The sequence below is a fragment of the Mya arenaria genome, chromosome 7, assembly GCF_026914265.1.
Source record: "Mya arenaria isolate MELC-2E11 chromosome 7, ASM2691426v1".
Lineage (NCBI taxonomy): Eukaryota > Metazoa > Mollusca > Bivalvia > Myida > Myidae > Mya > Mya arenaria.
In genome coordinates, this window is record NC_069128.1 from 226624 (window position 1) to 282986 (window position 56363).

The window sequence follows — 56363 nt, forward strand, 5'->3', positions numbered from 1 at the left end:
ATCTCTATACTGGTGATCATAGCTGGGGAACACGTTCTAAAGCACTGTAGTTTATCAAATGACCATATATCTTTATACTGGTAGTAATAGCTTTGGGACACGTTCTAAAGCACTGTAGTTTATCAAATGACCATATATCTTTATACTGGTAGTCATAGCTGGGGGACACATTCTAAAGCACTGTAGTTTATCAAATGACCATATATCTCTATGCTGGTGGTCATAGCTGGGGGACACGTTCTAAAGCACTGTAGTTTATCAAATGACCATATATCTGTATGCTGGTGGTCATAGCTGGGGGACACGTTCTAAAGCACTGTAGTTTATCAAATGACCATATATCTTTATGCTGGTGATCATAGCTGGGTTACACGTTCTAAAGCACTGTAGTTTATCAAATGACCATATATCTTTATGCTGGTGATCATAGCTGGGGGACACGTTCTAAAGCACTGTAGTTTATCAAATGACCATATATCTTTATACAGGTAGACATAGCTCGGGGACACGTTCTAAAGCACTGTAGTTTATCAAATGACCATATATCTTTATACAGGTGGTCATAGCTGGGGGACACGTTCTAAAGCACTGTAGTTTATCAAATGACCATATATCTTTATACAGGTAGTCATAGCTCGGGGACACATTCTAAAGCACTGTAGTTTATCAAATGACCATATATCTTTATACTGGTGATCATAGCTGGGGGACACATTCTAAAGCACTGTAGTTTATCAAATGACCATATATCTTTATACTGGTAGTAATAGCTCGGGGACACATTCTAAAGCACTGTAGTTTATCAAATGACCATATATCTCTATACTGGTGATCATAGCTGGGGAACACGTTCTAAAGCACTGTAGTTTATCAAATGACCATATATCTTTATACTGGTAGTAATAGCTTTGGGACACGTTCTAAAGCACTGTAGTTTATCAAATGACCATATATCTTTATACTGGTAGTCATAGCTGGGGGACACATTCTAAAGCACTGTAGTTTATCAAATGACCATATATCTCTATGCTGGTGGTCATAGCTGGGGGACACGTTCTAAAGCACTGTAGTTTATCAAATGACCATATATCTCTATACTGGTGGTCATAGCTCGGGGACACGTTCTAAAGCACTGTAGTTTATCAAATGACCATATATCTCTATGCTGGTGGTCATAGCTGGGGGACACGTTCTAAAGCACTGTAGTTTATCAAATGACCATATATCTTTATACTGGTAGTCATAGCTGGGGGACACGTTCTAAAGCACTGTAGTTTATCAAATGACCATATATCTCTATGCTGGTGGTCATAGCTGGGGGACACGTTCTAAAGCACTGTAGTTTATCAAATGACCATATATCTTTATGCTGGTGATCATAGCTGGGTTACACGTTCTAAAGCACTGTAGTTTATCAAATGACCATATATCTTTATGCTGGTGATCATAGCTGGGGGACACGTTCTAAAGCACTGTAGTTTATCAAATGACCATATATCTTTATACAGGTAGTCATAGCTCGGGGACACGTTCTAAAGCACTGTAGTTTATCAAATGACCATATATCTTTATACAGGTGGTCATAGCTGGGGGGACACGTTCTAAAGCACTGTAGTTTATCAAATGACCATATATCTTTATACAGGTAGTCATAGCTCGGGGACACATTCTAAAGCACTGTAGTTTATCAAATGACCATATATCTTTATACTGGTGATCATAGCTGGGGGACACATTCTAAAGCACTGTAGTTTATCAAATGACCATATATCTTTATACTGGTAGTAATAGCTCGGGGACACATTCTAAAGCACTGTAGTTTATCAAATGACCATATATCTCTATACTGGTGATCATAGCTGGGGAACACGTTCTAAAGCACTGTAGTTTATCAAATGACCATATATCTTTATACTGGTAGTAATAGCTTTGGGACACGTTCTAAAGCACTGTAGTTTATCAAATGACCATATATCTTTATACTGGTAGTCATAGCTGGGGGACACATTCTAAAGCACTGTAGTTTATCAAATGACCATATATCTCTATGCTGGTGGTCATAGCTGGGGGACACGTTCTAAAGCACTGTAGTTTATCAAATGACCATTATATATCTTTATGCTGGTGATCATAGCTGGGTTACACGTTCTAAAGCACTGTAGTTTATCAAATGACCATATATCTTTATGCTGGTGATCATAGCTTGGGGACACGTTCTAAAGCACTGTAGTTTATCAAATGACCATATATCTTTATACAGGTAGTCATAGCTCGGGGACACGTTCTAAAGCACTGTAGTTTATCAAATGACCATATATCTTTATACAGGTGGTCATAGCTGGGGGACACGTTCTAAAGCACTGTAGTTTATCAAATGACCATATATCTCTATACTGGTAGTAATAGCTTGGGGACAAGTAATTTGTTAAGTGTTAAATCATAAGGAAAGGAGTGTTAAAACAAAAATAGCAAAAGCTGGAACCCTTTAGCAAAATAATGTTGAAGACCACAATTTCAAACGTGTATTCAAAATTAATTACGGCTGATGTGTTGTTTGATTGGTTGATTGACAATGTATCATGTGATATAATGAATGTTTCCATAAGGGGCCAACATATCCACCATTTTTGTTAAAGTCCCGGTGGCTGTGTTGACTAGCCGGCTGTTTTTTTTACTGTTTACTTGGTTTTTCCTGGTGTGGGTTTGAACCCCACAAAAACCAAAATAATTTTTTATGCACTGGATTTTTTTCTGCATTATTCATAACATAAAAAAATGATAAAAATAGTTTTTTTCAGATGCATTACCGGGAAAACTAATATTTGGTCCAAAAACAAAAGCGAGTCACTTTTAAGTACTGCATTCAGTTTACTTGGTATATGCCTTCCAGATGCGTAGTCAGGCTTTACTGAATGTTACGCACGAAAGGGGGATGGTGTTGAAGGAGGAATATCCCTGTAGCTGTAGGGGGGCTCCCCAAGGAAAAAAAATGAAATATAGAACTAACATGTTGGGCACTGATGTGTATTTGGAGGGATTTATAGGTTCGGGGCCGCCGACCTTGTAGTAACCAAGTGATTGATTTAGGCTCAGTAAGCTATCCAACACAGAGAAAAAATGCTTACTATAGCTGATCTTCCCTTTATTCTGATATCAATATTTAGCTTAGCCCTTGAATTTGATGCCATTTTTTGCCATATTTATTTTTTCATTTTTCAAATTGATGTTACACACATGCGTAAGTGCATAATGCTGGCTACGCCCCAGCCTTCAATGCTTCATATGAGTAGTTATGGCGGTGACAGCTGATGTGAAGTTCTAAATCTTAAGCAATGCAGTTTATCAACTGATCACCTGGAATCATGACTTGAAATTGGATGTTCACCTGGATACACTTGAGGAGCAAAGAGGTCATGTTATGTTTGGAAAACTATGAAAAAAAGTTGTTTGATTTGAAGTCTACAGATAAAACTCAGGATATATACAAGTGTAAGAAATGTGGTTAGAATCAGTAAAGACTTAAAAGAAAGTCTTTACTGGATGTGTTAAGAAATAGGTAACTTTTGGTTTAATGAAGACATGGAATTAGAGAAAAAAGGTCACATTGGATTAAGAAAGTGATCTACAAGAATAGGTTTATGTGAAGAAAACTACTAGCTCAACAATTGGATTCACCTGAGGAGTTACAAGAACATTGGATTAAGAAGATATACAAAAATAGGTTGGATTATGTGAAGCAACTACTAGTTAAACGGATTTGGATTCACCTGAGGAATTACAAGAAACTATATGATAAAGGTCTTTTTTACTGTGCTTTGAAAAAAGTTCATCTGAAATGGGCCAAAGTTGAAGAGAAGATTGAAAAAATATGAAAGAATTGTGTGGATTTTAGATGACATGATTGAGTCTGTGACAAAAAAACACTTCCATTGTTGGTAGTTTTCTATGCTTGGTGAAATTGAGAAATAATTTTTCATACAAGTATGGTTACTTATCTGCATGGAAAAATCAACATAAGCGGAACTTATGTGAACTGTGCCACAAATTAATTCTCCTGAAAGTACACAGTAACTATTATACACTTTCGTTTGCAAATCACCCTGGAATACATAGATCAAGGGTCTGAAGCATTGATTGATCTTGGCTTTTGTTCACGCTTAAACCACCAAGTGAATTTCCTTTCAAGTCTGACAGCTATGGCCTGTCATTTAACTTCATGCATCATTTTGCTAACATCATCTGCAATTTGACCTGTTGTTTAACTAATCACATAGAACTTTCTACCAAAAAAGTGGGCTCATTTCCACACAAACCATCCATGTTCAGTTTGCATTGATCTCTCCTTCACCAGGGCTTTAAAGTATGCTTGCAACAACTGCATGGTTACAAAGGGAAATCTTTAAAGAGTTGATCATGACTACCTGGGTTCTCTTTTAAGAGTTGATCATTACTACCTGGGATATCTTTGAAGAGGGGATCATGAATATCTGGGATATTTTTTAAGAGTTGATCATGACTACCTGGGATATCTGTGAAGAGGGGATCATGACTACCTGGGATATCTTTTAGAGGTGATCATGAATATCTGGGATATCTTTTAATAGTTGATCATGACTACCTGGGATATCTTTGAAGAGGTGATCATGACTACCTGGGATATCTTTGAAGAGGTGATCATGAATATCTGGGATATTTTTAAAGAGTTGATCATGACTACCTAGGATATCTTTGAAGAGGTGATCATGAATACCTGAGATATTTTTGAAGAGGTGATGATCATGAATATCTGGGATATTTTTAAAGAGTTGATCATGACTACCTAGGATATCTTTAAAGAGGTGATCATGAATACCTGAGATATCTTTGAAGAGTTGATCATGACTGCCTGGGATATCTTTGTGAAGAGGTGATCATGACTATCTGGGATAGATATCTTTGAAGAGGTGATCATGACTACCTCGGATAGATATCTTTGAAGAGGTGATCATGAATAACTGGGATATCTTTGAAGAGGTGATCATGAATAACTGGGATATCTTTGAAGAGGTGATCATGAATACCTGGGATATCTTTTAAGAGGTGACCATGCATACCTGGGATAACTTGAAAGAGTTTATCGTGACTACCTTTACCTGGGATATCTTTGAAGAGTTCATCATGACTACCTGAAGGTGGTATAAATTAACCATCTGCTTTTTGCAAAATGGAAAAATGATTTTAATCATGCCTTAATACATGTAACAGATACTTTTTCAAGCTTCCTGTTGACCTTATAAGGATTGTAGTAATCACTTCATACAAGAAATCAACATTTTTAAATACTTTATTTGAAATCATAATATGAAAATAAAATAAATCCATTCAAACAAGTGCTGACACAGCAATTTGACAAATGTTCTGGACAGGGTTTACTTTACACAGAAAGCCAATTGTTCAATGTTCTGTTTGCATACATAAAAGCCCATATTAGGGAGAAACATTTACAGATGTGCATCATGATGAACCCACTGGTTCAATGAAATTTTAAAAGTTTGAAGGCAAAAGCTGTTCCATTTGAGATGAACAGTTACCTTAAATGGAGCTTTAAGCAAAAATCTTAGCAATACACAATCTAATATAAAAGTAAGGTAAAAAAAGTTCTTAGTTTCAGCTAACTTCTAAAATAAATAGGGTTGGTCAGTATGCTTTTTTTCTAAAAAAAACAAGAGGCCCATGAGTGCCTATGCTCTAGTGGCATGGCTCATGTGGTTATTTTTGATCCAGAGCATGTATGTATGAGTAATAGCCAACAAACATATTGTTCACGTTTTGTGTTTGAGTTAGCTTAAAACGTTGCACATTTAACATCTGAGAACAGAAAGTGTTGTAAGCAGATTAGTTGCATGAACTACTAGTATTCTAATATGTGCCAAGTAAAGGTCATCTGAGGAGAATAAAATTTGCTACAAAACTGTACTATTGGTCAAATTTTCATTTTTGTAGCTTTAAAAGGACAAAATGGATGGTGGCCCCGGCCCAGGGCACATAATTTCAACTGTTTTGCTAGACGGTCTACATATAATGTTCCACAACAAATATCAAAGATATGAGCCTTGTGGTTTGAAACAAGAAGATTTTGAAAATATTTTCTTAAAAAACTTGTGACCCCTGGGGGCAGTGCCAGTTTTGACCCTAGGGGCATAATTTGAACAACCATGGTAGCAGACCAATAAAATAGTCCTTATTCAAAATAACAAGGGTCTGCATAGTTGTTTCAGACATAAAAATTTTCAAACATTTCCCAATTTAGTATACCAAACCGGTGAACCCAGTGGCGTGGCCAATAATGACCCCAGGGGCCTAATTTGAACAATTTTTCACATGAATTTGTGACTTTACATGTAAACTTGTCTAAAAATAGACTTCGCTCATGTAGACTTGGCTAAAAATAGCATTTTTTTTTACTTTTGAGGCCCATAATCTAGGTATGCATGGGCAGATCTGACTGGTTTTCGAAAGGAACCGAGCTCTATTGGATATCTAAATACTGTTTTATTGAGATACAATCATAACTAAAGACTGTATGGTGTTCACAAGAAATTGTTTACAGGCGCTAGGAAGCACATACTACTACACATTACCATCACGTCAGATATTCTGATCTTTGGCCAGTAAAGCTAAAATTAAAACCGTGATAATGTACCAAAACTACCTATATCAGGGTATATCACTATTGTATTCTTTTTAGGATATACAAGAGCTGTCATGGGGCAGTGCCCTCAACTATATGCTGCTTTGTCTTAGAAATGAATACAATAATGATAAAGGTAATATGCAATAAAGAGACAAAATAAAAATTAAGCATGAAATGCTGCAATGCAAAAAAAACAACAAGTTTTCAATGATTGACAGACAAACCTAATTAATTAAGCCTTTGTTGTGCGATTAAGTTTCAATATTTTTTTGTTTTAGTGACCTTGATCCTATGGGCCCCGAAAGCAATTCTATAATACTTTGTATACTAAGTTTGTAGATGTATTTGATGCTGCCCTCCTCCTGGCCTGCCAACACAATGACACAGTCATGTCATTTTTATAACCAGGTTTCACTTTACAGGTTAACAAGAGCTGTCGTAAAACAGTGCGCTCTACTACGCCTCTTGGAATTGGACGTAAATACAATAATAGTGTGATATGTGCCTGTAAAAAGCAATAAAACAATCAAATAAAAAAGTGAATAAGAATCACAATGTGACAAAACAAGGTTTGATTTGGTTAAGATTATAAAAATGTGCCTGTCAAAATAAAAAAATAACAAGACGCCAACGCGGCAACGCCGCATAAAGCTTGATTTTTTATTTGACAATGCAATTTTGCAAACCTAGGATTTGAGCTAATGACCTAGTATTTTTAACCAAAAAGACCCATATTTATATTTATCGGAGATATCATTCATACAAATAACCTGATCAACAGAAACTATTCCATTTGTGTGAGGAAAAACGAACATTTTATAAATACATCAGCTTTTCCAAAAAGATCTGTCCCAGAGACCTAGTTTTTGACCCTAGATGACACACTTTATCATCTAAGATTTCATGTACACAAATATTTTTAAAGTTAATTAAAATTTAAATTTTTGAAAAATATGGTTAGATCTGAAATTCATGATTGGGATGTGTGTTTATAAAATAACAATTGAATTTAGTTATTAACTGATATGGATAGCTTTGGTAAGCATAGATTTTTTTTATGACATCAGGAAAGTATTTCCTAAGATTTGACCTAGTGACCTAGTTTTTGATCTGAGGTGACCTATATTCACAAATGATTAAGACAACATGTAGACAAATATTCTGACCAAGTTTAAAAAAGATTTGACTAAAATTAATGAATTTTTATGACTGTGGGATTCTTTCTTCTAAAATTTGACCTTGTGACCTAGGTTTTGACCGGGGATGACCCATATTATAAAACTTTTAAGATATTATGCAGACAAATATTCTGACCAAGTTTCATAAAGATTTGACAAAAATTGTTCAATTTATGATGTGGAATGATTTTCCTAAGATTTGACCTAGTGACCTAAGATAGTATGCAGACAAATATTCTGACCAAGTTTCATAAAGATATGAAAAAAATGTTGAATTTATGACATGGAAATATTTTCTCTAAGATGTGACCTAGTGACCTAGAATTTGACCAGGGATGACCCATATTCATACATCTTCAAGATAACATGCCGACAAATAGTCTGACCAAGTTTGATTACCATTGGATAAAAACTCTTGATTTTATTACATAAAATGAAAACTTTAACGCAGAATTGTTAATGATAGTATAGCCCACCTATTCTTCGAATAGTCGAGCTAAAAATGAACAAATAATAATTTGCAATGCTAATAAGCTCTTGCTCAATTTCATCATGTCCCTTTCACATATGAGTTGGACTGATATATCAATCACTAAATATTAATGGTCCTAGGTCAAAGAATTCAAGGTTCATTGTGCAGAATAACCACTGTTAGCCATTACCTTCACCTTCGACCAAAAAACTCCGAAAACAATACTTGTCATGTTCTGGTCAAATATAACCTACCATTAATGTTTCATGGTGTGAAGTCAACCTACAAAATGTATTTTCAAATTATTCAAAAATATAAATGTGTCTGTTTGAAATATAAATGTGTCTGTTTGAAAACATATGCTAAAACATATGCCCATTTGTTTTTACAATAGTGGCATAATACATATAAAATACAATAAATCAATGACACAATGCAGCACAAAAGAGGTCTTTTATATCACAGATTCTCTGCAAGCCAAGGTAGGGTAATTCCATCCAAAGAGCATGCAAACTGACAACAGCCTGTTGAAGAGATTTTCCTGAGGAACAATCCTGGGTATTCATTCCCTTCCTTCTGTCAGAGTAGAGACGTTTCAAACTGACAGCCTGCAATTTTAATGTACATATTTGAAAACTGTTTATATTCACAGTGACTTTTTATAAAAATTTTTACATAAAGTGATGTTACATAAAATGTTGCCCATATACAATAAAATGATTAAACAGACTATCATAAACAATAAGTCTACAAGTACGGTATAAGGCCTTAAAGGGACTGTACACCAGATTGGAACTAAAAAAGTTTTTTTTCTGTAACATATCTCAGGACAATTATTTAATAGAATGTGTTACGCTTTTATGTCATAATTGTAAAAAAAGTACAAACATGTAAAAAAAAATGTGTCACCGAAATTGAAGTCCAGTGTTGTATCAACTGTGCTACGAAGGCTTACTTTTTACATAAAGTGATGTTACATAAAATGTTGCCCATATACAATAAAATGATTAAACAGACTATCATAAACAATAAGTCTACAAGTACGGTATAAGGCCTTAAAGGGACTGTACACCAGATTGGAACTAAAAAAGTTTTTTTTCTGTAACATATCTCAGGACAATTATTTAATAGAATGTGTTACGCTTTTATGTCATAATTGTAAAAAAAGTACAAACATGTAAAAAAATGTGTCACCGAAATTGAAGTCCAGTGTTGTATCAACTGTGCTACGAAGGCTTACTTCAATCAAGTGGTATATTAAAGCTATACACCTAACTTGGTTATATCATGTGATAACATCGACTAGCCAATCACGCATAAGAAATTAATTCTACTAGGTAGACATACCCAGTAATCTTTTTGAATGGAAAAATATGAAATAACTGCTAAACTTAATAAACTTGCAATTTGATCATCTGGTGCACACTGTTGCTTTAACAGCAATTAAAAAAACAACACATTCATGAAACAAATTATATAATTTACTTTGCCTGTATATAATTATTTAAAACTATATTTATTTATTTTTAAATTATTTTTCGTTTTAAATACAGAAATGCTTATGCTGAGGACTTGGAAAGTTCTATTCTTACACATGGAAGTGGTGCAGAATGTAACCATTAATAGCCACGGCCGCAGATGTAATTCTGTAGATGTTTTCATGGACTCAACGGCATGGTCAACTGTTGGTCCAGGCAGCGATATATCTGCCATCTCTGTGGAAGGCTCTGGGTGAAGGGCGGCAAAGGTCCATGACCAACTCCTAATAGCAAAATGAATTATTATTCAGAGTATGAGATGCACTATTTATTGAACATGTAAATGTACATGGGTATATCATTTTTGTTCTCACTCATCAACTCAATACTCTTTAAATCGTTGTTTATATTTCAATCCTGTACTTGTGTATAGACCTGTACTTGTTCATAAACATTTCCTTTAGGCCTGGAGGAAACAATAAATGTCTTATCATACAAAATTACAAACACAAAGCACAGTCTTACCAGTTGGCGTTTCAACACAGTTTGTTCTTCAACATTCCAGAAGCAAGCACGTGTAGACAGACACCAAGCACACACTTTAGGGTGATAGTGGTGGTGGTCATTTTGTGCTATTGTGCATCTAATAGCTTGTTAACTGCTACAGGTCTTTTTAGGCCAAATCTAAAAAAAATGAACATCTGTCAATTGACCTACAGTGCATGAGAAAGTCACCTTTATAGAGTTATATGGTAAGAGAATTTAATAAAAAAAACAGAGCTTTTAAGGTAAAGTCCAGTCAAAATCTCTAATATAAATGTGTATGGTCAGTGGAATAAGAACACAGCTGAAGACAATATACTTCCTGCCATATAAACCAGTGTTAGGTATAGATATGTACCGGAGTATATACAGCCATCTGTTAACTACAGTGCTTTAGAACGTGTCCCCCAGCTATGACTACCAGTATAAAGATATATGGTCATTTGATAAACTACAGTGCTTTAGAACGTGTCCCAAAGCTATGATACCTAGTATAGAGATATATGGTCATTTGATAAACTATAGTGCTTTAGAACATGTCCCCCAGCTATGACTACCTGTATAAAGATATATGGTCATTTGATAAACTACAGTGCTTTAGAACGTGTCCCCCAGCTATGACTACCAGTATAAAGATATATGGTGATTTGATAAACTACAGTGCTTTAGAACGTGTCCTCCAGCTATGACTACCTGTATAAAGATATATGGTCATTTGACAAACTACAGTGCTTTAGAATGTGTCCCAAAGCTATTACTATCAGTATAACGATATATGGTCATTTGATAAACTACAGTGCTTTAGAACGTGTCCTCGAGCTATGACTACCTGTATAAAGATTTATGGTCATTTGACAAACTACAGTGCTTTAGAACATGTCCCAAAGCTATTACTACCAGTATCAAGATATATGGTCATTTGATAAACTACAGTGCTTTAGAACGTGTACCCCAGCTATGACTACCAGTATAAAGATATATGGTCATTTGATAAACTACAGTGCTTTAGAACGTGTCCCCCAGCTATGACTACCGGTATAAAGATATATGGTGATTTGATAAACTACAGTGCTTTAGAACGTGTCCCCCAGCTACGACTACCTGTATAAAGATATATGGTCATTTGATAAACTACAGTGCTTTAGAACGTGTACCCAAGCTATGACTACCAGTATAAAGATATATGGTGATTTGATAAACTACAGTGCTTTAGAACGTGTCCCCCAGCTATGACTACCTGTATAAAGATATATGGTGATTTGATAAACTACAGTGCTTTAGAATTAGTCCCCCACCTATGATCACCAGTATAAAGATATATGGTCATTTGACAAACTACAGTGCTTTAGAATGTGTCCCCCAGCTATGACTACCAGTATAAAGATATATGGTCATTTGATAAACTACAGTGCTTTAGAACGTGTCCCCCAGCTATTACTACCAGTATAAAGATATATGGTCATTTGATAAACTACAGTGCTTTAGAACGTGTCCCCCAGCTATGACTACCAGTATAACGATATATGGTGATTTGATAAACTACAGTGCTTTAGAACGTGTCCCAAAGCTATGACTACCAGTATAACGATATATGGTGATCTGATAAACTACAGTGCTTTAGAACGTGTCCCCCAGCTATGACTACCAGTATAAAGATATATGGTCATTTGATAAACTACAGTGCTTTAGAACGTGTCCCCCAGCTATGACTACCAGTATAAAGATATATGGTCATTTGATAAACTACAGTGCTTTAGAACGTGTCCCAAAGCTATGACTACCAGTAAAAAGTTATATGGTCATTTGATAAACTACAGTGCTTTAGAACGTGTCCCCCAGCTATGACTACCCATATAAAGATATATGGTCATTTGATAAACTACAGTGCTTTAGAACGTGTCCTCCAGCTATGTCTACCCGTATAAAGATATATGGTGATTTGATAAACTACAGTGCTTTAGAACGTGTCCCAAAGCTTTTACTACCAGTATAAAGATATATGGTCATTTGATAAACTACAGTGCTTTAGAACGTGTTCCCGAGCTATGACTACCAGTATAAAGATATATGGTCATTTGATAAACAAGTGCTTTAGAACGTGTCCCCCAGCTATGACTACCTGTATAAAGATATATGGTCATTTGATAAACTACAGTGCTTTAGAACGTGTCCCCAAGCTATGACTACCAGTATAAAGATATATGGTCATTTGATAAACTACAGTGCTTTAGAACGTGTCCCAAAGCTATTACTACCAGTATAAAGATATATGGTCATTTGATAATCTACAGTGCTTTAGAATTAGTCCCCCACCTATGATCACCAGTATAAAGATATATGGTCATTTGATAAACTACAGTGCTTTAGAACGTGTCCAAATGCTATTACTACCAGTATAAAGATATATGGTCATTTGATAAACTACAGTGCTTTAGAACGTGTCCCCGAGCTATGACTACCTGTATAAAGATATATGGTCATTTTATAAACTACAGTGCTTTAGAACGTGTCCCCCAGCTATGACTACCTGTTGAAAGATATATGGTCATTTGATAAACTACAGTGCTTTAGAACGTGTCCCAAAGCTATTACTACCAGTATAAAGATATATGGTCATTTGATAATCTACAGTGCTTTAGAATTAGTCCCCCACCTATGATCACCAGTATAAAGATATATGGTCATTTGATAAACTACAGTGCTTTAGAACGTGTCCAAATGCTATTACTACCAGTATAAAGATATATGGTCATTTGATAAACTACAGTGCTTTAGAACGTGTCCCCCAGCTATGACTACTAGTATAAAGATATATGGTCATTTGATAAACTACAGTGCTTTAGAACGTGTCCCACAGCTATGAATACCTGTATAAAGATATATGGTCATTTGATAAACTACAGTGCTTTAGAACGTATCCCAAAGCTATTACTACCAGTATAAAGATATATGGTCATTTGATAATCTACAGTGCTTTAGAATGTGTCCCCCACCTATGATCACCAGTATAAAGATATATTGTCATTTGATAAACTACAGTGCTTTAGAAAGTGTCCTCGAGCTATGACTACCTATATAAAGATATATGGTCATTTGATAAACTACAGTGCTTTAGAATGTGTCCCAATACTATTACTACCAGTATAAAGATATATGGTCATTTGATAAACTACAGTGCTTTAGAACGTGTCCTCGAGCTATGACTACCTGTATAAAGATTTATGGTCATTTGACAAACTACAGTGCTTTAGAACATGTCCCAAAGCTATTACTACCAGTATCAAGATATATGGTCATTTGATAAACTACAGTGCTTTAGAACGTGTACCCCAGCTATGACTACCAGTATAAAGATATATGGTCATTTGATAAACTACAGTGCTTTAGAACGTGTCCCCCAGCTATGACTACCGGTATAAAGATATATGGTGATTTGATAAACTACAGTGCTTTAGAACGTGTCCCCCAGCTACGACTACCTGTATAAAGATATATGGTCATTTGATAAACTACAGTGCTTTAGAACGTGTACCCAAGCTATGACTACCAGTATAAAGATATATGGTGATTTGATAAACTACAGTGCTTTAGAACGTGTCCCCCAGCTATGACTACCTGTATAAAGATATATGGTGATTTGATAAACTACAGTGCTTTAGAATTAGTCCCCCACCTATGATCACCAGTATAAAGATATATGGTCATTTGACATGACTACCAGTATAAAGATATATGGTCATTTGATAAACTACAGTGCTTTAGAACGTGTCCCCCAGCTATTACTACCAGTATAAAGATATATGGTCATTTGATAAACTACAGTGCTTTAGAACGTGTCCCCCAGCTATGACTACCAGTATAACGATATATGGTGATTTGATAAACTACAGTGCTTTAGAACGTGTCCCAAAGCTATGACTACCAGTATAACGATATATGGTGATCTGATAAACTACAGTGCTTTAGAACGTGTCCCCCAGCTATGACTACCAGTATAAAGATATATGGTCATTTGATAAACTACAGTGCTTTAGAACGTGTCCCCCAGCTATGACTACCAGTATAAAGATATATGGTCATTTGATAAACTACAGTGCTTTAGAACGTGTCCCAAAGCTATGACTACCAGTAAAAAGTTATATGGTCATTTGATAAACTACAGTGCTTTAGAACGTGTCCCCCAGCTATGACTACCCATATAAAGATATATGGTCATTTGATAAACTACAGTGCTTTAGAACGTGTCCTCCAGCTATGTCTACCCGTATAAAGATATATGGTGATTTGATAAACTACAGTGCTTTAGAACGTGTCCCAAAGCTTTTACTACCAGTATAAAGATATATGGTCATTTGATAAACTACAGTGCTTTAGAACGTGTTCCCGAGCTATGACTACCAGTATAAAGATATATGGTCATTTGATAAACAAGTGCTTTAGAACGTGTCCCCCAGCTATGACTACCTGTATAAAGATATATGGTCATTTGATAAACTACAGTGCTTTAGAACGTGTCCCCAAGCTATGACTACCAGTATAAAGATATATGGTCATTTGATAAACTACAGTGCTTTAGAACGTGTCCCAAAGCTATTACTACCAGTATAAAGATATATGGTCATTTGATAAACTACAGTGCTTTAGAATTAGTCCCCCACCTATGATCACCAGTATAAAGATATATGGTCATTTGATAAACTACAGTGCTTTAGAACGTGTCCAAATGCTATTACTACCAGTATAAAGATATATGGTCATTTGATAAACTACAGTGCTTTAGAACGTGTCCCCGAGCTATGACTACCTGTATAAAGATATATGGTCATTTTATAAACTACAGTGCTTTAGAACGTGTCCCCCAGCTATGACTACCTGTTGAAAGATATATGGTCATTTGATAAACTACAGTGCTTTAGAACGTGTCCCAAAGCTATTACTACCAGTATAAAGATATATGGTCATTTGATAATCTACAGTGCTTTAGAATTAGTCCCCCACCTATGATCACCAGTATAAAGATATATGGTCATTTGATAAACTACAGTGCTTTAGAACGTGTCCAAATGCTATTACTACCAGTATAAAGATATATGGTCATTTGATAAACTACAGTGCTTTAGAACGTGTCCCCTAGCTATGACTACTAGTATAAAGATATATGGTCATTTGATAAACTACAGTGCTTTAGAACGTGTCCCACAGCTATGAATACCTGTATAAAGATATATGGTCATTTGATAAACTACAGTGCTTTAGAACGTGTCCCCCAGCTATGACTACCAGTATAAAGATATATGGTCATTTGATAAACTACAGTGCTTTAGAACGTATCCCAAAGCTATTACTACCAGTATAAAGATATATGGTCATTTGATAATCTACAGTGCTTTAGAATGTGTCCCCCACCTATGATCACCAGTATAAAGATATATTGTCATTTGATAAACTACAGTGCTTTAGAAAGTGTCCTCGAGCTATGACTACCTATATAAAGATATATGGTCATTTGATAAACTACAGTGCTTTAGAATGTGTCCCAATACTATTACTACCAGTATAAAGATATATGGTCATTTGATAAACTACAGTGCTTTAGAACGTGTCCCCGAGCTATGACTACCTGTATAAAGATATATGGTCATTTGATAAACTACAGTGCTTTAGAACGTGTCCCCGAGCTATGACTACCTGTTAAAAGATATATGGTCATTTGATAAACTACAGTGCTTTAGAACGTGTCCCAAAGCTATTACCACCTGTATAAAGATATATGGTGATTTGATAAACTACAGTGCTTTAGAACGTGTTCCCCAGCTATTACTACCAGTATAAAGAAGATATATGGTCATTTGATAAACTACAGTGCTGTAGAACATGAGGCCCAACTAGGACTACCATTATAAAGCCAATTGTCATTTGTTTAACTTGTTTAGGTTAGTTTAGGTTAAATGTCAATAAATTTTGTAAAGGTCAAAATTCAGCTCATTCCCACCAAATCACTGTGTGCTTTGCTGAAAAAATGATTTGCAAGCATCAATAGTTAAATAATGCATAAAATTATGGAAATATTTAATACCGTCTTCCCAAAATTCTTCGTACTAGAGTCAGGCACAAATTATCTTGCATTTCCAGCTCCTGGATTTTCCTTAAAGCCTCTTCCAAGGTTTTACAAACCAGCAATTTTGTTCGCTGTGGTGTACTCATGTGTTTTACACAGATATCAATGACGTAATTGTGTAAACACGCACCTGCCTAAATCCACACTGTCGTTTATCAAAATCCATACTGTATTTAATTTTTACGACTTTCATTCAGCTACCAACATGATCAAAAGAAATGTTTCTACCAGTTACTCTTGAGGTTAGAGCGTTATTTTATTTTACTTCTAACCGACTTTTTAATGAGGTAATGAACGAACTTGCATTTTATTGTTTATATTTTCTAAATTCTACCATAAATCAAAAGGACGAAATCAAAAGGCATGTCTACAGTAACTGAAGTGGGTGGGGTAAAATTAAGTTAATATTCAATCGCGCCTAATTTATCATAGATATCGTACAGTATTATGTTTGGAGCAACGCATACTTGTAAGTAAACGTGCATTTGATTTCTGGACCATTAATTCATGATTGATTGACTTATTTCTATTGTAAAAAAGATGAAACTAAAAGTAAATCACGTAGTGATCTGCATGGGTGTCTAGCTACAATAATGAGCGATCAGGGATACTTTTTTATTATTTTGACATTTCATGTGTATCCCTGTAACCAGTCTGCCATAGTCTAAAAATTGTCAAAAGACTGGTTGACGGCCATTTAGGTGGACTACATGGGTGTCAGGTAGATAATTTACTGTACAGTATAGATAAAATTCTTATTTATGTATTTTCAGTCACCTCCAAGCATTCCCTTATTATTTTTGTATTTTCAGTCACCTCCAAGCATTCCCTTATCCCAAATTGATATTAAAAGAGAATGTTGATGAGCCTGATCCGTCGATTCAAATACCATAACACAGCCTACCCCAAAAAAACAACAGCGTAAGTTTATAACACGTACATCATCTTAGAAATCCATTTTAAATGTGTATTTGAATGTACTTGAATGATGCAGAGAATTAAGAATCCAAAACTAGATCACTCTATAATTTGACACTTCACATAAGTGAAACCACAAGTTGATCAAGTAATAATTAATATGTTGGGGGGGGGGGGGCACAATTATGTTTGGTGGGTACTCCTTTCCATATTGTTTTTTATATTGTATATTTTAAAGCTGAATTCTCACTAATTGACCGTTTTGACTTCTTATATATCATTTGTCTTTAATTGCCATTATACTTCCCAAATGTTCTTCAAGTTTCCAAAACATGTCAGTATTTGCAATTGAAATGTGAATATGTAAGAATTATGCAACAGTCAATTGTAACTACGGCCTACGCTCCCCAATCCCCCCAGGTCCGGCGAAATGGGCCGTGTTTTACCTCCAATGTGAACCTGGGTGAATGCGGTGGTTTTGTCTAGTGCTTAAATAGCGGGGAATGAGCCTTACCTTTGATCCCCGTGGGTGCAGTTGCATTTGGTGGGGATTTTACCAGCAGTTCAGGGATATTTTCTGGACCTAAAGTCAAAGTCCCTGCTTCCCGCACCGGTGGGGGGGGGGCATGGTTACAACTAACTGGTTTGTTGTTTTGGAATAAATGTAAACAAGTTGATCAATAATGAGAGTCAGCTTCAGGGCTTTTTCTATAGTACCCACAGCTCAGACTATCAGACCCATTCCCAAAGCAAAATATACAATATTTTTTCCCAATCTTCAGAAAAAAATCCTAGTCAAACAAAGGCAAAAAAACCAAACGTTTTTATGGAAGTCTTTTTACCTGTACTGGCTCATTCAGCATCCTAATTAACCATGTGTTATGTAATCTAAAGTTTTGGAAATATATGAAATCAGAAATTATTGATTTTCATCACATTCAGAGATCGATCAGTATGAAATATTTTGTGTCATGATTTATTGCTAAAGATATTTATACCCCAAGTATTGATATTTCAGGCATTTAAGGTCTTTTGAACGGGAAAATAAACTTATTTATAAAAAATTCTCTATTCGCAGGAGACTGAAAGTCTTGTTTTTTTAACTGTAAAATTTCCCTATTTAGGAATATTCGCGACTCAAAATTCCCAAAATGTCTAGTGCCTTTTGCCAAACAAAGCGCTGCGCTATTTTAAAGGTACAATTTTACTTGCAATATTATTTATTATCTTTAGAAACAAGTGAGCAAGCTAGCAAAGCTGCAACTTCAGGGAGCAATTATAAGGGTCATCAAGATGGAGCCAGGATTCATGATGCTCGTATTAGAGGTGCTGGACCAGAGTCTGAGGAAGGGAGTAGAACTCCAAGCTGGTTTGAGTGTGCTTCAACTGCCGGGACATTTCAATGCAGAGTTAAAAAGTTTGTTGTCGCCGGGAGGCCAGTCTTTCTCATACTGCTGTAAGAACCTTATAGAAACTAAAATTCAGTATAGATCTAAGACATGAGTGTACCTAAATGTTAAATGAAGTTGATATTTATGAACAATATTATAACATTTCATGTGAATTTAAAAGCTGGTTTTACATTATTTAATACTGCTAATGAGTTCTTGAAAATTTGTACTGAAAAATGGATACTTGACAACTCATTTGCATGTTTGTACTTCATAGGAAGTCTAGTGTTGTATTTTTCTAAAAAATATGGTTTTAAACATCTTAACATGCATGTAGTCACACACAGGCAGACCAAGTTGAATTGTTGGCATGTATGAAATATGGGCAGTGTTATTTTATAAACGTTTAAAAGCTATTTTATATGCTGGCAAAGTTTGTATCTACTAAGTTATTAAAAGCACTCCTGTTTAGGTGAGTGCTGAGAACTTTCTTGAACATTCGTACTGAAGTAAGTATGACTTAATAGTAGCACATCACTGGATATTTCTTATTTTTAATCTTAGTATCTGTGAATTATGCTACTGACTTTTGATAAACCTTCCCTTTTTCAGGACTCTGACCTCCTTGTTTTGAATGAAGAAGTTCTAACCCTTGCCCATTTGATGAGGCAGGATTTCTTGTGTTCATTGATGAGGAGGACCAGGCGCAACCTAACCGCTACTAGGCGACTTATATTGTGTTCTGACACAGAGTTATTTTTGGGCTGGTGACAAGAGGGCTATTCCCTTATGTTGTGTGGAGAGTCCAGGGAACCTTCCCAATTCCCTAAGAACAATACACTGGCCTTGTGCAAAGGAGGGTTCAGTAGATGAACACAATTTTTGCAGACGGATCGTATCTGTTCTCTTGATTTTCTTAAATATTAAAATATGATATAAACAATATCAGGTCATTTTGTATACTTTTGTGAATGACTTGTTATTTTATAAATACTGATTTGTACTGTCTTTGGTTGCTAAACTGTCATTAAGTAATTATCTCGTTTCAATTTGAAAGCCAGAAAACCTGCATGTTATGTATACTCATGTTATTGTTTATATTTATGCCCCCTCCGAGGAAGAGGGGTATATTGCATTGCACATGTTGGTCGGACGATTCGCAGCTTTGTTGGTAGACCAAAGCTTTTAAGTGATAACTCAACAACTGAAGGACAGATGGTTATCAAACTTGACATGAATGTTGGGCCTGACCAGTAGATAACCCTATTGATTTAAGGGGTCATCAGGTCCAAGTTCAAGATCACAGTGGCCTTTAATGGTATAAAGTTGTTAAAGCTTGTCCGAGAAATAACTCAAAAATACCTGAACGTACGGTATGGTTATCAAATTTGACATGGAGGCTGGGCCTGATTAGTAGATGACCCCTATTGATTTTAGGAGTCATTGGGCCAATGGTAACAGTCACAGTGACCTTTAAGTTGAAAAGGTTAACAAAGACTCTCTGAGTGATATCACAACAATGTCTGGCCCTATGATCATCAAAACTTGACATTGAGGCTGGGTATGACCATAACTGATTTAAGGAGTCATTGGCCCTAAGTGACGAAAGTGCGTTAAGAATGAACGAGTGATAAATCAACAATGCCTGCACCCATGGCTCTCAAACATGATAAGGGAATTTGGCTTTACCAGTAGATGGTTCATTTTGATTTCAGGGGTAATCAGGTCAAAGGTGAAGGTTACAGTGACCTTGAAAGCATATTCATGTGATTACTTGACAATGCCTGCACCCATGGTTCTCAAACTTGCCATCTAGGTTGGGGGTGACCAGTTGATGATCTTATAGATCTTGAAGTCAGAGGTCAACCTATATGCATGATTAAGTATTTTGTCATATTTACTTATTTCCTGCTGCTGAAAGGATATATTTTTATCTGCAAATATCAGTCATCATCTGAACATGATTTAGAACTTTACTTACTATCCTCACACTTTGAACGGTCATAATCTTAAAACTGCCGCAAAGGCATCTAATGTCAATGACAAGTCAGCTGTCATTTCAGTCTTTGCATATTTAATTCAATTTGCGGAATAAGCCTGACAACTTGGCGCTCCTCAAGGGGAGGGGGTTCATATGTTTGACAAACATCTCTTGTTTTTCTGTTTAAAAACGCTTTCAAATGACACTCAAGCAATATGTCTGTTTGAATCCAAATTTCACATTTTATCTTTAAAATGTGTCATACCTTTCTCAACCTTGTTTAGAAATAATAAAATGGACCTAAAGCAGGCTCAATTTTGATACAGCCCATTTCTTAAGTAGAACAAAGATTAATGCAAAAAAAAACACTTTCCCACAAAGAAGTAAATAACTGAAATAAAACCATGAAGATCCCACAGTTTGTTGACTTCTTCTTGATTTAAAAACTCAAATCTTATATATCCGATAACTTGTGTAAGCAAAATAGTAAACAAGAGGGCCAAATGGCACTGAATCGCTCACCTGTCATATATTGCACATTCTTCCATTATATACAAATATTAAAAACCTAAGCCTATGAACACGGGGCGTGGCCAATTTTGACCCCAGGGCTAAAGTTTGAACAATCTTAATAGTGGTCTGATAAACAATGCTTCATACCAAATATCTAAGGCCTTCGCCTTTTGGTTTCGGAGAAGATTTTTTAAGTTTTCATCATATACATATATATAAGGAAACCCATGACCGCCCGGGTGGGGCCATTTTTTGACCCCAGGGCCAAAGATTGAACAATATTGGTACAAGTCAACTAGATGATATATCATGCCAAATATCTAAGCTCTTGTCACTACTTGATTTTACATGCGTATATATATAATTATATTTGTTATTAATTGTTGTATGTGGCCCATATTGAAAATTGGTATGTGCACTAAATATGTTATCCAGTTTAAATTAAGACGTTACTTGTCTTTGTGAGTTCGGAGAAGATTTTTTAAGTTTTCACTATAACACATATAGAGAAAACCCATCAGCCCCGGGGTGTGGCCAATTTTGACCCCAGGGCCATAATTTGAACAAACTTTGTAGAGTTCCACTAGACGATGAATTAGCCAAATATCTAAGCTCTAAGCAACGTAAGTTCAGAGGAGATGATTTTTGAAGTTTTCACTATAAACATATAGAGAAAACGCATGACCCCCCAAGGGGGCAGGGTCAATTTTGACCCCAAGGCCATAATTTGAACAATCTTTGTAGAGGTCCACTAGACAATGAATCATGCCAAATATCTAAGCTCTGTCCAAGTAAGTTCAGAGGAGAGGATTTTTGAAGTTTTAACTATAAACATATAGAGAATACCCTAACCCCCCGGGGCAGGGCCAATTTTGACCCCAAGGCCATAATTTGAACAATCTTTGTAGAGGTCCACTAGACGATGAATCATGCCAAATATCTAAGCTCTAAGCAACATAAGTTCAGAGGAGATTTTTGATTTTTTTTACTATAAACATATAGAGAAAACCCATGACCACCCAGGGGCGGGGCCAATTTTGACCCCAGGGCCATAATTTGAACAATCTTTGTAGAGGTCCACTAGACGATGAATCATGCCAAATATCTAAGCTTTAGTCCAAGTAAGTTAAGAGGAGAAGATTTTTGAAGTTTTAACTATAAACATATCAAGTATACCCATGACCCCCCGGGGTGGGGCCAATTTTGACCCCAAGGCCATAATTTGAACAATCTTTGTAGAGGTCCACTAGACGATGAATCATGCCAAATATCTAAGCTCTAGTCCAAGTAAGTTCAAAGGAGAAGATTTTTGAAGTTTTCACTATAAACATATAGAGAAAACCCATGACCCCCCGGGGTGGGGCCAATTTTGACCCCAAGGCCATAATTTGAACAATCTTTGTAAAGGTCCACTAGACAATGAATCATGTCAAATATCTCAGCTCTAGTCCAAGTAAGTTCAGAGGAGAAGATTTTTGAAGTTTTCACTATAAACATATAGAGAATACCCATGACCCCCCGGGGCAGGGCCAATTTTGACCCCAAGGCCATAATTTGAACAACCTCTGTAAAGGTCCACTAGACGATGAATCATGCCAAATATCTAAGCTCTAGGCCAAGTAAGTTCAGAGGAGAAGATTTTTGAAGTTTTAACTATAAACATATAGAGAATACCCATGACCCCCCGGGGCGGGGCCAATTTTGACCCCAGGGCCATAATTTGAACAAACTTTGTAGAGGTCCACTAGACGATGAATCATGACAAATATCTAAGCTCTAGCCCAAGTAAGTTCAAAGGAGAAGATTTTTGAAGTTTTCACTATAAACATATAGAGAATACCCATGACCCCCCGGGGCGGGGCCAATTTTGACCCAAGGGGCATAATTTGAACAAACTTGGTAGAGGACCATTTGGTGATCCTACCTACCATATATCAACGGCCTAAGCCTTGTGTATTGGGAGAAGATTTTTAAAGTTTTTCCTTTTGGTTGCCATGGCAACCAGAGTTCTGCATGGAATTGAATTCTTTGAACAACTTTGATAGACCCAATGAACATCCCTATGAAGTTTTATTAATATTGGCCCTGCGGTTAAGGAGAAAATGTCTTTTAAGTAAATTGTTGACGGACGACGGACAAAAGGCAATCACAAAAGCTCACCTTGTCACAAAGTGACAGGTGAGCTAAAAAAGAGCTGCCTCTGTATGCACCCGAAGAGTTGTTCGGAATGGTCAGTATGTATGATTTGCTGGTATGTGACAATTGCTCCTTAAGTGCTTATTATATTTTGAAAGTTAATATAAACAGATGAATTCTTGAAAATGCTAGTCAATTTACAAAATACCCAACCACAACACTGTTCTGAAATGGTCTTAAAAACGTTTGTTTAGGTTAACATCCCCAAAATTATAAGGCAGGTAAGGTAGAGATGTTATTCAAAAAAATGCTCTATCTTGTGATTGTTGTCATTTCTCGCAAACATCACTATTTCTAGCCAGTGTCACTTATATAAAACTGTTGTTACGGAGAGCTATAATGTCAAAAGTTAATGAGAGTTAATGTTTAAAAGAAATACTAATGTTGGCCCAGTTATCTAAAAGCTAACTTGTCTACATGTTGTGTTTTTTTTTTCTTTTACAGAAAGATTCCATGAAAAACAAAAATTTAATTTGACATTTTGTTTATTTTTGAGAACTTCACCAAAATAATCATCACATATAAATCAATATACATGTATGAAGTTCAACTTTCAAAGTATCCTATGTGCTTTTGATATACCCTATTTTCAAAGGGTTTTGGTCAAGTTCCATCCACTTTAATATAAAATCAAACTTTTTTTAAATACTTAAAATGCGTTAGCATGTCGCAGGTAACACGACTTATAAAGCTGAAGAGAACAAATATACACACAAATTTACATGATTGCGAGTACATATTTTGCTTCTAGTACCCAAGTATTTCTTAAGAAGTGACCATATTTTTTACCGTATGTGACAAACTTGATCTCCCTTAACATTTCATCAAGGTGAACATTCTCACTAAGTTTGAACACATGTAATCTTACAAAGCAATATCAAGGTTTGATTCTATAATGTTTTAAAAATAAAATCAAGTGACTTCCATTCAGTCCACATGTGACCTAGTTTCAAACAAGACAACAATGAGACCATTGTCATTAAGTTTCATGAATATTGGAGCACATAGTAAACCTCTAGAAATGTCTCTTATTAAACCTAGATTCTTGCTCGCTGTACAATTCCCTTCTTGGTTAAGGAGATAACTGTTCAAGGTGGCTAGAGATTTGTCGAGGATAGTGCTTCTCCATAACAGCCTTTCTACCCATATCGAAAAATTGTTGGTCAAGTGACACATGAAGATCAGTTTCTTCAGCGACTCTGTATGGATAGGTCTTTTTTCTTTCACTGCGTTTACTGGGGAATATTGCCATCCTCTTCTATTGTTCCATGCACGGTTTAGTCTGCATACAAAACAAGATATGTTTCATTTACAGAATAAGATTTGACCACATCACACACACACACACGCACAATTATCTAGAAGTAAGATAGTTATCGAAATAAATATTTCCACTTATAACCAGACTTAAAGCTGCACTCTCACAGATATACAAATTTTACATTTTTATTTTTTTTGTCTTGCAAAGAGCACATTTTTGCGAGAATATCTGGAAACCAATAATATAAGATTGCTGACAAAATAATCAGATGGCAGTTTTTCATATTTCCGTTCGAAAAATAATGTTAAATGCATAAACATCACTTTCTTTAACTTAAATATAAAAATCTGCTCGTTCCAAGACAAAAAAAATAAAAGTTGTCAAAACGTTCAATCTGTGGGAGTGCAGCTTTTAAGCCTGAAAATGTGATCAGATCATTTCAATTTCATGAATTATGATGCAGTTATTTTATGAAATGCTTATTCTTGTTTCCTGTATAAATAGCCTGAATTCCCTGATTTTTAATATAATAATATATAAAAGGGTATAACTTCAAACTTCTACTAATATAAGATGTGAAAAGAGTCAAAGCTTGCTGTACATTAAATTTATTTACCAGTCTTTGATGGAAGGTGGTTGTCAAGGACAATCACTCTGAGGGCTTTAAGGGTACTAAAGTGTTTTTTTATTGTTAAGCCATGGTGAATTCCTCTCCTCTTGGCTCAATGGCCCATGACTTTACTCATAATATTGAATCGGGGGAGGCCACTCATGCTCATCTGTCAAATGATGGAGAAGAACAGCTGAGATGCCCTTAAAATAAATAGCATTTCATTTTATTTTCATTTATCTACTTGTATCATCAATAAATGTTATATGTTAATTATCAATATTATAAATACTTAATCAATATACCAACATATACATCCAAGCTCAAATCACTGCATTTTCATGACACAAATATCAGGCCTTATTTGATAAAAAGGATATCAACCTCTTTTCTACCTTTTCATAATTTTTAAAGCTGCATTCTCACCTATGGACTGTGTAAACATATTTTATTTCAATTTTTGTTTTGGAATTCATTAGCCACTTTTTAAGCTTATATCATGAAACCAGTGATATAAGATATGCTGACAAAAGAGGTGAGTGCAGTTATTCATACTTACTTTCAAAAAGTATGATGTTTTTTGCCTAAAAGCCTTTCTAACACTTATGAATAGAAAATGAGATTTTGGAGTTGATAAAACGCTGCCTTTGATTTTCTATATTTGAAAAGTTTGAATGATATTTTTTATATTTGCAAAAAAACTGTACTTACAGTACAATTGGCATGTTCAAGCCAGGTTAAAATCTGTGACATCACCAGCCTCCTGACATCGGAGTCTTGAAGCGTCATGTCAAAAGATACTGAAACCCAAAATACTGTAAATTTTTATTAACTATTATTATATTATGTTTATATAGAAATTTCAGCAAATCATTTATCTTATAATAATTAAACCCTTGGTACATGTATTTTGTAGAGTTCATATACAAAACAGAAATATAAAAAGAAAAGAAATATAATTTTTTGCATTATTTTTTTGCATAAAAGATGGATGGACTACCTTTAACATGTTAACTAGTATCACATATGCACCAATTAACAATTATCTATTTAAAGCCAGGGTCTTATATTATTGATATAAAAATGATAAAATATTTTTTTCAAATGCCATTTCAATCATGAGCAGGATCAAAACAATCATTGAAATTAGACTTTTTGATGAAGAAGCCCTGATTCGTATACTTTAGCTTTGAATCAAATTTCAAACAAGCCCTACTATAAAAAATCAGAATTTGGGTAAGACCCGAGACATTTTACCAGTGCATGGCTTACTGGCTTGTGTTAATTTCGACCATTTGTCAAAAGGAATGGATTTTCTTAACAAACGAATGCTTTATCACAGCTTATTGAAGGGCTGTATTTACACATTTGGGGGTTGGGCTCAGGTCCTTCAGTTAGTCAAAAAAGACATCAAATGCAATTTTTTGGTAATGAAAATATTTCAAAACAAATTACATATATATTGAAATGCCAATAAATGTGCTGTATACAATTGTTCTTTTCAATTGAATTGCAGTTGCTATTGGATTTAGCTTGACTTTTTCAAGTTTTTGACGATATCTCTAACTTGCATATGATGCCAACTATTTTGCCCTTTTAACATTTGACTTAGAAATTCTGGATTTTGCATGTAATCTTATTTTACAGTGATCCAGGCATGTTTTGCCAAAGCCTGCCAAAGGCGGATCCAGTAATTGACACAAGATTGGAGTCACTCAGGGGTTGTAACCTTTCAACGTGTGTCCCCCCCCCAGAACTGAATAATTCTGGTCAGCAATGATGGCAAACGGCCAGGTACACCCCCTAGGAAATGTACATAATATCTAGTCCGAAATGGTACATTTTGGGCAATTTATTTCTTTTTAATCCTATATAAAAATATGCCACCTGAATGACTTTCAACAAGTCTTTTGACCATTTTTAATACTTAAGCGTACAGGGAGAAGATAAGAAATGTCAAAACAATAAAAAAGTATGCCTGATTGCTTATTAGTGTACCATTGAAATAGGCAGTAAACAAGGAAGTTATGGGGTTAGGTGTGGGGTGTGCCCCCCATATTGATATTGCAAGTGCTGAAATCCTTAATGCTTATGTACCAGTCATTTGTAACCACAGCCCCGTAGGTCAGGGGAATAGCAGGGACTTTGACTTTCGTTCCAGCCTACCCCGGGTAAAATCCCGGCCCTGCCAGGACGACCAGTTGGTAAAATCCCCGCACCCCAGGGACCCTAGGTAAGGTCCATTCCCCACAAATTTTTGCGAACATAAAACCACCCCATTTACGCGGTACTGCGGGGCCACCTGGAAGGTAATACCACGCCCCATTTCCCCAGTATACCCCCGGACCTGGGGGGGGGGGGGCGTGGTTAAAACTGACAAGTGCATTATAGCAATGAAAAAAGTCGATCATGCTGCCTCTGACAGCTCTTGTTTGTTTTCGAAATTATTTTGGATTTTGAATAGGAACTTTCACTAACATTTTGGCGAATAAGTACATCCGTTCTCCAAGGAAATGGGGTATGTACACCCGCCCGAAAGTGTGTCGAAAGATAGCCCTACTGAATCAATATTTTTCAAACATCAGGTAAAATGTTAAAGATAAAACACAAACCTATCGTGATGTTTCGTTTCCACGCCCTCCATTTTCCCACTCCATTTGAAGCTTTGAATGCTATCCTTTTCTTTCAATGAATGCCTAAATAAACCATCGACGTCAATATCTTTCCTACATTTTTCATTTACCGTCGCTTTCTGATCGATTTTGGCAATCTCTGTCTGCCTCTGTTTCTCTTTTCATTTTCATCTGTCCATCTTTGTTTTGATTTGCTGACCTCATTGATTATTCATAACTGTCACGTGCTTGTGCTCCGTTTACTTTCGTAGGCTTTCGGAACTGCTCGGAATAACTCCGAGTATGCCATAGCGGATTTTTTGGTAACCACCAAAAAATAAATATGGTCTGAAAATCGTGTTAATATCAGGCCATCGGAGTGGAATCTAGAGACGAAATTTCGCACAACGCTAAAATAAGGTTGCCTTTTCACGACAGTTGTGTTATTTTTGTGTTTTATAACCAAAATTCTCGCTGAACGTACAACTTTAATTAATAAAGCATTTAAGCAATGTTATACATCGTTTCTAGGTGGCTATTCTGACCAAAATTAATGCGTTTACCCTGTGCCATTTAACGGTGTTAATCTTTTGGCTAGTGTGCTTGTTTATTTAGTTTTTCATATAAATATTTAGAAAAAATGACCCCTGATCATAATACAAAACTCGAGGGTAATACTAGATGTAAGTTGTTGTGTTGACTTGATTTCCGCCCCCTTTTGCACACGGCGAACCTGAGTTGCACACGGCCCGTTTAGGTGTCATTGAATGTCCCCCATGATTGATAATTTCAAGTTAGTGTTAAACGTTCGTACAATCGAACCTGATAAACCTGATAAATTTTTGAAATCAATTTTGACACATAAATGACTTATTAAATGGATGTCATTCTTCCAAGGGGTCTTGACAACACGGTGAAACTGTGGGACGTCACAAAGGTCATCAAGGAAACAGAAGGACATGGATGCCAGCATACCTAGTTCATTGTCTGTGTGAATACATGAATATACTTTAAAATATAACTTATCTGGTAACAATTCATTTTTCATACATAAATCTCACTAATTTGTTTTATTAAATTGGACCTCGTCTGGTTTTCAAAGTTTATATTTCTGTTTGTAACAATTAGCATATTGTCAACCTACTGAAAGAAGCAGATAATGATATTTTGCATTAATGTTACAATTAAGAGGTTTTAAAGCATTGAACAGTGGAGTTTGTAACTACCCTAGTCAACAATTGCCAGTTTAATGATATGAGTTTAATGGACATCAAAAACCCGCTAGAAATGGATGAATAATGTGACAAAACCGCTTAAATGACCAAATTTGATCAGAATGTGTACGGGCATAATACCTCATACAAGTTTAATTACCAGCCATATCGCTCGAGTTACTCAAGAGTAATCAGCCTTTAATTATAGAAATAACCTTAATTCGGTGTTGTCTGTCAATAACATTAAACACTTCTGTCTAATTATCACCAATATATATACAAAAAGCTACAGAAACATGCTCAGTAGCAAAAAGTTTAAACATAAACCCGGTTTAGTGGCAATGGGCAAACGCCAAAGACAAAGAACACAAATTCACAAACAAGAAACATAGAACAGCAAACAACTCTACAAACAGCACAGTGCATAAATACTATATATATATATATATAAATAATTGGTATGTTTATCAAGAATTGTTAGGTACCGCCTTGGAACGGTCAGTAAAATGTAAATTTACTGGGGGTTTATATCAGTTTATGTGCACAAACCTCACTCTTATCCCAACACTTCTAAATAAAGATAAAACGCAAAAGGTAAATCTTATCAAAGTATGCATTAACTTGTGTGAACTTATCAATAAAACAAATAATAATAAAAATCAAAAAGGTAAACCCCAAGTACTTCAATGATTAGAGATCCCAACTCTATCTGCAGACGAAGGGAAACAATTCAGAGCACCTAATGCAAATGCTTTTCAAAGATACGATGCAGTCATCGTTAGAAACCAAAAACATCACACACAGTCTGCCTTATAAAATAAAAGGTTTAAAACTGTGTGATCATAGAGTTTCATAATAAAAAGCATCATTGTACTAAACTTCAGACACTATGTTTAGGGACAGAATATCCTGATCAGCTTCGATCACCAACCACATAGTCTTCGTCACTCTAGAGTTATGACCGTCAAATTAGCAAAAGCTGTATTTGTCCACTCTCTACATTTGGCTTACATACAACCTGATGATAATGTCCTAAAATAGAACATTTGTATATTTTATGAGAGTTTGGGCTCTTGTTTATGATATAAAGCAAAACTTTCTCTTTTATTTCAGGAATGAATCTCCTAATCTTCTCATAGGATCGTATGCAAACAATGCCACTCCAGTGCTCAAGATTCATTTTGCACGAAAGATCCTGCTGCTGGCAGCTGGACCTATGAAAGTGGCGTGAGACTTGGCATATACATAGCCATGTAATGGTTTAAAACGACTCAAGTGACAGTTCAAACATTGGTATTGTGCCCAACATGATGTGTAATAATGAATTGAGGGAGAATGTGCTATGAATTAATTTGTTTCATTGAAAATTAAAAATCATGAACCCATACATAACGAGTAGAATTCAGTGCATTAAAGTTGCCTTTTATTACTGTTATACGTACTCAATTTTAGGAGAATTGACAACCAATTGTGATTCTCTCGTTAAGAAAATAATGTGTGATTTCCAATATGTTTAAAGCCTTACTATAGACATGCTAATAACTATTATCATGCTGTTTCTAACTTGGAGCCAAAATGTATTCAAGATGCCAAGTGGGAAGGAAGCATTCATTTGGACAGTTGTAACGTCTGTTTGTATTCGTACATGTTGTGCAAGCCTCAAAAAACATATGTGGATATTAATATATGAGGCTTAATGTATGTATTCTTTTTCCAAATGCAAACATATTTATAAAGACCTTGATGTACCTCAATGTATTTCGTCAAACATAGATAGATATTCATCGAGTTGCGCTTAGTTAAACTTTTAGTCACGCTTGTTTCTGACCGATAGTGGAAGATAACACCTTTGAATAAGAAACTTTTATTGATTCAGAGCACTAATTATTATAAATAAATAAACAGTAAAAAATAGGAAACAATTATTTTATTTAAAAAAAAAACAATAACAACGAAAACACAATACATATACAAACAAATATTAAATGATTGCGTGTGACCATGGTAAAACTACTTTGCAATTAAAAATTCTACATGCATTTAACTGTGCATTTTTCAAACTGTCTTTGTCACGATTTCAGCTTAAAAACGGGATTTTTTCAAAACTTGCATCGCTGCCAGTTCTACAAGCGGTCCAAATTGATATACGTTATTAAATTGTTATACCGATATTGTTCAGAATTATTTTATAGATTTAATTCAATATTCCGTTCACAATCATACCGAGCCTTGCAATCAAAACTAACATAAGTCTAACTAATCAAAACAGAACATGTACTCACACCCTCACAATAAATACATAACGTATTGAACATTCCATATTATTTACAAAATCTCAACAACACAAAACAGTAGGAGCAGAATTACGTGTGTAATTATTTAATCATTTGAAACAATCTAAACACAGAAAAACATATATGTTTATATATTAATGTGAATGTCTATCAGAAAAGAGGTGTTAGCTTAATATACATTAAGAAAGCTTTATCATTAAAGAGTGAAGATGATGATCAATACCCGTCCACCCCCTCTAAAAAAACAAAACAAAAACACACAAAAAGTATTTCAATGTTTTGGTTGCACGTCTGTCTCCTGTGTTACCAGCACCTACAAAATAGTTACTTAGAACGAATTATTATTCTGCAATCCTTTAAATATGCTATGAGTATAAAATCGTACATTCAATGAAAGTTTCATATTAATGACAATAGAAAAGAACAAAACTTTATAAAATCAAAACATTAGAATAAACGATCATGAATCAATGATAGATGAGAAAATGTGATGAGGATTTGAAAACATTCTTAATCAAGCTTATGAAAGGAAAGCCAGTACCGTGCAAAAAAAGTGTTTCAAATAAAAGTACATTTGAACATCGCCTTCAGTGTTGTTACACGAACTTTTATAGGCGTATAACGACATTTCATATCATAAGTTACCTAATTTTATAATAAGATACTAAACTGAGTTGACATATTGATAATTTATTATTGCTCGACGTTTAAAAATTACGACACAATTATGATATTACTTATCAATAATGGTTTTGAAGTCCTCAAAATAACCATTTTGAGGTTGATATATATGTATATATATATATATATATATATATATATATATATATATATATATATATATACAAATTAATTTAAAGGACAACAAAATAGGTTACGGTGGTAAATAGATAACTAACCATAAAATTCGAGTTCATGACCTGGATTATTGTTCAATGCTGCTCGGCAGCCGAAGTGCTTCAGTGTAACAGGTTTTACATAATACATAGACAGAATCTATAATTATAGTGGAAGTCGTCTACATTTCAAGCAAAGTTTGCAACAATATATGGACATATTCATACAAATATAGTCATGTCATAACATGCGCTTTCAATAAATTAAAATAGGTCAACTTTGCAGTGAAAAGCGATTATTTAAAACGCTAACTGTGCATGTTACAAAATTACACGGTCTCTCTTTCGGTTGAATATAAATTGGATTATTCTGTTTTGATATTAGTGCGCATATTGATTTAAAATGAATAAGAAAAATACACTGTTGCCTTGTTTAGTTTTTTTACAATACAATACTTCAAAAGGTCACACATCACGTAACAAAACACGACTACCTTTATCTATTAACGTAAGCCCCACTTTGTAACTAAACTATTCACCGTAATTACCAGTGTTCTTGTATATTGTATGATACTTAATATAGTTCCGTATACTATATTCATTTCATCTGATTATTTGCTCAGCATATATATCTTCCTTTCTTACATCACTGGACTATGCATGTAGAAAGAAAGTTGTCGGATCGCGTCAAGACTTATGTGAAAAGTTCATTTAAACTTTCAAATGCTTTTTCCTTTGATATTTTCTTCCATCGCTTTGGAATTGCTTAACATTTGCCTACGAGTTAGTTGAGCACTCTTCAGTATTGTTAGAAGGCTTTATGTCCCATAGTTTGAAGAGTATTTCTTGTAAAAATGAAACTCGCCAGATTGAACTCCTATATATGAAAACACAATCGCAAGGAAATCTGGTAAGTTACTTTTTGTGCAGACACAGGCCCCATTAATATCGGAACTACGTACTTGTTCTTGAACATACTTCGTAATTACAAACATCAAAACAATTTGAGTTGAATTTGTCACGAATGCCTTTAAAACTTCGAGGCTTGTGTTGCAGACACTCGTGTTTTGATAAAGGTGCAAGGTCCTTGCTTTTAATGCATGGTTCGCGGCAAAACGGGCACAATTCAGGACAACCACAAATGTCATCGAACATGTTACGGAAGTCATTAGATTCAGTGAAAACTGCTCTTTTAACATTCCTTCGAAGTTCGCCATTCAAAAAGTTTAACATTGTTGCGAAATGTTTTTCATCCAAGACTTCTGTGGTAAAATGGACTACGTTCTTCAATGTGTATTTATTAAGAAATTCGGAGAAGTTTTTAGTATCAATTGCAATATGTTTGATTTCATTTTCAAAATGTTCTAACCATTCATCAGTCATTAGTTCTTTCTTTTGCTTTTATTGTTTTTTTTTTTGCATTGTTTAAGTGCGTTTTTATTATCTTGTTCATTATCTATTATATTATATTGCAGTACGTTTTGTAGTGTTTCGTCAAATTTACCTGAAGGTTCACGCTTAAACCATTCAAATGCAAATTGTTTCGGATCCCTGGTATATAACGACGTTGGTAATTTTGATTCTATAACTTCTTTAAGACAATTTCGAGTTCAAGAACAAATAAAACGCACGCTGCGCATTCAACAGATCTATCCCGAAGTTATTCTTCAAATATTGCATACATTTCTCGTTCACATTTCTTAAGTTGGTATGTTACACCTTTATTTAAATCGTACTGAATATTATGCTGTGTAAACTCCTTAGAAGCAAAATTAAACCCATCCGCGAATAGTTTTTGTGAAAAACTTGTTTTTGCATGTATTCCCATCTTTTTTAAGTCTTCTACAAATTTGACCTGACACTTTTCAAAGTCTCCGGAAAAGTCAACAACATCGTTTGATAAAAGTAGCCGTTCTTTATTATTGTAACTAGAAATCAGGCCTTCAATTTCCCAGACAAACTTGTTCAGCCCCGGATGAACTATGTCATGAAGAAAATCTTTATTCCAACGGAACTGAGTGTAATGGCTCCTCACTGACAGGTTAAAATCGGCTTTAGTTATACCATTTCTACCACACAGACGTTTATAATAGCTTTCGTCTCCATAGTCCCTTTTTATCCGTTGCATGTGAGTATCAGTGTAAGCGGATTGATATTTCGAAAACGTCTGTTCATACTGTTGAACAAAATAGTTGTATAAACTGTCATCTTCGATTGAAAGAGTCTGTTTTTTAATATTATCCTCGAAATCTTTCCATATTTTATCAAATTCAGCCTTTTTTTCGCTAGTACTTTTTGATGATGAAAATATTTCAGCAGATTTTTTCCGTAATTTATTTCTGCTAGATGAACTTACTGCAAATGTTCTCATTTTCACCAACTGTTCATCAAAATACTGATTTGTTTCATTTTCTATCCGTCTTTTCAGTTCCTTTAGCTCGTTTTCGAATCTTGGTGAATAAAATGAACTCCAGCTATATACATTGTCCATATGCCGTTCTTTTTCTAAAAACCCCTCGAATTCCTTTTTTATTCCATCTCTTTTTTCCGAGATGAAAGCGTTCATCGAAGAAGCTACTTCGTTTGTTGTTGTTTTAAGTTCTTCTTCATTTTGACAGTCAGACATATATTTGAAACATTGATAAACTTTTTCGTCTCTCGCCTGAAACCCAATGTTCCTGACTAATAGTTTAAAATAGTCTTCAGCCCTAAAAAAAGCTTTCATTGCTAAGCTACTTCGAAAGGTGAATATGTATCTTTCAGAATTTATACCATCCCAAAGATCGGACGCAAGCTGATTTAACTCTGACAAGGATTTAAAGCCATAATTTGGTAATAATTTCATCGCTTTAATTTTTATTTCCATCATTCGCTTACTGTAATCAGGACTAATTCTCATCAAAGAATTATCACATTGCCAAAGATAATGGACAGGGTGTATATCTTTTTCTGCGTCAAACATAAGTACATCTTTAGCGTTATAAATATCTGGAATCCCTTCAGATGCGGCAGCCTCTCGAGCCACTTCATCTAATGTTGAGTCGAAATCCCTGTACAATTCTTTCATGTAAACATCAGTAAAACGGACTGTAACGTTATGATGAATAAAGAAACATTTATGGCCTAGAGCGATGCGACTTTGTGATGATTTTATTTTGAGAAGAGCGTTCATAACAACTTGCATGATGTCTTTCATATCTGCTATTTTTTCACCCATAATGTTTAATAACGACAGGTTTCCTAACCCAATAACAAATGTAGCAAGTTCATTATCAAAGTATTGAGGCCTCCAGACATTGGACGAAAACGTTGATCTAAGACCTTCTGTGTTTAAAATCATAACGTAATCTGACGCATGATTTTCTATGTTGCGTTGCCTCACAGGAAGCAACTTTGCTTGAATTCCTGTAGTGCAGTGACCTGATCTAACAGCAAACTGCACGCCAAACATTGTATTTAAAACAGTAGACTTACCAGAGCTTTGTAGCCCTAAGACGGAAATAGTTTTGATGTTATGCACACGCAGCCTTTTGTCTACTGATCTGAAAATGTATTGCAACCATTTTCGAGGCATGAAAAAAGACTCCGTCATCAGTTCAACTGTCTCGTTTTCTATGATAAAATAAGAAAATGTTTCCACACAGTCATTTACACTTGGTAAACAATATTTCCTAGGGTCCTCATCTAATTCAATGATAGAATCATAAACGTGACTGATTTCGCGAAAAAGATGCTCAACTGTTAGAGATGAAAGCTGTATAATGTTATCTAAGTTTAATCGCTGGTTTTCATTGTCCGTATCCGATCCGTGCCTTGTCTTGTTTTCAGCAATTAAGTCTAATATCTTGTTTTTTATCTTTGCCATTTTGCATAAAAAAATAGATAATTCTTGTTCCATAAAAAGTCTAAGCCACCCAATGAAGTACTTTTGCCTAATGTTTAGTTGTCTTGTATTCACCAGATATTTTGCCAAAAGTCGGACTGTGTTTGAAATATTTGAAAGGTTTTCTTTCCGTGTGTTATAAATTGCGTCGTTATACTTTTCTGTTTCATGTCGATCTTCTGCCCTGTTCTTTTGTCTCAATTTTTCCATCAATTTTGGAGAATGAAAATAAGACAATGGTGTTAAAATACTAATGCAGTTTTGAAAACTGTTTTCATCATCTGTTTGTTCATGCTTTTGCATACTTACTTCAGTAGCCATCTCAGACATCAGCCATTTTGCTAATTTTTTTCCAAAAATTAAGTCTTCGTTTTCTTCCTCCTCCAAAATTTGACCATTGTTTTCGTTAAAAGTGTTGATTCTTACTTCTAACGGAAGCACAGCCTGATATATTTCGAAATGTTTGTCTATGTTACTGCGGATGTTTTTCAATAGTTTTTCAGTTTCCTTTTCTGTTTCGTTTTCATGCGTGGAAATTACTTTAAATTTTTCTTTGTGATTATAACATAGCTTTTTCATTTTGTCTTGGATATCTTTTTTAGTTTCTCTTTCGACTTCAGTGTGCTCAGAGAACAATATCATGCATTTCGGTATTTCAATGAGCAGTTTGCTATAATTCTCAAAATTGCTCACCATTTCATTTAGGTCAATTATAACAACAAACATGTCTGTTGTTTGAATTAAACAATTCCAAATAGTGGTTTTGGGTTCGAATTCCTCAGCAAAGTCGCCTCTGAAATTCATATATGTTCTTATCGGTTTGTTTTTACTTGCGGGTGAGTCCCAAAATATCTCGACGACTCTTTTAAAAAGAACGCGACTTAACAGGCCTGACTTGCATTCCCTGTTGAAAAAGATTGAGAATGCGTCATTCCTATTTTGGATAAAGCGATTAAGTAACATTGATTTCGAAAATTGAGGCCTGCCAAGGCGAACAAATGTTATCAATTTGGTTTCCATGGTTAAAGCGCAATGCTCTAAATTATTATCATTTGAAATCGGAAACTGTTGTAAAGGCCATAAGGAAATTTGAAGCGCATTTGTTTTAATTGAATGGTACAAAAAAGGCATGGCAATTTTACACAGATACATCTTCTTAAAAAGCGCTTGTTTCAAAAGTCCATCGCATGAATGAAATGTGGCCATAAAAATGTCCATGGCACACATTTCAGTTACCGCTTGTGAGTCAGCATTCTCTTCAAGCCAATCACCAATATCGTCCTGCTGTGTGTCAGGTACGTTATCTCTGCCTTCCCAATTGCCGTGAAGAAGTTCGTGGAGAAGTGTCCACGGCATGTCTGATGGTCCCCTATCAGAATCCGGACTTGAAATGTCTACAGCCAGTGCTTCGTTCAGCGTTATTTTCTTACGAAGTCTTTCAGTCAGACTGAGCATCTCGAAAGTTGCTTGAACCGCTGCCGAAAAAGAAAAATGGTATATTTACTTTTTAGGGCTGAGAAATCGACACAACTCTCTTGTTAACATTTAAATAACTCGCAAATTGAGCGATACCCATTTATATAGGGCCGGTATACCATGTACACGCTGTCCGCGTACCAATGTCCGCATCATGACGTGTTACACAATTTTCAGTCTATCGTGTCCGCATGCACATACGTATCCGCAAGAGTTGCTCATTTAGCGTTTTAAAAGATGCAGATCAAAAGCGGTAACAGTTTGGTTTGAAACACGTATATACGTGGCAAAAAAAAAAAAAACTAGTGTGCGAATGATTTACAGGAAAATATTTTCATAAAGCAAAACATCCTAACAATAAAACTGCTTTAAATGTCTTTGTTCGATGTGGACGTTTTTCTTTGTAGAAATGAATCATGTTAAGAAAAGCCTATTCTATGATTGTATATCAGATATTTGTTAATGTTACTTACATAGTGTAATTCGCAACCATTACTAGATAACGTCTTAGTGCCTGAATCGTGCATGCATTTATAGGTAAATGGTCACACACTTCGCGAATATAAAGCGCGAGAATTAAGTGGCTAGCACGAAGCACACGAACGTTATCTGGCTAACTTACGGCAGTAATATGCCATTTTACATTATATTGTTTAAATGAATGAAACTTATATCAAGCATACTCGTGATAAAGATACCCCTGGGTTGGATTGAGGTAATTTGCAGAAAATATGAAATCAGTTTTGGATCAATGATTTTTGTTAAGATGTGCAGTGGTTTAACAAGCTAGTAGTAACTTATCCTAATTGTCAAAACTTAAATTTGACATTGTTCCTAATTGCAAAAAATTCAAAACCTTGTTTCCTCGCATTGCGGCATTGCTACTTTGTTCCTTGTTTACTTGGATGATATATATTTTGTACCAATATATTATATTTTCGTTTATAGAATTAATCCATCATAATTAAAAGCACCTTACCTGCACTGAAGGAACTGTGCTTTGCTCTCCCAGTCAATTTAACGTTGGCATCTACATCCGTTGTCATGAAAATGGAGATGTCAAACCAAGGAGGCTGTGTATTTGATTGCACCATGTATGACAAACAATGGTGTATATCAAATAAAATTTTCTCATCCTCGCCGACAATTTGAATCTCTTGTAATGTACCTTTCGTCTCTTTGAGAAATTCAAGGATTCCAAATCCAATATAAACTTCTGACAATTGTTGACAACTTTTACCTATTTGGAACATAACATATACTGAGTTTGATTTTTAAGGTAGTGACAATACAATGAATACTACTCGAGTTTAATTCTTTAAAGTCACTCACATCAAAGTTAAACAGACATTTAACGAGACAACCAACGGCACAAGGATATTACGGGAGTCGATATTTAGTATACCCTTCAAATAAAGGATGGGTAAGTCATCATGCAGGATTATTTCCCTATGCCAAAATGTAACCGATTTAATTTAATAATATCGATGAGCAACGTAGATTCAGAATATACAGATATATGTTCCTAATCTTTTATTTTCTTGCTGAAGGACAAGCTTTTCAGTTGAGCCAAGCGCTACAACGCAAAAAGTATTTTACAACAACGTTTGCGAAAATAAAATTATCACAATTCAATAGAGTGGGATTTGATAAATATTTTAACAATAACCTAAATATTAAAAAGAAAATAAATGTTTAAAAACGCGATTTTAAAGTAACTCTTTGACGGTTTAAAAATGTGATTTTTAGAGGAACTATTTAATGTCAACTGAAATTAATACGCGTCATGACATACGTAAAAAAATCACTCAAGCTTTTTCGTTACATTTAAAAACGTACGAGTTATTCGTTTTTTTCACAATTTGATAACGTAAGGCATGCAAGAAAAAATATCAACCATGTGCTCCCGGTCCGGATCGAAAAATGCGAGCTCTCGGAACGGGGGATTGCCAACACATGCTATATAGTATTAATCCGGACGGGTAACACATTATATACATCCTTAATAAGCACGTTATATACACATGATATGTAATTATAAACTACTTTTTTGCCAATTTTGTATATTATTTTTCATTCATATATATTAATTAATTATATGTTTTGTCTCTAGAAATATTTACATTTGTATTATAATCCATCTTGTAGAAGGATAAAAGGAGTATCTATCTATAAATCATTTTTATCTTTTTATATAAGCAGTTGGGAAATTTACGTGTTGTTCTTTTAATATGCTTTCTTTCTACTTACGTTGAATAAGCGTGAAAGCAACTGAGTGGTTAGCACATAGAATAGAGACAACTTCATAATGAAATTAAACTCTGTAAAATACATGCTTTCAATCAGCGTAACAAAATTATAGTACCTGCTACGATAGGTGAAAATGCTGCTATGGAACAAGGGCTTTCTTCGCACTGCGTGAGACCTTTAGCAACGGCATTCTTCAAATCATTTCCAAATGTTTTGACCTTTGTCTGTAAACAAAATAGTACATTTTGTCATAATGCAGAAAAAGTACGATATTTGCCATACAATTTGTTCATCATTAATATATTTACGTGCATGTATTTAAAACAATCAGTGATGACTGCTGCGTCTAACTCTAGTTGAAGGCAACACATGATAATTAAATGGTAATGGGCGCAGCTTCCTATTTTGTAAATGCGTTCCTTTTTTGCAAAATAAGACTGTCACAATAAAGTGTATAAAATTCACAAAATGGTTGTACTTATAAGAAAGTGTGAAAAGGTGTAAATATATCCTCTCAATAAATGAAGGTATTTCCGAAATTATATTTAAATAAATTTGTGTTAAGTAGTATGAATCGCATTGTTGTAATGACAACGCAAACTGTATATTCCGTACACATTTTTATTTTAAATCACAGTTTTCTGAAAACCTTCCGAAAATACATTTGGAAAGCGTTAGCGGTTTTCTTCAACGTTTGTTTAAAGGTTAAGGAGGCATCGCGTTAAATAGATTTTACTTCAGTTTGCAAGTTTTTGAAATTTTGAATGGTCGAGACTTAAACAGCGCCCAAGACTATCAAATGAATTAAGTGTAACATCTATGAAAGCCTGTTAAAACACTTGAAACATAGCTGAAACTGACATCGAGTGTATACGTTTAAGCATCACTCATACAAACTATTCATGCATTTACTGTTTGTAAACCCCCAGTAAATTTACATTTTACTGTCAGACCGTTCCAAGGAGGTACCTAATAATTCTTGATAAACATACCTATTTATACATATATATATATACATAGAGTATGTATGCACTGTGCTGTTTGTAGAGGTTTGTGCTGTTCTTCTATGTTTCTTGTTTGTGATTTTATGTTATATGTCTTTGGCGTTTACCCAGTGCCACTAAACCGGGTTTATGTTTAAACTTTTTGCTACTGAGCTTGTTTCTGTAGCTTTTTGCATAAATATTGTTTTCAATTCAACCAATGCTTTAAATAACTCGCACAAGAACGACGCGCCGTATTTTTCTTTTTTACTTTGAAATAAATAATTATCTTCTATTTATTGTGCCTTTATAGGCTATACTTACGGCCGAATATGGTTTATACTCATCCCAAACCGGAAAATGGGCTCTTAAAACCTCTTGATTGTGCGTTTGAAATGCATCACCCACCAACAAGCACGCGTTCTGAACTTCATGCAATTTGCCACACTTTACTGTCAGTTTAAGCTTGTCTGTAAGTCCGACCACCATAGGGAATTCTGAAATGTTTAATAAACGCACATTCAGTTAAACTTCTTTATAAAAACATTTTTTGATACATATTGTTCTTTACATAAAATTAAAAAAAATTGACATGAATTAACTGGTTAAGTGTTTTTGTGTCTGACGCGTCATTGTCTCTTAAAAGGACACATGCACCGATTTCGAGTTGGTTCCCCGCTTGCAGTGTATGCGCGGCGATGTTACCGGGATAAAACATACCAGTTTGCTAACGGGGAGATATGTTGATTTATTTGAACGAACATCTGCCTCCACATTCGACCTTAATCACTTTAGAAAACATCAACTGTATTAAAAAATCACACCGCTCTCTAGCGCGTTTGTAAGCATATCAGACTTATAAGATCACTGTTTCCTTTACCATATTTAATATGGAAAACTTAACTACCTTCATAAATCATTAATCAGTTCCGATAAAAAAGCAACAACAAAAAAACAACAAACTTTTATTTAGCGCTAATCTAGAATTATACTGTCGGTTACAAAAACAACAATAGAGCATTGCACTAGTTTAATTTTGCGTTCAAATGTTAAAATGATTTGTTTTTAAACATCCACAGTTCATTAAATTGACATTGCAATTCATTAAATATCTACATTACTATTCGTCCACTAAATTGTATGCGGACGTTACGTAATGATGTCGTTGAAATTGTTCACATTAATTTGATTTGGACGTAAAATCAGGCTAAAGCTAAAATTTCAAAATAGTTAAAAATATCAAATTAATAATTTCAATGTTGGAACAGTGAAAGGCCAATTATACTTCACTGATAAATCTCTATAAAACATTGGAGAGCATATAACAAATGAAATAATTGATGGAGTTGAGTCTTAACCAATTGTTCTGTTTCCTGGACGCTTCCTGGCAATCGACGTCTCAAAGATACATTGACTTTAAGCAAATTATTTTATTACAAATATATCAATGAATTAGATAATTTATAATTTAACAACCTAGCAAGCCAATATAATAAGTATTAGTTTACCTGGTATAGGTCCTGGGTTTGGTTCTATTCCCGCTTTGAGTAAGAGAAAACCGATAAATAGAACTGCTCCCGTTAACCCTGCAACTCTCTGTTTTAATACCAAACAGTTCCACAAAGGACCCAAAATGGGAGGTATACATCGGACTGCATCTATACTTGGCAATTGCAACTGCAAATTCTGTTCTGCCTTCGTCTCGTTAGATACATCAACTATAAAGGCATTATTACATATACGAGTATTAATGTGCTCTGTCTCTTCTATATCTTTCTTAACATTTAATGTTGTATTCCTTACAGTTAAATATACGGGTAGGAAATGCACATTTAATAAAAAATCGTATTTATTGAAATACACCTAGTGCAATTAACAACCCTCTGCAAACTTCCTTATCGGAGCAAAATTTACACATATTTGCGTGTTTACTTTTATTTTACCATCGATGTTAACTCTAAAAGCTTAGCAACACTGCTTGATAGTATTAAGATTTATTTACTGGTCCATCAGAACACGTGAATAATTAGTTTTAAACAATGTTCGTAGCAATGTACAGAGAATGTACATACAGTGGATGCATAAACTCACCGGCATCTATAAGACTGAACTCGAAGGCGCTTGACCACAGCATCAGGCACATAACAACCAAGAAGAGAGAAACCGTTGTAATTTTCAAGAAAATGCTAAAGTTGACTGATATGCTTAAAGTTACAACATCAGAGCCGAATGCAAACTTGTTCGTTCCTATTCGAGCTCTGTAGGTTTGTATGTCAACACCCATGATAAAATCTGGAAAAGATGAAGAAAATGTCCGTTTAGTTTGTTCACTCATACCAATATCTACAGCAAATAAGGTTATATCTGACGTTGTCAGTCATGTGGAGGAAAATCATAGCTTGTTGTATGTATTTTCGAAAATGTTCATTTGTTTTATGCTAACTCATTGATAGGGGCTTGTCTTATAATCTTATCTCTTGGTTAATAATTGTTTTTGTTGTAAACGTGAATACCACAACAGGACTCGTTTTCGCAGACGACGTTACATCACAAATACGACATTATTATTATTGAACCTTAAAGCATAAAAGTGGATAAAGGTGGATGAGAGTGGTCAAGAGATTGTTGGTTCGATTCCCACCAGGGGTTCTTTCTCATGGCCTCTCAAAATGATTTCTGCCCCGGAAACGGACTCAAGAGTGATTCTATAACCTAGTTTGTTTTGGCTCTAAAATATCTTAATTATTTGGATGAACGTTACCGTTTTTTCGTCGCCGATTTGTCTAGTTTTTCTTTATTTTTATTTTGGAACTACTTTCTTTGTAGAGTAACAAGTTTTGTTTGGTTAATATTGTTGTTTTTATTTTTGGCGCGAATTCAATTTTTCTTCATGTTTTTTTTCTTTACATATCTTCATTCTGCATTTGATTTAAAAGCGGATCAAATCGTTAATTTAAGAAGAATTATAAAATTTTCCCTCCCTCCCATCCCTTTCCTTTTTTCTTCATAAATTCAGGTTTAAATTTTATTTTTATTTTTTTATTATGTGATTTATATATTAATTGTGTTATGATTAATATTATAAAATCATTACATGTTTGATTTAGATTGTGTTTGAGCGAATTATATTTTTGTGTTTGTATATATGTGACTTAGCTTGTATTCAATGATATGTTTGTCGCATTAAATTATTTTTGTTTTACATTTAGTTTTGCTTTCTTCAGTAATGTTTATCAATGTTGTTTGATATCAATTGGTGTGTTATTTACTGTTTGCTTGCTAAATGTTTTGTTGCTAAATGTTTTGTGATCGTGTATGCCTGAATCTTGAATAATATTTCTATTAATCTGTCAGACTTGTTTTCCTTTATCTTATAAGTGATTACACATAATTAAGCTTAAGAAAAATAATATCAACTATAATCTAAAGATGCTTAATCAGAAAAACCCAAACTCCGTCCAATGCAAAGAATAAAGTTCATTAACACACACTAAATTACAATGAATGAGTAAATTGGGAAAAGAAACAGCCATAGCCATTCTTATTTTAACTGTAACCCATATGCCGAGAATATTTCGCTTATCATCATTGTAAGTGCAAGGTGTTTGTTGATTGGTTGATATGTTAGGGGAATGCCGTAACATATTATGGGGAGCACTGGTATGTAGAGTCGTCTTGTTAGTATGACTTTACAGTTTTAAGTTAATCCATGCTAAACCATCCGTGATATTTAAGTGCAAACTAAACACCATCGCTTTCATAATTAACCATCAACCATCAATCAGGGTGCTACTTCCCCCCCCCCCACACGATTCTTCAATGCTGTATGTCATGAGACAGCAATTGTAGGCAATAACATTTTCTTTAGCCTCTGTCCGATAACCGTGGGATGCAATGTTTTCATGTACACGAAACATGACTTTGAACTTTTAATTACATGCGAATGCTATTTTCATGCATTTTTTAAATGGATCGATACCTTGAACAGCTTTAAATTTATGGTTGTAAATGAACAATAATTGCATGTGGAAGCAACATCGCTTGAGAATATTAATGTCACTTTCGTTGTAGAATAAACGTTATTTCTGGAGGTCGAAGGTTTTTTGAGTTATGTTCTGAACATCATTTGAAAAAAATCAATAATAAATTGAAGTTTCATTCCATCAGGATCGTAAGATATGACCTCGGGTTAATGAGCGAGCATAGCATGCTGATTGTTCTGTCTGTTGAAAAAATGCGGAAAATACCATTATGATAATTCAGTCTTGCCATATGCTTTTGGCATCTCTGTTTCTGCCATTGGAACGATGAGTGAATCTATGAATCACATACTATTATTAAATACAGGAACCGAAATAGTACTTGCATTTGGTAAAGAATTCGGGCAAAAAAGGCGTTTTCGTGGAGAAGGTTTAAAACAGGGCTAATTGTCATATCATTTTAAATTACGACGGATGTTTACATTTTTAGTCTCACAAAATAGCCATTTGCAAAAAAGACGCAGTCGTATCCAAAATCTTTATTCTGGCCACAGTTTTCATGAGAAATGTATGGCTTTACATCCGAATGTATACACAGTTGACATACCTCATTGACAAAAATACAAGTTTGGTTGATGTTTAAAAGAACCATACCATCCGTTTAGCAATTAACACATTTTTGTTTTTGTAAATTCAAGGCATCCGTTTCCAGATTCCAGTCGTACATCATGGGTGCATTCAATCTCTGAGATTATTTAGGGAATATATAGTTGTTTCGTTGGATGAATGCCGTCAGTCTTTACATGTGGTATATAGCACTCTCGTTCCTGTAATATTTGCAAGTTTTAAAGTATCTTTTGCCACATTGATGTCCGTTTTTGTGTCTGCTGGTATTGGTGGTTTGGTTACAATATTTGGATTTATAATGAATCCCACAAGTCAGTTAACCTAACTTATTTGTCTTCTTGTGTAGAGCAAAAATGAGAGATATTAAAAGTAACACGACCATTCGTTACAGAAACTCTATATCCATCATTTGTTTTTTTAAAAAACGACGTTTGTTTCTTTATGAACCAAAAACGCTGCCATAACTTTTCAGCTTAATTGGAAGTTCTCTTTTTGGTCCTTCGTAAATAATGGTGTTTAAATATTCGCAATTACACTGATTACGGGTTTTGATACTTCGGTAGAACCGCTTGAAATGTTTTCATTTCATGAATGCCTCACCCACAAAGCCGCATATTAATTGTTTATGTAGTTATCATATTCCATGACGAATACGCTCCCTATCAGGCTCCGTGTTTTTGCTGTGACAACGGCTCAAGCGCAGCACTGAGTAATATTATTCTTTATTCGAATAATGCTCAGTTTTCTTTGTAATAATCTGTCCAAGTAAACGAAATGCTTGCGTTTGAATCCACTGCCCTGTGTCATACGCACATTTACCATTTTATCTTATGGCTCCTACAAAACGGACTGTTCGTATGCTGGCATAATTTCAAATTGAGACAACAGTCGATTTTATGTCACTGCTTATATTCGCATAAACGGTAGCTAACTAGGAACTTCCAACTCCGGATTGTCTAAAAAGAGGCGAACGAAATCTTTCGAGGCTATTTTATCCGTCATATTGTCGACGATTGATTGAACAACTGTTTTCTCAATTTTGGTTGTCCTGTGACTTCTAAGTCATTAAAGGATATCTAATAATAGGTGTTTGTTGTTTTCAATCTTCCTTTCAACAACTCTCTTATTATCCTAGTAATGCGTTGGATCATCGTATTTATCAGATTTTTTGATTTTTTTTGGTACGAGTTGTATTTGAATCTTCTTTTGATTGGCTTGTGTATTTGAATTCTGATTGCTAGTTCTATGAACATTCGTATCGAACAGATTTATGGTTTGAAGTAACGTTTCAATTTATCGGACTCGTTCGAGAATTAACATGGTACCAAGCAACATGTATTCAACAACGTGTTCAGAATGTTATCGGGAAATTTCACACAGAGATGCTATGCTACGACATCAGAAACAGAAAAATTGGGGGGTGGGGGTGGGGGTGGCTACCAAAGTGTCTGGTGGTCAATGAAGTTTTTCTACGGAGCAGTGAGGCTTATTCATCGCCTCAAATACCACCATTACCACATCTAACACACAAAGCGAAGCCGCCACTGGAACCACCATCACAGCGAATGCCACCGCCGCCGTCACCACCACCTCAACCACCACCAGCACAGGGTGTGGTACAGAAATTGCATATGATAAGGTAACAGTATATATAGTAGTTTAGTATATTAACACTACATGTTTATACATGTAGTGTAAGACAAATAGATACAATCATATTATTACATGAAACATGATTCCATGCACATACATTGTTTTATAATTAGTGGAAAAATAAAACTCTAGTAATGGATAAAAAATTCCATTTATTTGCAATTTTTGCTTACAATATGCATCCCAAATATAACTTCATCTCAGATCCCACATTAGTGCGAGTTCTTGAACCAACTATTCAAACTTAACTATGAACAAAATTAGAGTAATAGAGCAATACAATAAGCAATAAGACTTATCTACGTTCTTTATAAGGTACATAAAAATGACAACTATATAAACTTGTTTTACAAAAAAAGATACAAACACTTATAACTATTTTCCCAAATTTTCAACTTAAATTGGGTAATGTACTTATACTATGTCAAGGTCAATTATAGCTATGCCGGTATCTCATACTTTTGGAACTTTAATGTAAAACAACAACAGTGCATATGCTTTCCAAAAATGACCTTGTACTATAACTGAAAACAAAGTATTACAACGATTTATCTAACTATCACAATACCTTTCCAAACTGGAGCCAGGTTATGTTCACCAAAAAGCCATCTCCTATCCGCAGCAGAAAACACAAAAATGTCAAACGGTTCATTGTTACGCTTTGAAACCGCTTGCACATGCGCACTAGCAAATATATCGTTAACACGTCGCATTGCGCAGCTATTTGTGCAGAATTTAAACAAAAGTGACCTAAATTTATAATCTATACATAGATTTCATGTAAATGTCATTTGATCACTTAAATACAGGTATTGAATGTAAAAGCAAAAAGATACATGCTGTCACATCGGTAACCTTGGGTAGATTTCACATTTTACATACGAACATATAAAAATTGTTGATACAGCCACGTTTGGTTTAAAACAAAACAAAACAGTTTCATTCTTTAAAATTTTCTTAGAAGTCTAGTGCGAAAAGGGTATTTTTCAGATTATTACATGTGAAAATAAACAATTTTTTACATGTTAGAAAGATAATGTTATGTTTCAGAGCATACCATTGATGAAGATCCATCTATTTAGTTATTGGTGGCGATGGCTTATAGTTACGGACCCTGGATCTGCGGGTCCTGGTTTTCAATGCCCAATCGGGGATCCGTCGATGACAGGTTAACACCCAGGAATTGTAAATGCTTCCTTATGGCATGTACATAGGAAATTTATACCATATGTTACATCTTTATCATTACCTTAATTTCATCCTCAGTTGAACAATTTTACAACTCTATTCATTATTTGTATACGCATTGCATCCAACGAGCAATATCAGATTTCAGTTTTTGTTGATACAAGTTGAATAAATTATCGCTTTAAATTTATATGTTATACAAAAGTTGTATCCATGCTCTCAACAATCTGAATGGCAAGGTCAATATCTAGGCAGTTGAAGAGTACTCGTTTATGGCTCGCCGTTTGCACAGTAATTTATGAAACTTAAGGTATCACAGGTGTTGGCCTGATGTCGCGTGAAACTTGTGATATGAACTGTTAACATAGGTTGCTCGTGCCGTTTGCACAATACTTTCCTATAACCTATGTTATCAGAGCAAATATTGTGATATCATAATTTTCATGAATTGTTGTTGAAACGGCGTGCCATACTCGTTTACAGTATGGTTAATTGCACTTTTTAAGGAAAAAAATAGTTCCCTATCCAAAATAAATTATGAAAAATCGTTTGATGTGTTATAACTAAGTCAATAACAGTTTGCAGCCTACACAAACGTTTGTTAAAATCGGCGATTCTGAAGAGTTACATAAGCGATTTGAGTAGTAATAAAATGCAATATATGTAAAACGAAGACAATCCGGTTGAAAAGAAATAGGATAAGCCCACTTAATGTTGGTTACGTTATATGTGTTATTGTTCTGAACTGGAACACTTTTTTCGCATGTACAGTTGATTCAGGCGAGACATTAGGTATTCCATGCTTTCAGAATGCCGAGAAAGAAAACCAACAGAGAGTGCACGAAAAAAAATCTTAAAAAAACGGACAAGCGGTTTAAAGATAAGAAAATTAACGTAGGCGAACAGTCTGGACGATTGATAACATTAAATGTGCGTCTTCGGGTGAAGATTTCGCCAAAATACTGCCTAATGATCGACTGACATGGTGCATTTGTCTGTATTTTATGTAGAACTTCTCTACCATACTTACATGAAACGCTCGCTTGGACAATTTCACGGCTGGAGAGAGTCATGAATGTGATACATATTGTATTTAATCCAAGACTGGTGACATCCAAAACTTAAGACTTTCTGTTTAAAACGGAATTTTATCCCATTGGTCGTTTCTGTCGCTTCCCTATTCTATTTGACTGACTGTTTGAGAACTATTTTGGAGATTCTTCAAACAAAAGACGTTAGTAGTTTTTTTTTAATATGTAAGAATTGATTATACGAGTAATTCTGACACTTTTATGTGAATTATTATTAGAACACTATTAAGCATCTTTTCACGACTTTTTGCAAATGTTGCCGAATTCTTCTTGAGAATTGAAATAACCGTACCAAAACGACAGCATCAAATGCACAGAAACAACGTATACCTGTTGCTGATGCCATTTTGAGGACTACATACTGCTAGAACTGGAAATTAATCAAACGTTTTCTGATCTGTTTTCATATCTTTTTAATATCCTCTTACTGGCACTAGCGGATCAGGGCGTGGGACTCTTTCTACACCCTCCCCCGCTAGTGTTTTAATGACAATATGAAAGATGGTTATGTATAGAATTCACCAAAACAAATTCACTATTTTAAACTGATATAACCACATTTTACTAAGGGGGATGGGGTACACGGTATACCAAATATCAAATGTAAAGCCTATTTTTTATTTCAGGGAGGGGAGCGGGTTACACTTTCAGTTGCTCACTTCCTCAAGTAATGCTGCCAATGACGTTAATTCGAAAACCCTCCTCTAATTAGAATCTCTATGTCAAGATTATTTTCCATTTTCATTTATGCCTGTAGAAAACTGCTAAACGTCCGTAGGAACTCCTCCAACGAATACATGGTAGCTGAATTTGTTCCATACGATCTGTAGTGCAGAATAATTGCACATTGCAAGTTTCCTGCAAGAACATTACCGATGTTTATTTTCATAGCATCACTGATCCAGAAACTCCAGGGCCATCAGGTCTGAACCAGAAAAAAACAAGTGACGATGAAGAGAGTCCAGGAAAAGAAGTCCAAGAAGTAGGATATATTTATTGTACAGCTACAGTTCGATTGAATCACATCTTGTCTCTTTTTATGAAAAAACCCATGTGTATGTTAAAACAAATTCTGAAGTATATACCGGTAATAAGTTGTTTATCGTTTATTTGATCAACCCATTTCAACTCCTTTAGTATGAGGTATGCCTAAGCAATTAGGATGTTTTGTTATTTGTATTTGCAGTTGTGGATAATATTTAATCATTTTTATCTTGTGCCTCTGTATTTGAAGAATGATTTTGAATTATTTTACAATTTGTAAACTAATTCATGTTTTGTCCAATGTCAAGGTTACATATACACAGGCATAGTTGAATTAGTATGGAGTGATATAAAAAACACAGGTTGAATGAAAAACGGGCATTTTGTTTAAAATGCCATAAATGTTGTTATGTGTAAAAAAAAGAATTTCTTGAAAGAACATATGTGGATGGACATAATCTCCCACCCAAAGAATGCAAAAATGAACGAATTTAGAGATCAGACATAAAAATCATAAAATTGCAGGAGGTGTGGAGGTGGTAGTTTAAATAACTTAAGAGAATTGGCGAGCACTTCGCCTTCTGATTGGCGTGTAGCGTCGCGTGACACAAACAAGGGTTTATTGGCTTTTGGGTTAATTTATGCGTGCTGCTAATACCCAAGAGATTGTGTCTCTCTCGTGTCATAAAGATTGAAAAATGTGCAAAAACATTTTGTTTTGGCATAAAATTGCATATGTTTAACAAATAAAAAAACAACATTATATTTATTTTTATGAAATGATATTAGTAGTGCTGTTCGTTTATGTAAAAGTTAATATTATTTAAGCAGTCAAATTTATTCTTTGTTGATTTCAACGGGACAGGGGTAGGTCGTTCCTCTAAGACTTCTTAGATCCAGACTTCGATACCAACGATCCAAATTTCCCCCAACATATCTGGATATTTCCAATGAATAAACACTGGTCCCCGGTCTTTAATCTTTATTTCCAGTTTTACAGAGACTGAGAACGGTGGTCTTTACTTTACATAATCGTAGCCTTGGTGAAAACCTTTTTTATACAAAGGTTTTATAACATTATTCTAGTCACTTAGTGTCATTTTCATTCACTCACTTTATATTACTGAATTTATAATCACTTATGAGTTTTAAGACGGCATTTATTTTCCCAGGACCCTACTCTCATGTTTAAATGTATATGTAGATTCTAAGTGTTCTTAATATAGCTTTTTAGCAATGTTCTACATCGTTTCTATAAACTAGGTGGCTATTCTTACCAAAATTAATGTGTCATTAAACAGTGTTTATGTTTAAACTTTTGGCAACTGTGCTGGTTTCTGTAGTTTTTCATATACATACTTAGCAAAAATGACCCCTGGATCATTATACAAAACTCCCGGGTCATACTATTAAGACTCTTCTACACGATTAATAATCATGCCGGCAAGTCGTTTTTTATGGGTTTCGAACTTTTTCGTAATGTTTCATTTTACTTCGTGTTGTATACTGTTTATTTCCTGACTGTAAGTTGTTGTGTTGACCTGATTTCCACCCCCTTTTGCACACGGTGAACGTGAGTTGCGCACGCCCCGATTAAGTGTCATGTCCCCCAGGATTGATAATTTCAAGTTTGTGTTAAACGTTTGTCCTCGTATAAACGTTTATTACACATATTTAACATGTAAGTAGATATTGTTAGCATTATTTGAAATTGATAATGTGTCATCATGTTCAATATTTTGTCCTTAAATATATTTAAGGCATGGATTACCATTGGCAGTATCCACTTCTTCAAGCATAGCTGTTTTCGTTAATCCCAAACGGGTGTGCATCTTTTGCGCATGCCACACAGTGCATTACTTATTGTTTAAACTCACTTATTTAGGTTGAAAAGCAGTGTAAAGATATTTACTTTGTTTATCCAATGAATGGGTACAGGGATTGGTGTGTGATGAGCCACTGGCTCAGCACTGGAATCAACCATTAATTTCATGGGAGGTGTGTCCATTAATGGTAGTGGCTGGTGCTCACAAGTATTGAAGGTACTTGACCTGTAATAGTCAAGTAAGAAGGCTCTCAAACGAGGGAGGTTCTCCTCTGTCCCTTGAAATGGCATTTCAGTCGGAGGGGAAGGGGGTTTTTGGCGTCAAGGACAATCACAAATGATTGGTTGAGATGGGTCCTGTTGGGACGGTTCACAAGCAACAGATTGAGCCTTATCAGGCTCTGTCATTGGGAAGGTCTCGGGAACAATACCAAGCTCAGTACACGCCTCCCTACTGAGGAAAAGCTTGTCCGACGCATCAGTCACATATGTCATTTGTCTAGTTTCAGCTGTTCTGCCGCCATTTTGATCCAGAGTGGTTATGTTAAGGACAGTGGCCCCAAGAATTTTGATACCATGATTAGTGGCAGTGTGCATCTGCATGGTAACCGGTATAAGGTCAGACTCTCTCAGGCCTAGATTATGTATGACTTTTAGGCCTGCGAGACAACTTTGACATCCAGTATCAGCCATGGCGGGCAGAACTGCTGAACGCTTACGGCTCTTAGAATCTAAATGGAATCCAAGGGCCGTGTAGTCTTCAGGTGAGACACTAGCAACAACATCAATGAAGGGTTGGGAACTAGATTTTTTCTTAACCCAAGTGTCTGAGAGTTTGTCGTACACATGATGGTCAATACGTAATGAGCGGTCATAGCCTTGATCACTGATCACACATGAGTTATCAAAAATATTAATCACATCTGAAAGAGAACACAGAGTATCGAAAGCAGCAGAGGTTTCAGATGACGTGTACGTGCTCTTGACTTTTACATTGTTCCTGCTACGACAGACACTTCCGAAATGATTGCGCCTGTTGCAGATTTCGCAGAGTTGGCCATATGCTGGGCAGTCGTTTCGGCGGATGGTAGCTGAAGCACCTTTACCGTGGCCTTTCTTGCCGCAGTAGCCACATGACTCTGTCTTTTCTTTCTGACTGACGTTCTTGTTCTTTCTGTATGAACTGCTCATGGCTCCAGCGGTATGGGTGTCTAGTAGTCTGGATGCGGACCTTTTACCGGCCTCTTTTGCTTCAATAAATTGGAACACTTCTTCAAGAGACATATTTTGATTTTTGTCACCCAAAAGATCCATCTGAATGTCCTGGTCTGCTATGCCTTTAGTTAACACATCACGCATGATCTGTTCTGTGTAGCTCACATCTGCGTCACATCCTGGACATTTGACTACATATTTACAAACATCGGCTTGTCCACGAATACGTGCACCAAAACTTCTGATTGTCTCATCCCGATCCTGGCACATCTTGTGTAACACAACCCTGGCAACCATCGTGTTCTCTTCACGTACAGCGAGTTTGCGTATGGCTGCAAGAACATGTGCTTCATCCTTATCTGCTAGGCTGCCACCGGCAGCGCAAGTGAGATCTCTTCGGAGAGGTTCATCGCAGCATTCTAGCAGCTGTATAACCTTGTCGCGGCCTTCGACCTTTGTAGCACTCACATAGTCATGCCATCTTGACTGAAAGTAGGACCACTCTTCACTGGTGCCTGCAGCCCGAATCGAAGGACGTTTGACTTTTTCCACTCTTGCAGTGGGCACTGGCGGTGGAGCAGATGTGGCGTGTGACATGGAGTGAGCCGTTATAAGAGCAACAACGATTGCTGCATCAAGGTCACCCGTCGTGTACTCACACCCGGGGAATGGACACGGAACAGCTGGCATGATTATAGTCCGTAACGTTGATGATCATAAATCAGAACTCAAGTCCTTTTGTTGAATGATCTATTTTATACTGTTCAATCATAACAATGATCATCAACTGAAAAGAAAAAAGGATGAACTGTATTAACTATTGTAATCACCGTACTAACTTATTATAATCCCTATGTCCAATATCCTATAATAACATTTTCTTAATCTTTTCAATTGAAGAATAAACTCCTCTATTGCTGTTCAAATACGTATATCGGATTTCTAAGTAACATCACACGAGCCGTTTTTATTGGTTCTCTAATGAATTTCGCACTAGCAAAGGCAGCTGGAAACATTTAAAGTGGGATACTTTCGAGGTAGTGGATCTCATTGTTTTGTCTTGGATCATTTTTAAGGGTACTAAGGATCTAAAAATATCAATTTGCCAATATTACGGTTGAAAGGCAACTTTGCTGCTCATATTTGATACATTTTGCTTGTTTCATTTGTGTCTTGTCCATAGTTGGACTTCAAGGTAATTTCAAGTCATAGAACCTTGTCACGTATGTTTTATAAGCATTTTTTTATGAAAGAGGCTCAATTCAAGTCCATAACTTAGTCATTCTGGTGGAAGAACGTTTTACTTTATGTCCATTTGTGTTTCTAAAAAAGGGTATATGATTTGGCAAGCACTTGGTGAGCTTTTGTTGAAGTTGCTCAAGCAATGATCCAGATTGCAAAATTTTATTGTAATGTTTCAAGCGTGCAAAATTCTTCATTTATGTTTTAGGATGGAGATTATATATTAATGTGAAGTTCTTGCTTCAGGTAGGCTTCAATTATATGTGGGCTTTTTCACTTGGAACATTTTAACCATTCCAATACAGCGTATCCCCCGTGTACAGCCGATGTGGTGGGTTAGAATCAGGTAATCCACTCAAACATTGTATTTTGTCTGTGCTCCTTTTTTTGGTTCGAGATAAAAAAAACAACAACACCACAACCCACTTTAACAATGTATATTCTCTGTGCTTTAACAAGAGTGGTTCATTTCTGTTTTCAGGTAAGCTTTCTAACACACTCAAACACAATTTGTTTCTTTGTGCTCTAGCAGGTGTAGTACAGGTCAAAAAGCTTCAAGAAAGTTTTGTTTAGGGGTAAGTCTGTCCTACAAAACTACAAAAAGATATTAAAATAGGGCTTTTGTGCCTATAAAATTATAGATTTCCTTTTGATTAAAGAGTTGGCAATTTATGTCTTAATTTCTGAAATTAATTTTCACACATAAATGATGTATTCAAATGCATGTCATTCTTCCAGGGGGTCTTGACAACACGGTGAAACTGTGGGACGTCTCAAAAGTCATCAAGGGAACAGATAAGGACATGGATGCCAGCATACCTAGATCATTTTCTGTGTGAGTACATGAATATACTTCAAAATATTAATTATTTGGTAACAATTTATATTTTTCATACATAAATCTCATTTATTTGTTTAGTTACCTGGGACCTCGTCTGGTTTTCAAAGTTACTATTATTGTTTGTAACAATAGCATTTTGTCACCCTAGTGCAATTACTCAATAACTTCAAATAGAAATAGAAGCAGATAATGATTTTTTGCATTAACGATTAAGAGGTTTTAAAGCATTGAACAGCGGAGTTTGTAACTACCCCAGTACACAATTGTCAATTAATAGGTTTAATGGACATTAAAAGACCGCTAGAGATGGATGAATAATGTGACAAAATCGCTCAACTCAAACTGGCAGTGAATTCGAACTTGACTTCAACCCAATGAGAACTGTTGAGACTGAAATTGTGCAAAGTGCAACATTGCAAAGAGAACATGCTTTATTTAACTGATTGACATGCATTTTTTACGTGCAAACAGCAGTATATTCATTTACAAAGTTTTGCAAAGTTTTTTTTTTTAATTTAAAATACTAGTTTTCAGCAAGCAAAAACAGTTTCAGATGATTCAAACATTTTATGGGGTCACCAGGCATGAACATTTAACATTATTATCCACGGTGCATATCCATATCGGTACCCTCTTTGCGAAATCTACTGAAACGGTACCCTCTTTGCACATGCCCCGGTCATTCTCTGCTGAAAACAAATTGGCGATGGACAACAAGCCAGTAAATGCGCATTCAACTTATGAAAGGAGGTATGTTATGTGCAAAAGAAGTATACCACGGAATACTAGAATGTTATAGCTATGTCTTATTTAGTAATGTGCCCATTTTTCAATTAC

The 56363-nt window shown here is 35.2% G+C and overlaps 1 protein-coding gene and 3 long non-coding RNA genes across 7 annotated transcripts; 1 reads left to right on the forward strand and 3 right to left on the reverse strand.

The window, feature by feature from the left end:
* Positions 1-5305: 5305 nt before the first annotated feature.
* Positions 5306-16575, reverse strand: LOC128241444 (uncharacterized). Of its 3 annotated transcripts, XR_008262366.1 has the most exons (5): positions 16421-16573; positions 10327-10485; positions 9916-10085; positions 8162-8931; positions 5306-8055 (listed from the first exon to the last, which is right to left on the reverse strand). It is a non-coding gene; the product is annotated as an uncharacterized LOC128241444 (long non-coding RNA). The 3 variants fall into 3 exon arrangements; XR_008262367.1 differs by lacking the exon at positions 5306-8055 and having other exon boundaries at positions 8133-8931; positions 9916-10082; positions 16421-16575; XR_008262365.1 differs by lacking the exon at positions 5306-8055 and having other exon boundaries at positions 8133-8931; positions 16421-16574.
* Positions 16576-16591: 16 nt separating this feature from the next.
* Positions 16592-21166, forward strand: LOC128241445 (uncharacterized). Its single transcript, XR_008262368.1, has 4 exons — positions 16592-16704; positions 17275-17383; positions 18614-18836; positions 19384-21166. It is a non-coding gene; the product is annotated as an uncharacterized LOC128241445 (long non-coding RNA).
* Positions 21167-23928: 2762 nt separating this feature from the next.
* LOC128241419 (uncharacterized) lies at positions 23929-28238 on the reverse strand. The gene is made up of 4 exons (XR_008262358.1): positions 27945-28238; positions 26044-26132; positions 25339-25535; positions 23929-24743 (listed from the first exon to the last, which is right to left on the reverse strand). It is a non-coding gene; the product is annotated as an uncharacterized LOC128241419 (long non-coding RNA).
* Positions 28239-32306: 4068 nt separating this feature from the next.
* Positions 32307-48418, reverse strand: LOC128241631 (interferon-induced very large GTPase 1-like). 2 transcript variants are annotated; one of them, XM_052958646.1, is made up of 8 exons: positions 48198-48418; positions 47709-47752; positions 42972-43172; positions 42389-42598; positions 41205-41377; positions 40013-40121; positions 38627-38887; positions 32307-37646 (listed from the first exon to the last, which is right to left on the reverse strand). In XM_052958646.1, exons 1-8 carry the CDS (start codon positions 48212-48214, stop codon positions 33949-33951), a joined length of 4713 nt encoding a protein of 1570 aa, XP_052814606.1. In that variant the 5' UTR covers positions 48215-48418; the 3' UTR covers positions 32307-33948. The 2 variants fall into 2 exon arrangements, with proteins under 2 accessions (XP_052814606.1, XP_052814605.1); XM_052958645.1 differs by lacking the exon at positions 48198-48418 and having other exon boundaries at positions 47709-47868.
* Between the last annotated feature and the right edge of the window lie 7945 nt (positions 48419-56363).

What these genes read in the sequence shown, in the direction of transcription:
- LOC128241631 (XM_052958645.1), bottom strand. Translation starts at nt 47,853, where the DNA reads ATGCGACGTGTTAACGATATATTTGCTAGTGCGCATGTGCAAGCGGTT. An exon ending in AAACCCAGGACCTATACCAG is followed by an intron (nt 41,378 to 42,388) that starts GTAAACTAATAC and finishes TAAACATTTCAG; the next exon opens with AATTCCCTATGGTGGTCGGA. An exon ending in GCACAGTTCCTTCAGTGCAG is followed by an intron (nt 37,647 to 38,626) that starts GTAAGGTGCTTT and finishes CTTTTTCGGCAG; the next exon opens with CGGTTCAAGCAACTTTCGAG.